The sequence below is a fragment of the Choloepus didactylus genome, chromosome 24 (assembly GCF_015220235.1).
Source record: "Choloepus didactylus isolate mChoDid1 chromosome 24, mChoDid1.pri, whole genome shotgun sequence".
Taxonomy (NCBI): Eukaryota; Metazoa; Chordata; class Mammalia; order Pilosa; family Megalonychidae; genus Choloepus; species Choloepus didactylus.
The window spans coordinates 4181197-4253151 of NC_051330.1; the positions used below are offsets into that span (position 1 = coordinate 4181197).

Here is a 71955-nt window from a genome sequence, read left to right on the forward strand (position 1 = left end):
TGGTTGCTTTGTCTCTTAGCATTTCAATAACCCATTAGATCTCTGAGGAGGGCCCTTTTTTTTTTTTTTTTTTTTTAAATCCTTTTTTCTTTTCTAAAACAATTACTCTAAGAAGCCCAACACAGAAAGCTTCAAAGACTTGCAATTTGGGCAGGTCAAGTCAAGAGCAGAACTAAGAGAGCTCTGAGACAAAAGGCAATAATCCAGTGGCTGAGAAAATTCACTAAACACCACAACTTCCCAAGAAAAGGGGGGTGTCCGCTCACAGCCATCATCCTGGTGGACAGGAAACACTCCTGCCCATCGCCAGCCCCATAGTCCAGAGCTGCCCCAGACAACCCAGTGTGACGGAAGTGCTTCAAATAACAAGCACACACCACAAAACTGGGCGTGGACATTAGCCTTCCCTGCAACCTCAGCTGATTGTCCCAGAGTTGGGAAGGTAGAGCAGTGTGAATTAACAAAGCCCCATTCAGCCATCATTTCAGCAGACTGGGAGCCTCCCTACACAGCCCAGCAGCCCAGAACTGCCCTGGGGGGACGGCACTCACCTGTGACATAGCACAGTCATCCCTCAACAGAGGACCTGGGGTGCACAGCCTGGAAGAGGGGCCCACTTGCAAGTCTCAGGAGCCATACGCCAATACCAAGGACTTGTGGGTCAGTGGCAGAGACAAACTGTGGCAGGACTGAACTGAAGGATTAGACTATTGCAGCAGCTTTAAAACTCTAGGATCTCCAGGGAGATTTGATTGTTAGGGCCACCCCCCCTCCCTGACTGCCCAGAAACACGCCCCATATACAGGGCAGGCAACACCAACTACACACGCAAGCTTGGTACACCAATTGGAACCCACAAGACTCACTCCCCCACTCACCACAAAGGCTAAGCAGGGGAGAACTGGCTTGTGGAGAACAGGTGGCTCGTGGACGCCACCTGCTGGTTAGTTAGAGAAAGTGTACTCCATGAAGCTGTAGATCTGATAAATTAGAGATAAGGACTTCAATTGGTCTACAAATCCTAAAAGAAACCTATCAAGTTCAGCAAATGCCACGAGGCCAAAAACAACAGAAAATTATAAAGCATATGAAAAAACCAGACGATATGGATAACCCAAGCCCAAGCACCCAAATCAAAAGATCAGAAGAGACACAGCACCTACAGCAGCTACTCAAAGAACTAAAGATGAACAATGAGACCATAGTACGGGATACAAAGGAGATCAAGAAGACCCTAGAATAGCATAAAGAAGACATTGCAAGACTAAATAAAAAAATGGATGATCTTATGGAAATTAAAGAAACTGTTGACCAAATTAAAAAGATTCTGGACACTCATAGTACAAGACTAGAGGAAGTTGAACAACGAATCAGTGACCTGGAAGATGACGGAATGGAAAATGAAACCATAAAAGAAAGAATGGGAAAAAAAAATTGAAAAAATCAAAATGGACCTCAGGGATATGATAGATAATATGAAACGTCCGAATATAAGACTCATTGGTGTCCCTGAAGGGGAAGAAAAGGGTAAAGGTCTAGGAAGAGTATTCAAAGAAATTGTTGGGGAAAACTTCCCAAATCTTCTAAACAACATAAATACACAAATCATAAATGCTCAGCGAACTCCAAATAGAATAAATCCAAATAAACCCACTCCGAGACATATACTGATCACACTGTCAAACACAGAAGAGAAGGAGCAAGTTCTGAAAGCAGCAAGAGAAAAGCAATTCACCACATACAAAGGAAACAGCATAAGACTAAGTAGTGACTACTCAGCAGCCACCATGGAGGCAAGAAGGCAGTGGCACGATATATTTAAAATTCTGACTGAGAAAAATTTCCAGCCAAGAATACTTTATCCAGCAAAGCTCTCCTTCAAATTTGAGGGAGAGCTTAAATTTTTCACAGACAAACAAATGCTGAGAGAATTTGCTAACAAGAGACCTGCCCTACTGGAGATACTCAAGGGAGCCCTACAGACAGAGAAACAAAGAAAGGACAGAGAGACTTGAAGAAAGGTTCAGTACTAAAGACATTCGGTATGGGTACAATAAAGGATATTAATAGACAGAGGGGAAAAATATGACAAACATAAACCAAAGGATAAGATGGCTGATTCAAGAAATGCCTTCACGGTTATAACGTTGAATGTAAATGGATTAAACTCCCCAATTAAAAGATATAGATTCGCAGACTAGATCAAAAAAAATGAACCATCAATATGTTGCATACAAGAGACTCATCTTAGACACAGGGACACAAAGAAACTGAAAGTGAAAGGATGGAAAAAAATATTTCATGCAAGCTACAGCCAAAAGAAAGCAGGTGTAGCAATATTAATCTCAGATAAAATAGACTTCAAATGCAGGGATGGTTTGAGAGACAAAGAAGGCCACTACATACTAATAAAAGGGGCAATTCAGCAAGAAGAAATAACAATCGTAAATGTCTATGCACCCAATCAAGGTACCACAAAATACATGAGAGAAACACTGGCAAAACTAAAGGAAGCAATTGATGTTTCCACAATAATTGTCGGAGACTTCAACACATCACTCTCTCCTATAGATAGATCAACCAGACAGAAGGCCAATAAGGAAATTGAAAACCTAAACAATCTGATAAATGAATTAGATTTAACAGACATATACAGGACATTACATCCCAAGTCACCAGGATACACATACTTTTCTAGTGCTCATGGAACTTTCTCCAGAATAGATCCTATGCTGGGACATAAAACAAGCCTTAGTAAATTTAAAAAGATTGAAATTATTCAAAGCACATTCTCTGACCACAATGGAATACAATTAGAAGTCAATAACCATCAGAGACTTAGAAAATTCACAAATACCTGGAGGTTAAACAACAAACTCCTAAACAATCAGTGGGTTAAAGAAGAAATAGCAAGAGAAATTGCTAAATATACAGAGACAAATGAAAATGAGAACACAACATACCAAAACCTATGGGATGCAGCAAAAGCAGTGCTGAGGGGGAAACTAAACGCATATATTAAAAAGGAAGAAAGAGCCAAAATCAAAGAACTAATGGATCAAATGAAGAAGCTAGAAAATGAACAGCAAACCAATCCTAAACCAAGTAGAAGAAAAGAAATAACAAGGATTAAAGCAGAAATAAATGACATAGAGAACAAAAAAACAATAGAGAGGATAAATATCACCAAAAGTTGGTTCTTTGAGAAGATCAACAAGATTGACAAGCCCCTACCTAGACTGACAAAATCAAAAAGAGAGAAGACACATATAAACAAAATAATGAATGAAAAAGTTGACATACCTGCAGATCCTGAAGAAATTAAAAAAATTATACGAGGATACTATGAACAACTGTATGGCAACAAACTGGATAATGTAGAGGAAATGGACAATTTCCTGGAAACATATGAACAACCTAGACTGACCAGAGAAGAAATAGAAGACCTCAATCAACCCATCACAAGCAAAGAGATCCAATCAGTCATCAAAAATCTTCCCACAAATCAATGCCCAGGGCCAGATGGCTTCACAGGGGAATTCTACCAAACTTTCCAGAAAGAACTGACACCAATCTTACTCAAACTCTTTCAAAACATTGAAGAAAAGGGAACACTACCTAACTCATTTTATGAAGCTAACATCAATCTAATACCAAAACCAGGCAAAGATGCTACAAAAAAGGAAAACTACCGGCCAATCTCCCTAATGAATATAGATGCAAAAATCCTCAACAAAATACTTGGAAATCGAATCGAAAGACACATTAAAAAAATCATACACCATGACCAAGTGGGGTTCATTCCAGGCATGCAAGGATGGTTCAACATAAGAAAATCAATCAATGTATTACAACACATTAACAAGTCAAAAGGGAAAAATCAATTGATCATCTCAATAGATGCTGAAAAGGCATTTGACAAAATCCAACATCCCTTTTTGATAAAAACACTTCAAAAGGTAGGAATTGAAGGAAACTTCCTCAGCATGATAAAGAGCATATATGAAAAACCCACAGCCAGCATAGTACTCAATGGTGAGAGAGTGAAAGCCTTCCCTCTAAGATCAGGAACAAGACAAGGATGCCCGCTGTCACCACTGTTATTCAACACTGTGCTGGAAGTGCTAGCCAGGGCAATCCGGCAAGACAAAGAAATAAAAGGCATCCAAATTGGAAAAGAAGAAGTAAAACTGTCATTGTTTGCAGATGATATGATCTTATATCTAGAAAACCCTGAGAAATCAACGATACACCTACTAGAGCTAATCAACAAATTTAGCAAAGTAGCGGGATACAAGATTAATGCACATAAGTCAGTAATGTTTCTATATGCTAGAAATGAACAAACTGAAGAGACACTCAAGAAAAAGAGACCATTTTCAATAGCAACGAAAAAAATCAAGTACCTAGGAATAAACTTAACCAAAGATGTAAAAGACCTATACAAAGAAAACTACATAACTCTACTAAAAGAAATAGAAGGGGACCTTAAAAGATGGAAAAATATTCCATGTTCATGGATAGGAAGGCTAAATGTCATTAAGATGTCAATTCTACCCAAACTCATCTACAGATTCAATGCAATCCCAATCAAAATTCCAACAACCTACTTTGCAGACTTGGAAAAGCTAGTTATCAAATTTATTTGGAAAGGGAAGATGCCTCGAATTGCTAAAGACACTCTAAAAAAGGAAAACGAAGTGGGAGGACTTACACTCCCTGACTTTGAAGCTTATTATAAAGCCACAGTTGTCAAAACAGCATGGTACTGGCACAAAGATAGACATATAGATCAATGGAATCGAATTGAGAATTCAGAGATAGACCCTCAGATCTATGGCCAACTGATCTTTGATAAGGCCCCCAAAGTCACTGAACTGAGTCATAATTGTGTATTCAACAAATGGGGCTGGGAGAGTTGGATATCCATATCCAAAAGAATGAAAGAGGACCCCTACCTCACCCCCTACACAAAAATTAACTCAAAATGGACGAAAGATCTCAATATAAAAGAAAGTACCATAAAACTCCTAGAAGATAATGTAGGAAAACATCTTCAAGACCTTGTATTAGGTGGCCACTTCCTAGACTTTACACCCAAAGCACGAGCAACAAAAGAGAAAATAGATAAATGGGAACTCCTCAAGCTTAGAAGTTTCTGCACCTCAAAGGAATTTCTCAAAAAGGTAAAGAGGCAGCCAACTCAATGGGAAAAAATTTTTGGAAACCATGTATCTGACAAAAGACTGATATCTTGCATATACAAAGAAATCCTACAACTCAATGACAATAGTACAGACGGCCCAATTATAAAATGGGCAAAAGATATGAAAAGACAGTTCTCTGAAGAGGAAATACAAATGGCCAAGAAACACATGAAAAAATATTCAGCTTCACTAGCTATTAGAGAGATGCAAATTAAGACCACAATGAGATACCATCTAACACCGGTTAGAATGGCTGCCATTAAACAAACAGGAAACTACAAATGCTGGAGGGGATGTGGAGAAATTGGAACTCTTATTCATTGTTGGTGGGACTGTATAATGGTTCAGCCACTCTGGAAATCAGTCTGGCAGTTCCTTAGAAAACTAGATATAGAGTTACCATTCGATCCAGCGATTGCACTTCTCGGTATATACCCGGAAGATCGGAAAGCAGTGACACGAACAGATATCTGCACGCCAATGTTCATAGCAGCATTATTCACAATTGCCAAGAGATGGAAACAACCCAAATGTCCTTCAACAGATGAGTGGATAAATAAAATGTGGTATATACACACGATGGAATACTACGCGGCAGTAAGAAGGAACGATCTCGTGAAACATATGACAACATGGATGAACCTTGAAGACATAATGCTGAGCGAAATAAGCCAGGCACAGAAAGAGAAACATTATATGCTACCACTAATGTGAACTTTGAAAAATGTAAAACAAATGGTTTATAATGTAGAATGTAGGGGAACTAGCAATAGAGAGCAATTAAGGAAGGGGAACAATAATCCAAGAAGAACAGATAAGCTATTTAACGTTCTGGGGATGCCCAGGAGTGACTATGGTCTGTTAATTTCTGATGGATATAGTAGGAACAAGTTCACAGAAATGTTGCTATATTATGTAACTTTCTTGGGGTAAAGTAGGAACATGTTGGAAGTTAAGCAGTTATCTTAGGTTAGTTGTCTTTTTCTTACTCCCTTGTTATGGTCTCTTTGAAATGTTCTTTTATTGTATGTTTGTTTTCTTAACTTTTTTTTCATACAATTGATTTAAAAAAGAAGGGAAAGTTAAAAAAAAAAAAAAAAAGAAAAACAAGGAAAAAAAAATATGTAGTGCCCCCTTGAGGAGCCTGTGAAGAATGCAGGGGTATTCGCCTACCCCACCTCAATGGTTGCTAACATGACCACAGACATAGGGGATTGGTGGTTTGATGGGTTGAGCCCTCTACCATAAGTTTTACCCTTGGGAAGACGGTTGCTGCAAAGGAGAGGCTAGGCCTCCCTATGGTTGTGCCTAAGAGCCTCCTCCCGAATGCCTCTTTGTTGCTTAGATGTGGCCCTCTCTCTCTGGCTAAGCCAACTTGAAAGGTGAAATCACTGCCCTCCCCCCTACGTGGGATCAGACACCCAGGGAAGTGAATCTCCCTGGCAACGTGGAATATGACTCCCGGGGAGGAATGTAGACGCGGCATCGTGGGACGGAGAACATCTTCTTGACCAAAAGGGGGATGTGAAAGGAAATGAAATAAGCTTCAGTGGCAGAGAGATTCCAAAAGGAGCCGAGAGGTCACTCTGGTGGGCACTCTTACGCACACTTTAGGCAACCCTTTTTAGGTTCTAAAGAATTGGGGTAGCTGGTGGTGGATACCTGAAACTATTAAACTACAACCCAGAACCCATGAATCTCGAAGACAGTTGTATAAAAATGTAGCTTATGAGGGGTGACAGTGGGATTGGGAATGCCATAAGGACCAAACTCCACTTTGTCTAGTTTATGGATGGATGTGTAGAAAAGTAGGGGAAGGAAACAAACAGACAAAGGTACCCAGTGTTCTTTTTTACTTCAATTGCTCTTTTTCACTCTAATTATTATTCTTGTTATTTTTGTGTGTGTGCTAATGAAGGTGTCAGGGATTGATTTAGGTGATGAATGTACAACTATGTAATGGTACTGTAAACAATCGAAAGTACGGTTTGTTTTGTATGACTGTGTGGTATGTGAATATATCTCAATAAAATGAAGATTAAAAAAAAAGTCAATTAAAGGTATTTAAGGGGGTAAGGGATTTGGAGAATTAAGCTCATAGAGCTGTTAATTTATTTATGTCATTTAACTTACGTCACATGGATGCATGTATGTACGTATACATGGGCACAGAGACTGTTTTCCTTCTCTTGACCAAGCTGCCGGCCTTAATCCTTGTGAGATGCTACCTGCTCCCTTCCCCCATCCTAAATACCTACCTTGAAACTAATCTTGAAGCTATGGGACTGCAGGAAAAAGACAAAAGACATCTTTGGACACTAACTATTCTATACATAAAACTCGCTCCCAACCTTCCACCCCAGCTGCCAAGGTGCCTTAAATCTTATCTCCCTCCTTCTCTTTCCCAACCCTTGCTGGCTAGAGGTGGCCTAATTACCTCAAAGGAAAACATTCTGAACCAAGTGGACCTAATCACAACCTCAGTAAATCCCTTGCCCACCTCAGTGGTCAACCCCCCTTACACGGAGCTTTTCCTTCAACCCACTCCCAGCCCTTAAGAAGCTCACTGTCCTTGGTTTCCACAGAATTGAGTTCTACTCTCTCTCCCCTGCTATAGTGGCCCCCCAAATAAAGTCATCCTTGCCTGTTTAATGTTGTCTAGCACAGTGTTTTCTTTGACAGAACATATGGGGTTTAGTTTTATGTATAAAACTCTTGTGTCCATCAAGTGTCAACTAATTACTGCCTTATGGCTGAAAATTGTTGGTAAGGTAATATTGAATTAAAGCTCAGCTACAAGTGAGTTGATAATGGCCATAGCTGAATCACAGCCTTCCCAACAATTAAAACTGCCAAAGTCATGACACCACAGTTATGTGTGAGCATGGTCTCGTTCATTATTAGTCCATCAAAATGTCTTATTTAAGGGGAATGAGTGGAAATTTTATATGAGAGGGCCTGAAGAAAGGACCAGGAACCAGATATAGTTTCAGGCTAGAAATTCTCACATTAATAGGGTTGGAGTGAAAAGAAGGTGATTAATCACCCAGGCAAACTGTCAGTTTCTAGAAGCTGCCTGTTAAAGAATGACACTGGAGATGACATGCATGCTGACAAGGATTGAATTGATAAGATGCACTATCTGCTCATCTGAAGCTATTATATACCCTAGAAAAGGCCATGTTCTTTTAATCCATTCCTGTGGGTGCAGAAATTGAAATAAGGTTATTTCAATTGAGATGTGACCCACCCCATTCAATGTGTGTCTTCTTACTGTAGTCCTTTATAAGAGGATAAAACACATACAAAAGCTAAGAGATGAAATTAAGAGAAGCGCATAGAGAAAAGTCCCTGAGAAGTTACGAAAGGGCACACAGAAGCTCAGAGACGAAGCCACTGAGGCCAGAAGCTGGAAGAAACAAAACCCGGGAGGAAAGGACCAGCAGGTGCTGGCCACATGCCTTCCCGTGTGACAGAGGTGTCCTGGATGCCAGCAGCCTGTCCTCAGATCTGGTATCATCCTGTTGATGCAATGAGCTAGGCATTTTCACAGCCTAAGAAATGTAAATTGTAAGCTAATAAATCCCCATTGTAAAAGACAACCCATTTCAGGTAGCCTGCATTCCGGCAGGTTTACCAAACCAAAACACTCTATGTATGATTAATGATTTAATATCCAATGTAAAGTTAAGAAGTACTACTTGTAAAGAATATCCATTAGGACAACAAATGTATGTGTAATTCAATGGTTAATTTCGTATATTGTCTTGGTGTCCAGTTTTTTGTGCAAGCAAGCCCTAACCTGATTGTTACTGTGTTATTTGCATCCATAGTCAGTTGCTTGCATCTACAGCTGATTATGTCTACAATCAACAAAGGAGATTGCCCTCAGCAATGAGGGGAGTCTCCTCATCTGATCAGTTGGAAGTCTTAAAGCCAGAGCTGAGGACTTTGTAAGTCGGAAAGTAGAATTTCAATCTCTACTTCAGCCAACCAGCTTCTTGTGGGGGGATTCAACTTCAGCTTCATCAGAGTTTCTGACTTGGGCCTGCCCTACTGAATTTAGATTTGGCAGATATATATATCCTGTTGGTTCTGTTTCAATGGTGAACCCTGACTAAAATAATAATATAATAATATAACATGTATTATGTAATATCAACATAATAAATATAGTGTTAATGTCAAGAATGCAATACACATCCTTATATTAATGGATTCCATGACATTTATGTATGATAATATGGTATGTAAAATTAAGTAAAATTAAACCAATGTAACACAAATACACATAACACATATTAATGGGGAAAGGCACTGAATGCATTTGTACAGAGGAGTAAATTATCTTTTTCATGCCTTCATAGCAGATTAAAAGAGTTGAAATAAATATAAAGAATTCATTCGATTATTTAGAATATGTCCCTTATACTAGAAAATTATTCGTTGTTTATCTGAAATCCAAATTTAACTGGACTCCCTGTATTTTATCTGGCAACCATACAAACAACCCATAATATGTAGCTCCTTTACCTTCAGATAGACATGAAGAAATGAGATTTCTGTCTGTCATGTTGCGAGTAGGCAAAGGGGGGCAAGGCAGACACGGGGAAAGAAGGAGAGAAGTTGGGTGACTACTGTGATATCAAGACAGGAGATGAGCATGGGTGGGGTCAAGATGGTAGCAGGGAAGGTGGTGAGAATAGGTGGAATTTGGGGTACACTTTGAAGGTAGAGCTGTTGGGATTTGCTGATGCAGGTACAAGAGAGGAGTCCAGGATGACACCCTATTTTGGAGGCTGAAAAACTGGAAGTATGAGGTGCCATTAGCTGAGATAAGGAAGAGGGTGGCAGATGGAACAGGTTGGGGTGGAGGGAGGGCAGGATTAGGAGTTTGGTCTGACATGTCCCATGTGAGATGCCTATTAGACATGCCAGTGGAGCTCTCAGTCTGGAATTCAGGCAGGAGATCAAACAGGAGAGTTAAGCTTCATAAACAGTAGACTAAAATGATGTTTGGAATCATAAACCTCAATGAGATCATCAGACAGGAGGATGGGTGGATTGGAGAGCAGGGTGGAAGTGGCTCCCCTTCCACAGTGCCCTGTCCTTCCCCAGCCAGGAAGGTTGAGCTGTGGGACAATGTGGGTAAATTTGGATCCCTAGGCTGGGTCTCGATTTCTGTCCTTGCTTGCTGTTGAGGCAGCCAAGCCAGAGAGGATGGGACACAACCTTGCAGACATTGCCTGGTACCCCCAGACAAGGATGAGCATAGAGTTCTGTATTCAACTCTAATTTCTGGTTACATAGCAGTGATACAGAAACTTCTTGTTGAACTCTTCCTGATACACAGCGATCTGCTTACACTTTTTGGTTTTCACCATACAAATTTTGTTGACCGACACTAACACACTCTTAGATCACTCATTTTTTTCCCCAACAGATCAATGGATAAACAAAATATAACAAATACACACACACACACGTATAATGGGGTATTATTCAGCCATGAAAAGGAATGAATTTCTCATGCATGCTGCACGTGGATGAACCTTGAAGACATCATACTGAGTGAAATAAGCCAGTCACAAAAGGATGGCTCATTCCTTTTTAATAGAACAGGGTCCCATTAATTGCCCTGAGCTTGGCCGCCTCAACAGAAACCACAACACCCTAGTTTTCAGTCCCCCAACACCAGAGTAAGTCCGTTTTCCTTTTTTTTTTGACGTCTTCCCCTCATAGATACAGCAAAAAAACACTTACAATCAATTAAGGTTCAAATTAATGGGGTTTTGGAAAAGCAAGCCTCAGTTTTGGGGACTGAATCATGTACCCCACAAACAACATGCTCAAGTCTTAATCCTCATTCCTGTGGGTGTGGACCCATGTGTAAATAGGACCTCTGCAGATGTTATTGCTAGTTACGGTATAGACTCATTTGTGAATGTGATCTCCGAAGATCCTATTTAGATGAGGCCAAATTGAATCAGGGTGGGCCTTAATCCAAATGACTGGAAGTTTGGATGCAGACAGTCAGAAGAAACCAGAAGCCAGCAGAAATCAGAGAGAGGGAGCTCAGCATGTGACAGAGGATTCCCGGAGAAAGCAGGCCTGCCAATACATCAACCTTGGTCCTTTGTTCCCCAGCAAAACCATGGGGCAACAAATTTCTGTTGTTTAAGCCAACCAGTGTGGCACTTTTCATAGCAGCTGGGAAGCTAAGACACTTGACTTTGTTTCTTCTAGCCCACCCAGGGTGTCAGACAGGAGCCTTCCCCATCCTTGCCCCTGTATTCCAATCTCCCCCTCAGCTACTTTCTCCAGGTGAGAATTCCTTGAGTCGTGATTTTCTCAAAGGTGGTCTCACCACAGCCTTGCTGCCTTGAGTAGAAGACCCCTCGCTGCTCACACCCTTCTTTCATGTCCCCGGTTTCCCCCTGCTGGGCTGGCAGTGTGGCCACTCTATGCACAGGGTCACTCACCACCGCAGGCAGGGCCCAGTGCTTCACGGGCAGGACTGGTCTCCATGGAATCGGAGCAAAATCAGACAGCAGCTGCCGTCACAGCCTTCTGGCTTTTTTCTGTTTCTAAAGTTCCCAAACATTCACCTGTTGTTGGGGAGTGGGGGTTCCCCAAAATCTCCCTCAGGTGCATGAGTCACTAGGAGGATTCACAGAATTCAGAAAATCTGTTACATTCACTGTTAGGGTTTACTACAGTGGAAGCCACAGGTTAAAATCAGCAAAAGCAGGAGGGGCACAGGGTCCAGGAGAGTCCAGCATAAGCACCCAGTTGTCTTCTCCACGTAGAGTTGTGTAGACAGCGCTTGATTCTCCCAGTAGCAACACATGACAACATATTTGGAGAATTGTCCACCAGGGTAGCTCCCTGAAGCCTCGCTGTGCAGGGTTTTGTTTCGGAGTCAATTCTGTAGGTTGGGACTGCGTGGCTGACTTCAGTTACCCAGTTTCCAGCCCCTCCAGAGTTCAAACGGATGCCATGTGGCCCAAAGCACCCCCATAAATCACACTGTTGGCTTGGATTGTAAGGTGTGGCCCAAAACACCCACCATAAATCACATTGTTGGCTTGGATTGTAAGGTGTGGCCAATGGCACCAGGTAGACAGACACAATTTTCTGGAAGGGCATTCCAAGGGTTTAGAGGTGATCTCACAGGAGCTGATCAAAGGCTTTGTTTGGAATGTGCAGGGTTTGAACACCCCAGGCCTGCTGAGTCTGCCCTGGATTGCACAGGCTCACAAAGGTTGGAAGAGTTTTCATTTTGTTGGTTATATCCTGGAAATGTACAAATTAGCTATAAAAACTTTTGGTTACAAGGGGTTAGAACATTTTTCAAAAACATTTTTTAAATGTATCTTGGATGTTCTCCTCTTGGCTTTCCATCAAAGTACATATTTCTTTTTTTTTTTTTTTTTTTGCCAATTGATTTTTTATTCAATTTTTTTGAGATATATTCACATACCATACAATCATCCGAAGTATACAACCAATTGTTCACAGTACCATCATATAGTTGTGCGTTCATCACCCCAATGTATTTTTTGAACATTTTCCTTGTACCAGAAAAAGTAAAAATAAGAATAAAAAATAAAAGTAAAAAAGAACACCCAAATCATCCCGCCCATCCCATCCTATTTTTCATTTAATTTTTTCCCCATTTGTCTACTCACCCATCCATACACTGGATAAAGGGAGTGTGATCCACAAGGCTTTCACAATCACACTGTCACCCCTGTAAGCTACACTGCTAGACAATCGTCTTCAAGAGTCAAAGCTACCGGGCTGCAGTTTGATGCTATTCCAATGCATTAAAACCTAAAAAGGGTTATCTATATAGTGCATAAGAATGCCCACCAGAGTGACCTCTCGACTCCACATTTGGAATCTCTCAGCCACTGAAACTTTATTTTGTTTCATTTCGCATCCCCCTTTTGGTCAAGAAGATGTTCTCAATCCCATGATGTCGGGTCCAGATTCATCCCTGGGAATCATATCCTGCGTTGCCAGGGAGATTTACACCCCTGGGAGTCAGATCCCACATGGGGGGAGGGCAGTGAGTTCCCCCTGCCGAGATGGCTTAGCTAGAGAGAGAGTCCACATCTGAGCAACCAAGAGGTACTCAGGGGGAGACTCTTAGGCACAATTATAAGCAGGTTTAGCCTCTCCTTTGCAGTGATGAACTTCATAAGGGCAAGTCCCGAGATAGAGGGCTTGGCACACCAAACCTCCAGTCCTCAATGTTTGTGAGAACATCAGGCAACAATCCAGGTGAGGAAGCCCAATACCCCTGCATTTTCCCCCAGCTCCTCAGGCTGGGGGTGGGGGGGCCTGCAAATATATTTTTATTCTCTAACCAAATTATCAAAGTACATATTTCTTACTAAGCAAAACAGATGAAAAGTCACTGAACCACTTGTCCTGGAGCTTGCATAGAGAAAACCCATAATCCAAACTAAGTCATAATTACAGATTCTCTCAGAAATGTCTGTGGTACAGCCATTTCACACTTTTCTCATCCCCACCACCTCCTTCCCTCTGCCTTCTATTGCCAGGGTTGATATAAAGAGGAGAGAACAATGCCCATATCTCTTAAAGGGCTGGTTGGCTGCAGGCAGCGTTTTCCCATCCTTTACCATGTCATTTAATAATGTAATGGGCAATGTTCATTTTTTAAAATGAAATATTAGGCAAGACAAAATTTCAGAGCATTGCACTCTAGAGATAAATTCTAGAGTTTCAGTTACGTGATGGCGTGTGTGTGTGTGTGTGTGTGTGTATGACCACTGTGTGTGTGTGTATGGGTGTGTGTAGGCTGAATCCTTTAGTGAACTGGATTCCTCCTCTGGCCCTAATGCCCAGTGGGGTCAGCGTAACGTGTGGTGAAGGACTGGACTCCGAGTGGGTGGTCTGGGCTTGACACTTGGCCCTGCCCCCTCACTAGGGCTCAAATTCTTCATCTAAAAAAGATGCTCATCATGGCGGCCCAAGGCCTGGGCATCCTGCTAAATGGGAACAAAGCCCCAAGCACATAGCAGCCTGCATGGCCAGGACAAAGGCCCAGAAAAGAAACAATCTCCCTGGAGGGAAAAGAATGTGATCACGATGTAAAGGGATGCAAAGGGACAGCACTGACTGTATCTCAGTCTTAAACATTAATCTCAGTAGAACATCTGGTCTTAAGACCCTTTAATGATTATACTAGAGACTTTTTGGAATCTTTGTTCTAGACTCAGGTACATATTGCCCCTTGTACTCCTGCCCTCTGTGGAGCTCTCCCCTCCAGACTGCCACCCCCAGAGGCTCTCTCCTGCTCGAAAGTCCTAATAAATCTAAGTCTACTTCAGTGCCTGGTGTGTTTTTTGGTCTCACAGCGGCCCAGACGTGCTCTCTTCATGAACTCGGTCTGGGCCTAAAGAATCCTAGTACCTAAGTGAATAAATGTGAAATGTAGTACATTTAGTACAGTACCTGACTGTATTATTTGTTATATTATTTTATCATCTCGTTAGTGGTGTTATTATTTTGGGTCACAGACAAAAATATTTGAGAAACACCAATTTAGAACACAGGATGAACAAAGCCAAAGTCAATGCCTTCCATAAGGCCCACTGTGCTGGTCTGAAGCTATTATGTACCCAGCAAATGCCACGTTCTTTTAATCCATCCTTGTGGGTGCAGAACTATTGTGGGTGGGAACTTTTGGTTAAGCTACCACAACCGAGATGTGACCCAGCCCATTCAAGGTGGGTCTTAGTCCTTCACTGGAATCATTTGTGAGAGGATAAAAGGAGGTAAAGCAGGAGAGATAGAGAGAAACATCCAGAGACATTTGGAGACAGCCATTGAAACCAGAACCCAGGAGAGAAGGACCAGCAGATATCACCATATGCCTTCCCACATGACAGAGGAAACTTGGATGCAATCAGCCTTTTCTCAGAGAAGGTATCTACCTCTTGATACCCTAATTTGGACATTTGCATAGCCTTAGAACTATAAATTTGCAAACTAATACACCCCATTGAAAAAGCCAACCCATATCTGGTATACTGCATTCCAGCAGCTTTAGCAGACTGAAACACCCTCCACACTCCTTAGCCCAGTGTTGCTAGTGTAAGCCCTGCCCCCGGCAGCACAGGCCCAAGTCAGGGGAAGCCCTCTTAGGGTGCAAGTCCACCTGGTGGCATGTCAGTGGGCAGACTTGTCTTCCCAAAGCAGAGGATGGCACTCCAACCAGTGCTGGAACATTCGGCTTGGGGTGGCATGTTTTACCTCTATTGTCTAACTTAAAATATGTCCTTGGTGATATGTCATCATCATGAGTAACAAGACATGCTGGCATCATGCACCCCACCATCGTAATGCAGTGAGAAGGGCAAGAAGGGCACAGTATACTTCTGTCACATTCTTGCCAAGAAAAATGCACAACCTCAATCTAATAACGAGAAAACATCCAAAAAATCCAAATAGAGGAACATTCAACAAAATTGAGCAGTGCTCTTAAAAAGCTTCAAGGTCATAAAAGAGAAGGAAAAACTGAGGGACTGTCAATGCTTTAAAGGAAAAGTCATAATAATTAAATGTGATGTAAGATCCTGGATTTGGTCCTGTGCTATGAGAAGACACTAGTGAGGAAACAGGTAGAATTTGAGTAAAGTCTGTACTTTAGTCAATTGTGTTAATTTCTTGGTTTTGATAACTGTACTAGGTCATGTAAAGTGTGAACACTAAAAGAAGCTGGTAAAGGGTCTACAGGAACTCTCGATGTACTATTTTTGTAACTTCCGTAAGTCTAAATTGTTTTCAGAGTAAAAAGTGAACCCATGTCTCTGTATGTGCGTGTGTTTGTGAATATCTTTAGTGAATCGGCTACTTAGTCTCCAGCAGGCGACAGGGCTTTACCCTCTTGAGATTTTCTGATTAGCCTGCTCTTTGAAAAAAATGTGGTCTTTCCATTAAAAGTTCTCAGTTGCCTATGTTCATTATCACAGGAAAGTAAACATCGTTGTTTTTAAGTTTCCTTGAGCCCTCCAGGGAGAAGCCCTAGTGGCACTGCTTAATGAGGACTTATTATGGCAAACTCTTGCTCTCCTAACAACGTTCCCTATCCCCAGCAGCTGAGGAGCATTTTTTTCATAAAGTGCCGTGTCCCCAAGCAGAGGAAGCAAGTGGCAAATGTCCAGGATGGGTTGCAGGGAGCTGGGCGTTTTTTAACTCCATAAATACATGTCCCAAACTGGAAACCAGATCCTCCTATCCCCATTTCCTACCCCCACTGCCTAGGAAGATATTGTTTCCCCCTTCACTTGCGCTGTTTGCTCAATGCCTTACTCTGTATAATTTGAACTCAAGGAGTTTTTCAGATGGAGCAAAAATGATCCTGAACGAGTCTGGAAATCAATGAATCCCTTGGTATTAAATCAATAATAACACTCATTTCTCACACAAGAGAGTAATTAGTCCCAAAGGACTCATTTAAGTGATCCCATTAAGACTGATACAGATCCACAGAAATAACAGTTCATCTATCAGGGATGTAGACTCAAGTGTCCAGTTGGTAATATTGATAACTTTTGGTGTGCTAAGGCTGTCAAAATGCAATACCAGAAATGGGTTGGTTTTTACAATGGCAATTTATTAACTTACAATCTACAGTTCTTAGGCTGTGAAAACGTCCCAATTAAGGCACTGACAGGATGATACCTGGACTCTGAAAACAGGCTGTTAGTATCTGGGTCTCCTCTGTCACATGGGAAGGCACATGGCTGGCATCTGCTGGTCCTTCTCTCCCAGCTTCTGTTGCTTTCAGTTTCTGATTCCAGTGGCTTTCTCTCTGGGTGTCTGTGGGTCCTCTCTTAGCTCCTCTGGAAATTTTCTCTCTAAGCTCTCTCTCTGTGTTTCTCTCTGAGCTCTCGGCTTTTTCTGTCTTTTATCCTCTCATAAAGGACTCCAGTAAAGGACCGAGACGCACCTTGAATGGTGGGTCACATCTCAATTGAAACAACCTAATCAAAAGGTCCCACCCATAATAGGTCTATACCCACAGGAATGGATTAAAAGAACATGGCATTTTCTGGGGTACGTAACGGCTTCAAATCAGCACAGTAATGTTAGTTCATACGTGCATGTTATTGACAGCTCTGTACTATGCCTTTATGCTAACAAAATGTAAACATTTCTGAAAGAAACTGGCGCTTGGCAGCAGCCTGTAGGTCTGTCTTGCTCGTTTTGCCAGTCTGGAGGCAGGGCAAGTTGGTGCAAACTGGAGGTTTGGGAACAATTTTTTGGCACAAGATATCTTCTGAGAGATTTAACAGTATATATCATCCTTTGATGTGTTCAAGCAAGATAGGAGAGCATGCTCTCATGAGATCAATTTCAAACTAAAGTTAAGAACAAAATGTTGATAGGGGAGTGACATTATGAACTTCTGAAAAGTAATAATCAAGCAATGACTTTATACAAGGAAGAAGTTATGTTCTAATAGCAAATCTGATATATAGGCAAGTTCTGAGGGCTGAATGTGTTTATTTAGCAACTGCTATTTGCAAGCAAAGCAGGATACTAAAATGGGATTCTTTCTGCTTCAGTTTGAACTGGGATACCAGTCAGAGACATATCAGATACCAAAGTGAGAGTAAGACAGATCTGTGGGTGCAGGATTTTCCAAGGGAATGATCAGGGAACTGGTTTCCTGACTCTTCTCTCTTATCATCAGCATCAAATATGAGAAGGCTGGAATGGGTGGGAGGTGGTAGGGTTGATGAGCTTGTCTTTGGCATGGACCGTTGCTCCATGAGAATCCCTCTTCTATGGACACCAAAGAAGAGTTTTGGGCAGGTGCCTTCATTAGCCTCAAACTTAACATGAAGGGGGTTTTCTTTCTGAACTGAGAATGGGTTTGGGAAACGTGGGTCTGTCAGGTATTGTGTTAGTTGCCTACTGCTGCTAAAACAAATCAGCACAAACAGTGGCTTAACACAATGCAAATTTATTATCTTAACAATTCTATAGGTCAGAAATCTGACATGGGTCTCATTGTGCTAGAATCAAATTGTTGGCAGGGCTGTGTTCCTTCTGAAGGGTCTAGGGGAGATTCTATTTCCTTGCCTTTTCCAGCTTCTGCAGACTGCCTTCCTTCCTTGGCTTGTGATCCCATCTTCCATCTCCAAAGTCAGCAATGGCCAGCCAATTCCTTCTCAGTGTGCATCATTCTGACATGCTCTCCTGCCTCGTTCATCACACCGCTCCCTTGGTCAAAGCTACCCATGAGCCTGCCGAGCCCAGCATTGCTGAAAACTCCAATAGCACCAGCCGACATTAAAAAGTCAATTTGCCCCCCACCTCCCTGTTGACCGGCTTTTTAGAGAGCCAACGTGGGACAAAACTGTACCAGATAGAAACACAATAACATAGTATATAATAACGATACACATATGGGTTTTTATTACTTTAACATAAAAATATGAAAAATAGGTGTTTATTCCAAATTGCATTTCATTCTACATTAGTTATTTTTCTGTTATATAAGTGTACTGTGCTAGTTTGGATCTATTATGTCCCCCAAAAAAGCCATGTTCTTTAACGCAGTCTTGTGGGAGCAGACCTACTGTGGGTGAGACATTTTGATTAGATTATTTCCATGGAGGTGTGATCCCACCCATTCAAGTGGGTCTTGATTAGTTTACTGGAGTCCTTAAGAGAGATCAGGGGCCGACAGACCCAGATGCTGGCAGATGCAGAAAGAAGGACATTTGGAGATGCTAGGCTAAGATATGAAGCCTGGAGTTTGCCCCAGAGAAGCTGAGAGACAGGACCCCCAGATGCTTGGACAGAAAAGCTCTGGGAGAACAACAAGCAAGGATGCACAGGAACTGAGAGAGAGACGCTGAGACAGAAAATACCCACAGACACTTTGAAGACAGCTGTTGAAACCAGATGTTTGGAGATGCTAAGCTAAGAGATGAAGCCCAGTTTTCCCTGGAGAAGCTAAGTGAGAACCCTCAGATGCTTAAAGAGAAAGCCACTGGAATCGAAAGCTGAAAGCAATGCAATCCAGGAGCAAGAACCAGCAGACACTAGCCATGTGCCTTCCCATGTGACAAAGGAACCTCAGATGCCACCAGCCTTTCTTCAGTGAAGGTATCCTCTTGTTGATGCCTTAGTTTGAATACATTTATTGCCATAGAACTGTAAATTTGTAACCTAATAAGCCCCCTTTATATAAGCCAAACCATTTCTGGTTGTGCCAGTTTGAATGTTTTGCATTCCGCAGCATTAGCAAACTAGAACACTGGTATTTTGCATTTCAGCAGCATTAGCAAACCAGAACAGGTACTAATTCAACAAAACAACAACAGGACTAGTTAACAGTGATGATTAGTAGTAATTAATAGTATAACTAATTTAAAAATGATATGTGTGAAAAAAATATAACAAAGCAGCTTTTAACTTTTTACCTCTTTATTGGATATTTAAATTTTTTATGCTTTATTATTGTGTATTCTTAACAGACATGAATGTAAGACTTTTTAAACACAATAGAACTAATTAAACAACTATTACCTATATTTAATTAAAAAATATATAAGTATGTCATGTTTCTTTCTGTCTTGTGATACAGTGATATTTTTCTTCTTTCTGTTTCTGTTTCCATTAATACTTCTCTGAACTTCCTACAGACTTCAGGACATCCTTCTTTTCTTTTATGTGGTAGTAAAACTGACCACAAACGTTCACTTTGACTTGGGGTTCTGCTCTTTAACAAGCTTACATTATACTGATTCTGGGTATCAGTCCATGGTGAAGACATTGTGCTAAATATCCTTTCAACAAAAGTGTTTGAATAAGTCAACAATGTAAAGACAAACACCCAATTTAAAAAATAGACTAAAGACTTGAATAGACTTTTCTCAAAGAAGATATACAAATGGCCAATAAACACATGAAAAGATGCTCAGCATCATCAGCTATTAGGCAAATGCAAATCAAAACCACGATGAGATCATTTCACACCTACCAGAATGGCCAACATTAAAAACACAGGAAACTACGAGTGTTGCATAGGATGTGGAGAAACAGGGACTCTCATTCATTGCTGGTGGGAATGTAAACTGGAGCAGCCACTGTGGAAGACAGTTTGGTGGTTCCTCAGAAAGTTTATTCTAGAACTACCATATGACCCAGCAGTCCCACTACTAGGTATATACCCAAAAGAATTGAAAGCAGAAGGCATGAGCAGACATTTGCATACCAGTGCTCCAATTGGCATTATTTACAATTGCCAAAAGATGGAAGCAACCCAAGTGTCCATCAACAAATGAATGGATAAACAAAATGTGGCATATGTACACTATGGAATACTGTTCAGCCATAGAAAGGAGTGAAGTTGTGATACACGCAACAATATGAATGAATCTTGAAGACATCATGTTGAGTGAAATAAGCCAGACACTAAAGGACAAATATTGTGTGATCTTAATGATATGAAATAGTTAGAATAAGCAAAATGTAGAGTCTGAAACTGGACTACAGGTTAGCAGGGGTCAGGGTAGGAATAGGGAATGGAAAGTTAATGCTTAATTGGTACAGCGTTTCCATTTGGGATGATGGAAATTTTTGATAATGGGTGGTGGTGATGGTAGCACAATATACTATATATATATGCATGAATTACATATTTGAATGTGGTTAGAAGGGGAAATTTTAGGTTCTATATAATGTAGACTATGGACTATAGTTAATAGTATAGTTATGGTAACATTGTTTCATCAGTTGTAGCATTTGGTACCACACTAATGCAATGTGTTAATAATAAGGAAAACTGTATGTGTGTGGGGGGCGTGGGCATTGGTATAATACTTGTTCTCATTTTCATTATCTGAACTCTTGGAAAGCATGGCCACAATATCCACAGTGTTAAAAATTAAACTAGCACTATCTTAATACAAAGCACAGTAGTTAATTCACACGCAAATTAAAAGTTGGACTGTAAATGCTCATAATTACCAGACACTTAAGTCACATCACTCTGAGTGATGAAACAATGGATGATTTACCACCGTGAACTGCAAATTATGTTTGACAACATCAGTGTCAGGGGAGAAAGCAGTCAGAGACTATGGAAGGTAGATCATCGAAGCCGTATCCATTTGACACTAAAAACATTGTTTCTTTCAGCCTCTGTTTTTGGGGGAGCCCAGTTATGGTGTGGTAGATGGAATTATGTACCCAAATTTTAGACACGTTCTCAATCTGCATTTCTGTAGCTATGAACCTATAAATGGGATCTCTTGAAGATATTTTAAGTGAAACTGTGACCCAGCTGAACAGAATTGGACCTTAATCCACCTGACACCTTGCATTAACCACATTTTCTAGCCCTGTAAACTAATGCTTTAATATCTGTAGGCATCCAGAGGTGGCTAAGCCCTGCCCTTAGGTCTCTCACTCCTAGATAATTCTGACTGCATTTTCAAATACAGACAGCCAAACTATGCTGGTGTGCACAGCTCCACCCTTGCATGTTTCTGCAGAAACCACAATAAGACACTTTCTCAGTCCCACTTGCTCTCTCTGCCTTGGTGACAGACTGCGGTGCTTTCCCTGTACGGTCCAGCGTGGTGTGCTGCATACTTCTCTGGAAACTGTGCACAACCACAAAAAAGTCTAACTTGTTTCAAAACCTCTCTCCTTATCTCTCTACCCATCTTAATCATACCTTAACAATTTGTCTTTAACATTGTAAGACACACCTGAATAGCAACCTGATGAGATGCCAGAGAAGAGAACTCAGCCAAGCCGTGGCCAGGATTCTGACCTACGGAAAGGGTAAGATGATTTAAATACGTGTTGTTTTACATCCGTAAATGTGTGGTGATTTGTTACACAGCAGTAGGAAATGAAGGCACAAGCGAATGCCCAATCAGCATTTTGCAGCCTTTTTTTAAATTTCGTAATTGTTGCTTTGGGAACAAAGTCAACCATTTCCAAATCCTAAAAAACAAGGAGCAGAATTGGAAGTGGCAGTAGGAGGAGAGCTGTAGCAGACAGGGGCGAAGGGAAGCAGACGCGGCTCCAGAGCACCAGGGTCGAATGAGCCAAGAGGAAGCTGGAGAACCCTGTTTCTCCCCGACCTAAAGCCTTCCTGAGCATTCCAGCCCTGGAGTATACCTCGCTCTGAGTGCCTTCGCGGCAGGATGTGTACAACTGTACCTGCCCTTGATTTGGAACTTGGCCCTACATTTTTTAACTATCAAAAATTTCAGATGTCTAGCTTGTCACTTCACTCATCTGTCCAACATTTTGCACACGCATCTTCCAAGCCCGGCACCAGGGTGGGTGCTGGAGATTCAACAATGAATGTGGGCTTTATCTTCAAACACCTACAGTCTGGAGAGGTAAACAGGGAAGCTGACAACACATAGGTGTGCAACGTGATGAGTGTGTGACAAGGTACACACATAAAATCTTGTGTTTAGACAAAGGCATTCATTCATCTCAGCTGCAGAAGTCAGAAAAGGCCCATCCAATAGATTGCAAACTCCAAAAGTGCTTGAAATAGGCACTCTACATATTCTTAAAGAATATACGTGGAATACTATTATGCTTGATAAATATTAGAAGATCAATAGTTTTCAAACATTTTTAACATAACCCAGAATAAGAAATACCTCTTACGTCTTTACTCAGTACCCAGAATGTGTATCTCTTTATTGATCTGACTACATACCCAAATATATAAGTGAAACAAAAGTTTCATGAAATAAGCAAAATATAAAATAAATATTTAGTCTTGCTAAGAATGATGTCCTCTAATCCTTTCTATTCATTGTAGTCTATTTTATTTCATTTAAAAAATATGTGAATCAGGATCCTTCCAACTAATTTCACAGCCGACCAAAATATTACGATGTTTCAAAAACATTGACTTCAATCTACTTTGTCCAAGAGACAGTAAATAAGCCATGTGCTTTCTCAGACTTTCACCCTCTCACCACTGAGTACTATGCTGGCTGTGGGTTTTTCATATATGCCCTTTATCAATTGAGGAAGTTTCCTTCAATTCCTACCTTTTGAAGCGTTTTTATCAGAAAGAGATGTTTAATTTTGTCAAATGCTTTTTCAGTGTCTAGTGAGATTATCATTTGATTTTTCCCTTTTGATTTGTTAAAGTTTTTAATTACATTGATTGATTTTCTTATGTTGAACTATCCTTGCTTTCCACGAATGAACCCCACTTGGTCGTGGTGTATAATTCTTTTAATGTGCCTTTGGATTTGATTTGCAAGTATTTTGTTTAGGATTTTTGCATCTATATTCATTAGGGAGATTGGCCTATAGTTTTCCTTTTTTTGTAGTGTCTGTATCTGGTTTTGGTATCAGAGTGATATTAGCTTCATAAAATGAGTTAGGTAGTGTTCATTTTTCTTCAATTTTTTGAAAGAGTTTGAGCAGGAATGGTGTCAATTATTTTTGGAAAGTTTGGTAAAATTCCCCTGTGAAGCCATATGGCGTTGGGCTTTCATTTGTAGATAGATTTTTGATGACTGATTGGATCTCTGCGTGTGATTGGTTTGTTGAGGTCTTCTATTTCTTCTAGGGTCAGTCTAGGAAATTATCTATTTCCTCTAAATCATCTCGCTTTTTGGCATACAGTTAATAATATCCTTTTATGAATTTTTTTTAAATTTCTTCAGGATCTGTAGTAACTATCCCCTTCTCATTTCTGATTCTATTTATTTGGGTCTTCTCTGTTTTTGACTTTGTCAGTCTAGCTAAGGATCTGTCAAACTTGTTGATCGTCTCAGAGAATCAACTTCTGGTTTTATTTATTCTCGCTTTTTTGTTGTTGTTGTTCTCCAGCTGGTTTATTTCTGCTTTAATCTTTGTTATTTCTTTTTGTTTACTTGCTTTAGGGTTAGTTTGCTGATCATTCTCTAGCCTCTTCAATTGTTCAGTTAAGTCTTTAGTTTTGGCTCTTTCTTGCTTTTTGATGTATGCATTTAGAGCTATAAATTTCCCTCTCAGCACTGCCTTCGCTGCATCCCACAGATTTTGATACACTGTGTTCTCATTTTCATTCATCTCTAGATATTTACCAATTTCTCTTGCAATTTCTTCTTTCATCCACTGGTTGTTTAGGAGTGTGTTGTTTAACCTCCATATATTTGTGAAAGATCTGGTTCTTTGGTGGTTGTTGATTTCTAGTTGCATTCCATTGTGTCAGAGAATGTGCTTTGAATAATTTCGATCTTTTTAAATTTATTACTATTTGTTTTGTGAACGCTCCTTATGTCAGCTTGATACCCCAGAAGGGGTTTGCCCCCTCCCCCACCTGGCCCAGGAGCCTTCTCTGGCTCCGTCTTCTTTGGGGCTGACTTCTGGGTGAGTGGGGATGATGTGAGGGATGAGGTGGGGGGGAGGCGTCACCACATCTGTGAGCAAGGGCAGACCTGCCGTCTTCCTATAAGGATAGGACGTTCCCATAGTGGCTCCAAGGACAGCCCATATCCCCCGTTCCTGGGAGCCAATGCAGATGGAGGAGGCGATGGCTGGGGATGTGTGAGCTCTGTGAGACCCCTGGGCCCTGGTGTTCCCAAGGAAGGCTGGTCAGTCCTGGTGGGGGTGTCTGGGATGGGCGGGGCTGGACTGTACCAAGTCAAGGTGTCTGTTTTGTGCTGCCCTTAGCTGTCTCCTCAAGGTGCTCTGTTTCCCTGTGGGTCCCTGCTCTCTCCCTCCCCCACCTGCCCTGCGGGTGACTGAGCTTGTACCTCGACTTACCAGGCCTGGGCCAGGGGACCTGATATCACCCCCTGGGGAGGGTAGTAGGTACGGGCGTTAGTGCCCTCTGCAGCCCCCCCGAGCCTGGGGAGCGAGGTCAAGGCAGCTCCCTTTTCCTCACCCAAAATGCCACGGGCAGGGGAGGCTTGCCGGAGGAAACCGCCTTTCTCCCAACCGCCCTTTCCTCACTTCCTTATCTTGCCCGCACACTCCCCTGTGCCAAGGCAACTCCTGCCACCGCCAGCGCGCATGCACCATGGCCAGAACAACTCCCGCCCGCTGCAACGGCTCCTGCGTCCTCTCAGAACCAATCCTAGCCCCTCTCCCTTCAATATTGCCATTTAAGGCTACTTCACCTCCTTTCCAGCCCTACCCTTCTTACCAGCCTATATAACCTGTAATCACCCCTGAATAAAGTCTCTCTGCCTCTTTGGCGCATACTCCTACTGGATGAAGAGTGTCTTGTCCTTATCGCCGCCCTCCACACCTTGCACGCCTCCCGCCGAGGACCCGGCCAAGTCCTCCGCCTCGCCCTCGCCTCCGGGAAAGAGCCCCCGCCGCCGGTACCCTTTAAGCAGCCCCGAGAGCTGAGGGCTCAGCTACCGGCCGCCACTCCCCCTAGAAGCAGTAACCGCGACCGCACTGCCCCACCACTACACCCACCCCCAGGAAATGTTTGAGGTTCCTTCGGTTGCTTGCAGTGGACAGTGTGTGAGAGTTCTCCACTGGAGGGGAGGAGGCAGTTGCAGTGTGGGTAGGGGCAGCAAAAGCCACACAGCCCACCTAATGTGCCCCACCCCCCATGTGGCAGTGACTCAGTCTGACACCTGAGCCAAGGGCAGTGGCCGTGCAGAGGTTCCAAGAGGAGGGATCCCGGGAGAAAGCTCAGCAAGAATCGCCTCTGTGTGTTGCAGACGGACGGTGATCAGCTGGCCTCTGGAGGCGGCTTTTATACCCCAGAGTTGTGGGTGTGAAGAACGGGCAAATGGGTCAGGCCCAAGATGGCTGTGGGCAGGGCACGCATTCTGGATCTCACTTACTTTGCTTCAGCATTTTGCTCCTCCGAGCTCCTCGTTTCCCCTGTCGTGCCCTCATCCCTTCCCCGCTTCCACCCACACTGACCCCCAGTGAAAAGTTTCAACCCCCTGGGGGAACCATGGCAGACAACTGTCACCAGTCAATGCTTTGCAGAAGGTTCTTCCCTGAGCCCTCTGTCTCGTCTCCGCAGACATGCCCTGGGTCTTGCGTGGCCCTCCCTTGGCCAACGTCTCCATGTCTAGGGCTGCTCGAGGGCACCTCTCTCCCCTCTCTCCCAGCTCTGAGTGGACTGGGAGATGGGATCCAGGAGACTCTATCAGGCCTGGTTCCCAGTGTAGCTCACCAGCCACCCAGACACAAGTGAGCTGAGAGGACTGGCAGCCATGCCCCCCACATTCAGAGCACACGTCCCCAAGACTCACCTGTGGCGGGCACGGTCCCCATCTTCCCAAGGACGTGCCCACTTCATAGGCCTCGATTCTCACCTGGCCTTGGGCGCTGGCCTGCTTGCTGGACCTCAGGTGTGTGCCCGTGTGGGAGCACCTGTGCAGCTGGCTCATCGGCATCAGGGGGTAACTGTTTCTTCCCATCCTGTGGCCCTGACAGTGGTGACTCCCCTCCCCTAGCCAGGAGGCCTCGTGCAATACATGATCAGAGGCAAAGCACAGCCAGCTCACCCTCAGCTCCCACGCACGGCACGACCCAAGCTGTCTTAGAAAGTCCCTGATCTTCCTGAACCTCAGTTTCCTCATTGCAAAACAGCAGCAATGACAGGATCTGCCTCCAGGGATGTGAGTGGGAAGTGAGTAAAATAACCTGTGAGAGCAAGTCGTGCCCACAACACAAGCTTACCTGTCCCCCGCCCCACTACCACTGCCAGAAGGGACTAGGGTTCCCCAATCATTCAATATTGGATTTTTTTAAAATGAAGAAAAATCAGAATTTGTTGAACTTTTCTATTACAGATTGGTAATGTTTTACTTAAAAGGCCACAAGTTGGTCACTATTAGGAGTTAATAGAGGGATTTATGGAAAAACATGTACCTTTGCAAACTATAGACTATGGTTAACAGTAATATTTTAATACTCTTTCATCAACAGTAATAAATGCACTACACCAATACTATGGGTCAATAATAAGGGATGATAATGGGTATGAGAGGATTTGGGTTTTTTTTTATTGCTTTTTTATTTCTTTTCTGCAGTAATGAAAATGTTCTAAAATTGATCATGGGGTTGTGTGCACAACTATGTGATGATAATGTGATTCGGTAATTAAATACTTCAGATGGTTTGTATGGTGTATGAATACATCTCAATAAAACTGCAAAACAAAAAAGGAACCCAAAAAAGTCCACAAGTCAGTGCTTAGGATTTCCAAGGCCTGAAGGCAGGATGGGGTCAACATGGTGGAGACTCTCAGTCGTCGTCCATGGAATCCAGCCCCAGTCTTAGCTCCAATACGTGAACGTGGTAGAATCCAACCATCTTACCAAGTGTCCAACTCCCCCAAGCCTCTGTCTCCTTGTGGGGACACAGCAGTAATAGCAGGACCTGCTTCCAGAGGTGTGAATCCATCACTCCAACGCCTGGCCTCCTCATTCAAGGTCTGTTTTCCTCTGGGGGCTCCACCCCAGCCCCTCCCCAGCACTCCAGACCCCCTCATGCTTCACTTTCTCCAGAGCCTCTTTTTTCTGACGATATGTAAGATATTATTTTATTTTCTGTCTCTACCATACTGTCTCTCTCCCTCTTATTCTGACCTGGAAAAAAGCTATTTCAATTCCAGCACATGGGTACTATTTTTTTTATGGTTTAGAATCTGTTCTTAAATTGTTTGCTGAGGTAAAATGTATACACCAGCATGCCTCAGAGATATTGTAGGTTCAGTCCCAAAACACTGCAATACAGCAAATCATGTGAACTTTTTGGATTCCAGATGCATAGAAAAGTTATGTTAACACTATATTGAAGTCTAAGTGTGAAATAACATTATGCCAAAAAAAAAAAAAAAATGGACAAACCTTACTTTTAGAATACTTTATTGACTGTGGGGATGGTCCCAGACTCTGACCCAGACAGCAGGGCTAAGGAGGGAGTTGTGGACTTTAGCAACCCCTCAGCACAGAGGCGAAGCTGAGGGTCTTGCTCGTGGGCCTGAGGAGAAGTGGCAAGTCATCTACTCAGAAAGTTGTCTGTGATGGTTGGATTCATGTGTCAACTTGGCCAAGTGATGGTGCCCAGGTGTCTGGTCAAGCAAGCACTGGCCTAACCATTGCTGCAAGGACATTCTATGGCTGGTAAATAAACCTGAAGGCTGGTTTATTAAATCATCAGTCAATTGATTGCATCTGTGGCTGATTACATCTATGATCAACTATGGGAGCGTCTTCCACAATGATAGAATCAAATCAGTTGGATTTATTCCAATCAGTTGAAGACTTTTAAGAGAAGAGAGAACTTTCACTTTTACTTCAGCCAGCCAGCCTCTCCTGGGGAGCTCATCAAAGACCTTCATTGGAGTTGCCAGCCCGCAGCCTGCCCTTTGGAATTTGGACTCGTGCATCCCCACAGTTGCATAAGACCCTTTTATAAAATCTAATATTTGCAAATATCTCCTGTTGGTTCTGTTTCTCTAGAGAACCTGGACTACTACATTGTCTTTCACAAAATGTGCTGGTTTGGGTATACCATGTCCTCCAGAAAAGCCATGTGCCTTCCATGTGACAGAGGTGTCCCAGATGCCAGCAGCCTTTCTTCAGGGAAGGTATCCTCCTGCTGATGTCTTAATTTAGACATTTTCTCAGCCTTAGAACTATAAATTTAAAGATAATGAATCCCCATTGTAAAAGCCAACCCATTTCTGGTATATTGCATTCCAGAAGCCTTAGCAAACTAAAACACTAGTTTTCTAAACTTAAAAAAAGCAGCCTTTATTAATTGCTGCCACTGCCTCTACCAGCACCATGTATGACACAGTTGAGAGGAGACCGTGAGCCCCTCCACCCAGCCTCACCTCCTTCCTGCTAACAACTGTCAATCTCCTCAGATCTTGTACCAACAATCTGTTAAAACATGACAGATGACTATGAAGTTCTAGACATGCAAAGACCTGCCTCATATGAAGATACTAAAAATGTGTATCATAAATTGGCACTGAAGTGGCACCCTGATAAACACCCTGAGAATAAAGAAGAAGCAGAGAGAAAATTCAAACAAGTAGCTGAGGCATATGAGGTGTTATCAGATGGTAAAAAATGGGACATCTGTGACAAGTACGGCAAGAAGGATTAAATGATGGTGGTGGAGGTAGAAGTCATTTTGACAGTTTGGCTTTACAGTCCATCATCAAAATGTTGTCTTCAGGGCATTTTTTTGGTGGAAGGGACCCTTTTTCATTTGAGTTCTTTGAAGACCGATTTGAGGAGTTTTTTGGAAGTCGAAGTTTCCTCTCTGGAATCAAAAACAGGGTGCAGGATCTTTTTTCTCTGCCTGTAGTGGGTTTCCATCTTTTGGAGGTGGATTTTCTTCTTTTGATACAGGAATTACTTAATTTGGTTCACTGAGGCATGGGGGCCTTACTTCATTTTGTTCAGCATCCTTTGATCGTAGTAGGATGGGCAACTTCCAATCTATATCAACTTGTACTAAAATAGTTAATGGCAGAAAAATCACTTCAAAGTGAATTACTGAGAATGGTCAAGAAAAGGTAGAAGTTGAAGAAGGTGACCAGTTAAAGCCCTTAATGATGAATGCTGTGGCAGATAAAGAAGGCTTTGCAGAAGGATGCAGATGAAGAGAACAAAATGCCCTGCCTCCCCAGCCAGCCAATGTCCATTTCCTGAAGTCTCACTGACCTGTCACTTAATCCAAAAGTGTATCTATGATGATGATCAAGATAACCCTTCAGTCACCAGCAACTGGGATCCCTCCATTTATTCAGCAGGATTCAAAGAAAGCGTCAAGAGGCAGAAGCAGAAGCAGAGAGAGAAGCAGCAGCAGAAGCCAACCAAAAGGAATCCCTGCACTGAACTTGCCAGACGTATGCATAATTTTGTGCCAAATGCTCACATAACATCAGAACACAGTCCCCTGTTCTGGTGTGTTTGGGTTGTTCACACTGTAGGTAGAAGACATCTTGTTTAATACTGTACCAAGATCACACTTGTTTTTATCAGGTCTATGGACTTTCGATCGCTGTAGAATAGGGACCCAGAAGAAGTGAGTTGACAATAATGGTTGGCAATGATAGAAATTTAGAACAGCACAGACTTTGCTTTTCTCTCAACCTTCATGGAATTGAAGAGAGTTAGGGCCTTGCTCTGGATTAAGCTTTGGCTTAAGGGAATCTTGTGGCTGGTCTGAGCTTCCATCAAGACCACTAAAACTTTCTCCATACCAGCATCAAGGCTACCTTGCTTTCTTATCATTCATGTGTTCACATCTTGGCTGACTGTTTGGCACAAGAGGCCTAGCTTTTGGCTTATCTTGGCTTTTGACGTGTCTTTCTCACCAAGCTTAGTGATGTCTAGCTTTTGATTTAAATTGGCAGATGTGCAACTCTTCCTTTCATTTGAATACCTAGAAGCCATTGTAGGGTCATTAACTGGCCTACTTTCAACATTGCTGTGTCTCAGGGAACAGGGAGGCCCAAGGAGAGGGAGAGATGGGGAAATGGCTGGTTGGTGGAGCAGTCAGAACATACACAACATTTATTGTTCAAGTTCGCTGTCTTATATGGGTGTGCTTCATGGCACCCCAACAAAATTACAATAGTAACATCAAAGATCATTTATCATGGATCACCATAACAGATAGAATAATAATGAAAAAGTTTGAAATATTGTGAGAATTACCAAAACGTGACAGAGACACGAAGTGAGCACATGTTGGAAAAATGGTGCCAACAGACTTGCTCAACTCAGAGTTGCCGCAGACATTCAATTTGTAAAATATGCATTATCTACAAAAAACACAATAAAGTGAAGCACAATAAAATGAGTTATGCCTGTATAGCACAATGCAAGCATCTTAAGTGTACTGCATAATGAAACGTTATATATTTATAAACCTGTGGGACCACCACACAGATGGAGATATGAAATTTTCATCAGCCCAGGAAGTTCTCTTGTGTTCCATTCCAGTGAATACACCCAAGAGGTAATCCCAGTGTGACTTTTAGCCCCATTGATTAGTTTTGCTTGTTCTTAAACATCATGTGAATGGAATTATCCTGTGTGTACTCCTTTGTCTGGTTTATTTTGGTCAACAGTGTATCTGTGAGATTCATCCAGGTTGTGGTGTGCATAAGTATTTCGTTCTTTTCTGCTGCAGGGTATATTGTGTGATGTACTTCAGTTTATCCATGTGGGTTCAAGTTTGGGGCCATTATGAACATTCTTATGTCTTTGGGGACATATGCACTGACTTCTGTTTAATATATATCCAGGAATGGAATTACTGCACTATAGGAGATACATAGTTGTAGCATTAGTAGACACTGACAGTTTTCCAAAGTGATTGTACCAAGATACACACCCATCAACTGTACATGAGAGTTCCAGTTGCTCCATATGCTTGTCAGCACTTCCTATCGTCGGGAATTTTATTGCAGCTTTAATTTGCATTTCCCAGTTGACTAAAGATGACACCCATTCATGTGTTTATGAGCCAGTTAGATAACCCTTGTGGACGTGTCGCACATGTAAAATCTTCTTGTGGATGTTCTGGGTGTTTTGTTCCCTAATGGATCCCAAATGGAATAGTGCCCAGTGCACCTAGAAGGGTGTTAAATAAATGTGTGCTCAATGGATCGATGATGAATGAATATGGCTCATAAGAATAAAGGAGCAGCCTGGTCAACCCTGTCATCCCTGGCTGGCACTAAGCCTTATCTTCAAACATCTCAGGCCCTTTGACTATCTGCTTCATCTGGTTACTGTGCAGATAACAGGGCTAGTAGAGTTGGGTTTTTAACCCCCTTTAGGAGGGGATTTAAGAGGGCTGAAATTTCCTCACCACCCCGAATCAGGATTGAGACATTCTGACATCCCTAACGCACGTTGCTGAACGCTGACAAGCTTGAGACATCCCTTCATGACTGGATTTCAGGAAATGTGGCTGTTGTGCCAGGAGCAGGCAAATTTGTTTCCCATCACCAGCCTCCCTTTCTATTCCCATCAGGCTACACCCCTGCTCTAGTTCCCTAGAGATGCTGTAATAAAATACCACATATTGGGTGGCTTAAAACAATAAGCATTTATTGTCTCGCCATCCTGGAGGCCAGAAGTTCAAAATCAAGGTCACCCTGAAACCAAAGTGAGACTCCCCCGTGGCCTCTGCTTAGCGTCTGGTGGTCCTTGGTGGTTCTTGGTGGTCCTTGGCTTGCAGCGCAGCCCTTCAATCTCCGCTTCCGTTGTCACAAGGCCTTCTCCCCTCTGTCTGTCCTACTGACCCTGTGTCTAAATTTCCTCCCCTTGTAAGGACAACAGTCTATTGGATTAGGGCCCGCCTTCGCCAGTGTGGTCTCTTTTTAACTAATCTCACATTCAAAGACCCTATTTCCAAATAAGGTAATATTCACCTGGGATAGAACTTGAACATCATTTTAGGGGACACAATTTAATCCATAGCAACCCCCTTATCTCCAGGCTAAGCTGTATGCCTGGCCTCTGCTTCCTTCCATCACACCCAGGCAGCAACCCCAGACTCTCACCTCGGCTACAGGGAGGGACATGACCCCTGCAAAGGGCAGAGCAGGGCCCAGAATGGGAGGCTTATGGGGAGAAAGGCAGGCCAGGGGCTCCCGTCTCAGATGCCAGCAATCAGTGCTGAGTACAGACATGCCACGGGGAGCCGAAAGGGCAGGAAGTGCCAGCTTCACACCCCAGATGGAGAAACCTCCCTCCTGGACATCCTGAAGCACAGGACAAAGGAGTGAAATGTGACCTCTTCTCAGGGGCACCACGTCTTAGTAGCGGAGAAGGGGAGACCCAGACTGGCAGCTGAATTAGGAGCAGTGGAGGGCAGGAGGAGCCGCCACTGGGGGGTCATTGGGTTGGGAACCAGCCTCACCACGATCCTTGATGCAGCCCCAAAGCCTCCTTTGTGCATTCTTCAGTCAAGCATCATTGAGCTCCACTACATACTGGTCACTCTGCTACACATCTTAGAGAGGAAGATAAGGAACGAAGTGCCCTGATATCATAGAGCTTGCAGGTGAGCAGAACAAATAAATGCATAATCATTTAAAAATAGAGCTTTTGGAGAAAGGAGGGCAAAGTCTCCTAGGAGCACAGGAAGAGGGGGTTCAAAGCAAGGGGTGACTTGCATTCAGGACCATCACTATGGAGGTAGCCAAGAGAAAACAGGGGCTGGTAGGGAGAGACGAGAGACAGCGGCCAGGGCAGGAGCGAGCACGTCCTGGCTACGCTGGGGAGGGAAACTTGGCAAGGCAGGGCAGGGTGCAGGTGAGAGCGGCCCTCGGAGGGCAGAGCTGACAGAGCTGGAAACCCTGGATGCAGAGACTCAGGGAAGGGAGGACTCAAAAAGTACTTCAGGGTAGCTAACAAAAAAAACAAATGATTCATCCCTGTGTTTTTCCATTGTCTGCAATGCCGCAATGCTGTCTTCATCATAAAAGAAGGAGAAGAGGTGGCTCCAATTAAACAAATCTTGAGATTGGAAGAAGTGGTACATTCACATATTACCTGTATGGATACACACGAAAAAACAAATACACATTTCTTAGGGTGTGTGGGGGTGAGTCAGGCCACGGCCAGCCCCTCTAGAGTTCCACTCGGTGGCAAAAGACTCGGAGGGAATTGAGGCCACAGACATTAGTTTTAAAAAGAACAGTAAGAAAACAAGAAAAACAAAAATGGAAGCTTTCCTAGGATCCCAGAGGGAAGGCTGTGAGAAACAGAGCTGAGGAGTTATAGTGAGTCCTTCCCTGGAGCAGGACAGGAAGGAACAAGCAAATATCCAGAGGCAGCTGTTGGAAATGCAGATTCACCATCTGGAATATTCTTTAATCTCAGCAAGGTGAGGGTCTCTGGAAAATGAGGCTGACGAGTGGAAAAGCCAGTGGTTCTCTGGGTCTCAGAAAAGATCTGCCATGCATATTGCAGATCCTTTCTGGTATTATTAAATAATGTCCAACCTTGCCCACATCATCCCCCAGCTACAGAAGAGCTCGAAACCTCACTGCGATAACCAGACAGCAGTACATTCTGTTGACTCCAGGAGGGGGGAAAGAGGGGCAGGCCTACTCTACCTGTTTGTCCCAGCCTCCTGGATGGTGTCACTCCCCGAGTGGGACGTGCAACAAGCTAGCGATGGTCAGCAGGGAGGGGTGTGGGGTGAGTGTGGCAGGCCCCAGGACTGATGTGCCAATGGTAAAGGAGGAAGGGGAATGGGAGTGATGTGATGTTGCATCACGGGTGCAGCAATATAACCTGTGTCCAGGGTATTAAAACCAGCCTGGGCTTCCCTAACCCCCAGATGCTTGCGTGACTGCTGTCTCCCCAGCCATGGGCCCCCGGTGCCTGGTACTTGTGCTCCTGTCCCTGCTAACCACGGGCATCCAGGCCTTTGACAACCAGCTTCTAAAATGCTTTGAGGACCCCCAGTACGAAGAGCTGGTGCAGCTGGCAAGACACGGACTGGGGCAGACGGCCGAGAGGAAACGCATAGTGGTGATTGGGGCAGGCATAGCCGGGCTCACCGCTGCCAAGGTCCTGCAAGACGCAGGCCACCAGGTACGCTACGGAGTGCAGGAGGGCTCTGGGTGCGGGGAGAGAGGCAAGTGGGATGGCCCCAGGAAGCTGGAGCAGAGGGTTGGGTTTAGGAATCTAGGTAAATGTAGAAGGATGAGGAGAGCTAGTTGGTCTGACTCCTAGGTTGTAAACCCCATAACCAGAGGAAGACTTTGGGAAGGGACATGAAAGGGCTGTGGGAGCTGGACCGCCTGCCAACAGGCAACAGAAGAGGGTGGAGGGGTGTTGCTGACAGGGCGGTGCAGGAATGAGACACAGACACAAAGTTAAGAATTAAGAGAGCAGGGGGCCCACTGCATCTCGTGTAAGTGGACAATAATGCACCTTTGCTCCAGTTACTTATTTCAGAAGATCAGGGAGTATATGCTAAATGTCCTCGGGCTCTGCCCACCAGATACCTATGTTTACATCCTGTTGCATATCAGAAGGAACAATCTAGGTTTAGGACAATAGGAAACGTTGTCGTCATAGTCACAAGACACATATCTTTACAGGGTGGGCCCACATGGCTCTAAGCCACCACCCCAGATATGCCTCAGGCAACATGGAACATGTCCCCCTTTTTATTTTAGCCGCTGGCCAGATCTCTGTCTGCCACTTGGGCTCCGATCTGAGCCGGGTGTGGGAAACAAAGTAGCCATGGGGGCAGGAGACCTCCCTTAAAAGGGGTGAGGGTTCAGACCCTTGCAAAGCTGAGGGGGTGAGGTTCTGTGCCCCACCTCTGTTGGCCCCCAAGTTTTCTCCTGATGGCCCCTCTGTGACTGTCCCTGTCTTACATTGTTCCTTCCCTGAGGAATCTTACCCATCTCTGGCTAAGCAGCCATCCTCCGGGGCCATACAGGGTGATGTAAGGGAGGGGCAACGCCCCCCAAGAGGGTTAGTTTTGTCTCCTTGACAGCCTATGCCCCCTGGCCTCCATGCCCGACAATGGTTTGGACCCAGGCAGCCAAAATAAGGAGGAGGGAAAACTGAACGAACTGTTTTCTTTTGCATTGCCAATGTTTATATCTTGTTGCAGCAATGGGGGGTTAGGAATATAAACCCAATAGGTATAATTTCCAGAATGAGCACATGCTGGAGATATACTCACAGCAATAGCAATAAGAGCCAACATTGCTGCCGTCAGGTTAGAACCTGTCATAGGCAGCTTGTCTCGTTGGACTTGTTTTTCAGCATCCTGACATAATTTCTTTATCTGACCCCAAGTTGGATGTCGGGCTTCCCTAGTTTGGGGTGTTGGCCTGATCACTGTTGTCGTCAGCGTCAGACCCTGAAACTGCATCACTGGTGGCTCGACGTCCCATAGGAATTTTCCTTTCTTTGCTGGGTTCATGGTACGGCTTCAGTCGTCGGGCCGGTATCCAAAGTGGTGCTCGTCCGTCACCTGGGGAAACACAAGCATAACCTCTTCCCCATGTTAGTAAAGTACCCATTGTCCATTCATTAGTTAGCACATCTTTCCACCATATAGGAGGTGCTTTCTGGAAATAATGTTTCAGTGTTGTCTTTTCAGCTGGAAAATGTCGTTCGGCGGCAGTGCCACCCAGTTTTTCATAAAAATTTAGAAAATTTAAAGTAAATAAAGCTTTTGATAATTGTTCATGGGAAGTTCCATCACCTCCCCCTTTTTGTTTTGTTAACATAGTTTTTAAAGTGTGATGGGCACGCTCAACAATAGCTTGTCCTCGGGGATTATAAGGAATACCAGTGGTATGATGAATGCCCCAAGTTGTAGTAAAAGTAGCAAATTTTGCAGATGTATAGGCTGGGCGATTATCAGTTTTTAAAGCACGGGGCAAGCCCATAGAGGCAAAACAGGCAAAAAGGTGAGTACGAACATGTCGAAATGTTTCACCGGTTTGTGCTGTGGCCCAAAGAAAGCCAAAGTACGTGTCAATGCTGACATGAACAGTGGCTAAGCGGCCAAAGGAAGGGATATGAGTAACATCCATTTGCCATAAATCATTGGGGGCTAGACCATGAGGGTTAACACCAGGATCCTGCAAAGGTGGAGCAATAAGCAGTTGACAATTAGGACAAGAAGAAACAATATCTTTAGCTTGTGTTCTAGTAAGCGAAAATCGAGCCATGAGTCCTTGCACATTAAGATGAGTAAGCGAGTGAAAATGAGAAGCTTCTGAAATAATAGGCAGTAATAATTTATCTGCAGCAGCATTGCAGCTGCTAAGCCTGGGAGGTTGGTATGAGAACAAATATGGGTAATATAAAAAGGAGATACACGAGTGCGAATAGCTGATTGTAGCTCAAGAAAAAGGTTATATAAACAAGGAGGCAACTGTTGCTTAACGGATGCTGTTTCAATTTTACTAGCTACATGAACAACATAGGCAGAATCAGATAAAATATTAACAGCCTCAGAAAAATGTGCTAAGACGGCTTTTACAGCAGCCAGTTCAGCTTTCTGGGCAGAGAAATGAGGAAGATCTAAAACTTTGGACTTAGGGCCAGTGTAGGCAGCTCAACCTTTAGATGACCCATCAGTAAAAACAATGGGAGCATTGATTAAAGGCTCACAAGAAGTGTACTTGGGCAGTATCCATTGTGTACGTCAAATGAACTGGAAAAGATCATTTTTTGGATAATGATTATCCACCTGGCCAACATAGTCAGCTAGAGCAATTTGCCAAGCTAGATGTTGTTGCAAAATAACTGAGAGTTCTTTAGCAGTTATAGGGAGCACAATTAAACGAAGGTCAAAACCATTGGGTTGTTTTGCCTTTTTTCTGGCTTGAGCAACTAAAGTAGCTAAGAGATATAGATAAGGGGAAATGGATTTTACAGAGGAATTGGGCAAGAAGATCCATTCTACAAGCTTATCATTTTGCAAAAGCAAGCCTGTGGGGGATTTGGGAGTGGAAAAGACAAGTAGAGATAAAGATTGTGTAGGATCAACACGGGATATCTGAGCTTGTTGAATTTTAGCTTCCACTAATTGTAATTCCTTCTCTGCAGCTGAAGTGAAAGATCTAGGGCTGTTTAATTTTGAATCCCCACAAAGGAGAGAAAATAGGTTGGAAAGCTCATAGTTAGCTATACCTACTTTGGGGCAAAGCCAATTAATATCCCTTAGTAGTTTTTGTAAATCATTTAAGGTGGTAACAGCATCTCTGTGGAGTTGTACTTTTTGGGGTTGAATTGTAAGTCTATTGATACTAGAACCCAAATACTGTACAGGCAAAGTACGTTGCACTTTGTCAGTAGCAATATGCAATCCTACATCCTGTAAAGCTTTTCGAACAGCATAGAACAAAGCTTCTACTTCAGTGTCCTGAGGTGCAGAGCACAAAATATCATCCATATAATGGATTATATAAGCTTTAGGAAAATTTAAATAGACAGGCTGTAAGGCACAGTCAACATAATATTGACATATTGTAGGACTATTTAGCATACTTTGTGGTAAAACCTTCATCGTTTACAAGGGGTTTTATTGTTAAGTGATAAAATAGTAAAAGCAAATTTTTCCTTATCTTGATCAGCTAAAGGGATGGAAAAGAAACAGTCTTTAATATCCATGACCACTAAAGCCCGGTTTTCAGGAATCATGCTGAAAGGATTGGGGAGCTCAGGTTGTAAAGGTCCCATGGGCTGAATGACAGCATTAACACCTCTTAGGTCAGTTAACATTCTCCATTTTCCTGATTTTTAGAGGAGGAACCAACAGGTACATAAGGTAATAATAAAAGTTGAGCAATTCTTTCACCTTTATGGGCAGTCCATGGAATAGAAGAAGACATGACCACCTGAATTCCCCCAGTATAGTTAGAGTCAATGACTCCAGTGTGTACACAAATACCCTTAAGATTGAGAGAACTGCACCCAAGCAAAAGACCCACCATCCCTTTAGGTAAGCAGCCATAATAGCTGGTGGGGACCTTAACAGGATTAATGGGGAGAAGACATACCTCAGCGTTGGCAGTGAGGTCTACGCTGCGCTCCCTGCTGTAGCTGGGGAAAGCTCCAAGACGGAGGGCTTGGAGTTGGTGGAGGGACAGCACATGGCCTCCAGATCTCCATGCCACCTGGCCTCTGCCAGGCCCTGCTGTACGCCTGAGAGGCGGGCAGGTTTACAGCTATGCTCAGAAAGAGGCAGCAGAGGAGGCGGGGGCCATTCCTTCCAGCAAGGCGCAGAAGGAGGTTTTGGGCATTGGCAAGAATAAAAAACTTCAGCAGATTTTACTGGATCTTTTTTACCCTTATCATCATCAGAAAGAGGATTGGGACCAGTATTGTCATCAGACTCACATTCTTCCTCATCAGCATCAGTTTTTAAAGTCTCAAGAACAGACTTAATTAAAGACCAAGTAGACCAAATAGTAACAGGTAAATCAACTCCTTGCATATGTTTTTGTTTCAATTGCTTACCTACCCGCTCCCAGTCATGCAATTCAAGGGAGCCAAGCGTAGGGAACCAAGAGCAGAATTTTTCAATAACCTGCAGCAATTCTAAGATTTGTGACTCCCCCACCTTGACACCGCTGGCCCACAGCAGCTGCCGTAAGAGGGAAATATAGGAAACATATTTATTGTGTCCTTCAACATTACCCATTACCCTGCTGATAATGCTCGGGGTCGTTCTACAAGGAACGCAGACAAACACGGCCGTCACTCCCCCCGAGTTCCAGCCCCGCTGTACCCCCTTCCTTCAAGCAATTCTTCTGTCAGGAACCAGGTCCGGTTCTTTGGACACAGACACAAAGTTAAGAATTAAGAATTAAGAATTAAGGGAGCAGGGGGCCCACTGCATCTCGTGCTAAATGGACAATAATGCACCTTTGCTCCAGTTACTTATTTCAGAAGATCGGGGAGTCTATGCTAAATGTCCTCAGGCTCGGGAGAGCCCACCAGACACCTATGTTTACATCCTGTTGCATATCAGAAGGAACAATCTAGGTTTAGGACAATAGTAAACGTTGTGGTCATAGTCACAAGACACATATCTTTACAGGGCAGCCCGCATGGCTCTAAGCCACCACCCTAGATATGCCTCAGGCAACATGGAAGACTCAGTTTCCCACAGAGGGGATGTGATCGGCTTTGGTGAGGTCAGGAAAGGGCTGTCTTTCCAGGTGACGGTCCTGGAGGCCTCGGAGCGTGTAGGTGGCAGAATACAGACGCACAGAGTGCCCGGAACACAGTGGTACGCAGAGCTGGGTGCCATGAGAATTGCTGCCAACCACAGGTAAGGATCGGGAGAGCTGGGGCTGGGGGGACAGGAGAGAAGGCCGGGGCCTGGGCAGTCAGCACAGGGGCCGGGACGCCCAGTGACAGGCGCAATCCTTTCACCAAAGCCTTGGGTGACTGCCCGCTGGGAGGACGCCACACCTGTGGTTCAGATTCTGTTCTGGGTCATTCTATGGCCCCAGGCCTATCCCTGAACCTCTGCCAGCACCAATACTTTCTTAATTAAAGGCATAACCATCTCTGCTCTGCTTGCCTAGAAAGCTGTTTTGAGGATTGCAGGTCACTGGGATTGAAATGCAAAGGCAGTCTGCTTGCGCAAGGGGTTATTAGAAGTTTGCTATTGACGGGAAAGATGAGATGTCTTCTGGCAGGAACGGGGTGATATCTGGGAAGGACCTGGCGTGCTAGGGGAAGGCTGGGGCTCCACGAGTGGCAACTGGGCATCGGCTCGTGGGGAGCTTTCTACATGGGAGACCCTGCCCTTCAGAGTGGTGACTGGGAATGATGCCCACGCGTCTGGGAAGGGTAAGCCCACGAGTGGCGCAGACTGAGGCTGGAGATGGAGGCAGATTCGGTGCAACCAGTCAGTGGGGGGGGGGGGGGCAGCGTGGTGTGCTGAGCCCGGGGAACCGGGATGCCAGGTTCCCACTTGGCTCCACAACTCATTAGCGTGGTGACCGAGATGTCTCAGAGCCCATCTGCAGATCAAGGCCTGGGGTTGAGAGCTGTGGTCAGGGGCTCCAGTGGCCCCGATAAATCCTTGAAAGCCCGGGAAGGGGAAAGCTGAAGGCTCCACCAGGAACTGGAGGAGTGATCTGGGGAAGCAGGGTAGGCCAGGAGCTTCTGTGTCCCAGCCCCAGCCCTCTCTGACTCACCCCACAGACTCGCCCGTGAATTCATCAGGAAGTTTGGACTGAAACTCAATGAGTTCATCTTCGCAAACAACCAGACCTGGGTGATGGTCAACGGGGTGCGGCAGCAGACAGGGGAGGTACACGCCAATCCCCACCTGCTGGGCTACAAGCTCAGGGCGGACGAGGAGGGAAAGACAGCAGAACAGCTGTTCGCCATGTCGCTGGAGAAGGTGAGTAGCAGGCAGGGAGCAGGATGGTCCCCAGACATGACTGCCACGTCCACAGGGTCACTGCAGCTGAGCCCTTGACGCTACAGGGCCTCGGCTTCCTCAAGTCTATTTCTCGTTTATCCAGATTGGGTGAGAGGACCCCTGCCCCAGACCCTAGCCCCGCCGGTAGGAGGGCTCTCCCACTCTGGTCTTTGCCCACTTTACCTCCCTGTCCCACAGCCACCCCACCACACCCCCAACTCAGACATGTGCTCAGCAGTCATTACACAGGCTCAGACCTCCAAACGTCTCCACCCGTTTCCATAGACACATCCCAGCACTGACATGGAACTTGGGCAGAAAACAAAATCGTTGGCATTAAAACCATCCTGGCAAGTCTTTCCGTAAGGCAGGTGACCTAGAAGTCAGAGTCCGGATTCAAATGCTGCTCCAGACGCTTCTGCCTGTGTCTTCGTTTGTCAGGGCTGCTGTAACAAAGACCTACAAACTGGGTGGTTTAAAACTATAGAAGTTTATTGTTTCACAGTTCTGGAGGCTCAATGTCTAAAATCAAGGTGTCTCCAAGGCCATGCTGTGCATGAACTCTCTAGGGTTCTGGGGGTGGCTTATGGCCTAACTCCATCTCTGCTTCCTTCCCATGGCCGTCTTCTCTCTGTCTGTGCCTACATTTCTTTTTCTTATAAGGACACCAGTCCTACTGGATTAAGGCCCACCCCAACGCAGTCTGACCTCATTTCACCTAATAACATTCTCAAAGACCTGGGGTTGGGACTTGAACACATCTTTTTGGGGGGACACAACTGAATCCATTACTGGCCATGTAAACCTGAGCAAGATACTCACCAACCCTGAGCCCCGTTTCTGTAAAGCAACCACAGGTTTGTTGTGAGGATGAGATGAGAGCGTGTGAAAAGAACAGGGCTGGACGTGTGGTGTCAGGATTATCGGCATTGTCTTTGTAGATACTCGGTAGAGAAGAAGGGGTGATGCCAGACATACCTGATCAGCTTTCTCTCTCTGGCTGATGTTCACTCACCTCCCTGGGGTGGCAGCCAGGCTCTTTCACAGGAGCACTCTCACATGGGCCCTGCCCGTGGGTCCTGGGTTTCCCAAGCAGTTCTGTTCCTGCCCGGCCCTGCTCTTGGACTGCTCAACTGCAGCCTTCATTAGCAGCTCAGTGGGACCGGTGTTTCAGTTTCCTAGGTTGCCTAAAGCAGATGCGATGAGATGGGGTTGGCTTAAACAGTGGGAAGTTATTCATTTACAGTTTGAGGCCAGGAAACTGTCCAAATCAAGGCATCATCAATCAAGGTGATGCATCTTCCCAAAGACTGGCTGCCAACGATCCTTGGCTCCTCTGCCACATGGCAAGGCTCATGGTGACGTCTGCTGGTCTCTCCCTTCTCTCCTGGGTTTCATTGCTTTCAGCTTCTTGCTTCTGTGGTTTTCTCTGTCTCATATTCATTCTCTTATAAAGGACTCCAATAAGATTAACACCTATCCTAACTGAGGTGGGTCACACCTTAACCGAAATAGCCTTATCTAAAGGTCCTGCTTACAATAGGCTCACACCCCAGGAATGGATTAGATTTAACATTATGTTTTTCTGGGGTACATACAGCTCCAAACCACCACAACCAGGCATCCCAGCCATTCCCATGTCACTCACCATGACCTTGTTAAGCCTAAAGAAATGTGCCCCACACAGAAACAAGGAGGTAGACTCCCCACCTCCCAGATCTCCCAGTATAAAGGGGGCATCCTGTCCCCACCTGCACGTAGTTTGCCCAGTGCTGGGGATTATGTTTTCACCATCTGAATTCATCTAGTTGAGGGACATGGTCCCAGCTCCCAGGTCTCACATGTGCACACAATTAGGAGTAAAGGGTGCAGGGCACAGAGGGGGTGAGGGGCTCAGAGGGGGCGAGGGGCTCAGAGGGGACGAGGGGCACAGAGGGGGCGAGGGGCTCAGAGGGGACGAGGGGCTCAGAGGGGGCGAGGGGCACAGAGGGGACGAGGGGCTCAGAGGGGGCGAGGGGCTCAGAGGGGGCGAGGGGCACAGAGGGGATGAGGGGCACAGAGGGGACGAGGGGCTCAGAGGGGGTGAGGGGCACCGTGGGCACTGCACGTCTGATGGGGGCACCACTTTCCAGCATGCCTTTCCCTTTTCCCCTGTGCCCAGGTGGTGGAGGAGCTGAAGGGAAGTACCTGCAGCCAGGTGCTGGAGAAATACGACTCCTTCTCTACCAAGGTCAGTACCCGGGACCCCCTCCTCCCACTGCCCACACCCCACCCTGTCGTCAGGGCAGGGCCACCAGCCCCCTCTCGGGCTGCTAGCAGGAGGCAGGGCCGCTCAGCCGTCGACTCCCCGTCCCCAGCCCACGGCCAGAGGGCACCTGTGCACAGACTCGCCCTCCCCTGCTCTGCAGCCTCCTCAGCCCGGAGCCACGCGGCCCCCTCCGCCCCTCACCTGCTCCAGACGCCGCGACCTCTTTCCTGCTTCTTAACTACACCGAGCCCTCCCTCCCTCGAGGCCTGTACACTGGCTGTTTCTTCTGCCTGAAATTACTCAAATATCCCCTTTGAGTTGAGGCTTTCCCTCTCTCCACCCCGGCAGTCCCTTCTCATCCACCTTACCCAGCTCTGATCTCCACAACATGGTCACACTGGATGTTTTACTTGTTTAACTCGTGGGTGGTCTGTACCCCCTGCTAGAAGGGCTGCTCCGTGAGTGCAGGAATAGTTTGTTTTTTTTTCTTTATTAGAGAAGTTTTCAGTTTACAGAAAAATAATGCATAAAATACAGGGACCCCATAGATCACATATTATTAACTTCTTGCATTGGTGTGGTACATTTGTTACAATTGATGAAAGCGCATTTTTGTAATTGTGCTATTAACCATAGCCCATGGGTTAACTTAGGGTTCACTGTGTTGTGAAATTCCTTGGATTTTTTTTTTTTTTAATTTTTAATCTAGTAACATTTATACAACCTAACATTTTCCCTTCTAACCACATGCAAATATATAATTCAGTGCTGTTAATTACCATCACAATGTTTGCTACCATCACCACCATCCGTTACCAAAACTTTCCATCATCCCAAGTAGAAATCCTGTACATTTAAAGCCTTAACTCCCTATTCCTTACCCCCTGCCCATCGTCTTGTAATCTATATTCTAGATTCTGATTATATGAGTTTGCTTATTCTAGTGATTTCATAGCAGTGTGGTCATACAATGTTTGTTCTTTTGTGTCTGGCTTATTTCACTCAACATGATGTCTTCAAGGTTCATCCATGTTGTCACAGGCATTACAACTTCATTCCTTTCATGGCTGAGTAATATTCCGTTGTGTGTATATACCACATTTTGTCTATCCATTCTTTCTTCAGTTCGTGGACACTTGGATTGCCTTCATCTTTTGGCAATTGTGAATAATGCCACTATGAACATCAGTGTGTAAATATCTGTTTGAGTCCCTGCTTTCAATTCTTTGGGGTATATATTAGATAGTGGGGTTGCTGGGTCATATGGTAATTCTATACTTGACTTTCTGAGGAACTGACTAACTGTCTTCCCCAGTGGCTACACCGTTTTACATTCCCACCAACACTGACTGAGTGTCCCTACTTCTCCACATCCTCTTCAACTTGCATTTTTCTGTTTATTTTTAACATTAGCCATTCTCGTGGGTGTGAAATGGTATCTCATTGTGATTTCGATTTGCATTTCTCTGATGACTAATGATGGCAAGCATCTTTTCCTATGCTTTAAGTTCATTTCTATGTCTTCTTTGGAGAAATGCCTTTTCAGCTCTTTTGCCCATTTTTTAATTGGGTCATTTGTCTTTTTGTTGTTGAGTTTTGAGTTAAGGGAGTCTTTATATATTCTGGATATTAAACCCTTATTGGATATGTGGTTTCCAAGTATTTTCTGCCATTGTGTAAGTTGTTGTTTTACTTTAATGATAAAGTCCTTTGATGCACAGAAGTTTTAAATTTTGATGTCCCAATCATATTTTTTTTATTTTGTTGTTTATGCTTTGAGTGTAAAGTCTAAGAAACCACTGCCCAACACAAGGTCCTGAAAATGCTTGCTAAAGTTTTCTTCTAGGAGTTTCTAGTTATGGCTCTTATATTTAAGTCTTTGATGGATTATGAGTAGATTTTACATAATAATAGGCTAGATTCTGGTAAAGTAGGAGAAACAATAACCCTTATGGGCCTCCCCATTATGCTATCACAGAGAGTTAGCCTGTGTTTTTTGGCCATCAGGACTAAGGAAAGAACCCTGGGCCAAGGTAGTGGGAGGGATTCAAATAATTTAGCTAATTTAATTTTAAGATATCCTGTGTTCTTTCTTCCTTTCCTGACAATTGAGTATGGTAGAGACAGTGAGGCTCCGGGTTAATAGGTGAGACCTTGCAAAGTTCCTTGATTATAGTTCCAGTAAGCTGGGGGCCTCTATGACTTGAGAGCACAGCAGGAATTCCCCAGGTGGGGAAAACAAAATCTAATAGTTGTTTAGCTACTGTGAGGGCTATAGCCTTGTGACAAGTAAAAGCCTCTGTGCTTCCAGAAAATTAACATACTATCACAAGGACATATCCACATCCTACGGAAGGGGGTAGCTATATAAACTTCAGCTGAAGATTTCCAAAAGGTCTCTGTTGCTAGACGTGTTTGACCACAACCCACTTTTACTGTTTATTAGGCTTATGTTAATTGATAGATGGAACATCATTTATATACTTGCTTCTTGTTTAAAATCCCTTTATCTTTTCTTTTTTGCTGAAGAAGAAACTCTGACTTGTAGGTGATTGCAAACATTTTCAGGCAGGTATCAGAGGAAAACAATGTAACTGAGAAGGAAATTTGATCATTTTCCTGGCATGTAGCATTTTTTAAAACAATAACTAAAATTATGACCAGTAACATAATTTTGTTGTCTAATATGCAGATCAGTATCGACATATCATTGACAGTGAGAACATAATTGAAATGTCCTTATTTTATATAAACTCTACATATTTATATGAATAACATTTTACTCATATATATTTAACCAATGGTAGGTCAGAAAATGTCTTCTAATTTGACAACACTTCCCATGACAACACATATCAAATGAACCTAACTATTTCTAGTACCTCTCTTTTAATAAGGTGAAAGAACAAATCCTTTGAGATTTTCCAGGAGACCTCTGGAAAATCCCAAAGAGAGTTTGAAATAAAGAAATCTTTTAGGGTTTGATTTTGAGAACGCAATTGTCAAAAGTCAGGAGGTTTGAACAATTGCCTAAATAGGATCATAGATCATTAATAAATAATTGCTGGTTACCTACTTAATAAAGTGACAATAAAAGTAAATGTAGGAGGTAACATAATGATAAAAAAAAGGAAACAACTTAATTCTTTTGAAAGTGAGAAGATATTCTCTTAACAAAGGATGATAAGGTCACTATAAATATCCATGAGGATATTATTTTGATATGACATAGAATCTTTGCCTTTTAGGCACGTTACTCAGATGGTTAAGAAAAACCTTCTAAAACTTCTAAGAGCAGACCAATAATCTGAAAAAAAATTCATTTTAACAGACAGAAAATCAAATTCTAGTTTTATATGAATATAGTGTTTTATATGAAAGCCCTTCAAAGACTCTTATTAATAAGCCTATCAAATCTTAGCAGTGACCATGACAAATAAAATTCTCTTCTACAAACCTTCTACAACTTTCTACATCCGGATATTTGCGTTTTATCCTACACTTTCCTGTTTCTCATTCTCCAACATTCAGTCAATTTACCTTAGGACAAAACTACTGTTTTTCCTTAACAAAAAATATCATCCTGCATATCTTACATACTTAGGTTCCCCAAAAGATCTTAGAAATTGTCTTTAAGCCAACATTCTACAAAACACAATAACACTTAAAATAAAGCTTGTCAGAATAATAACTCATAATAAACACAAACTTATATTTTTTCACATTTAAGCATCTAGTAAATACAATGCTAGCTTATTTCATCAGTAAACCTGAATAAATTTAGGAAGAATGTTTCCAAGCAGACTTCAGCCTATTACAGTGTGAAATTGCTTGTTATTAATTGCTTAACATCGATAACTCAGAAGACATAGTTGTTTTTATTTAACTAACAATATTAAACTGTTCTGTTTGCCAAAGGTTTACCTAGATTATGTGCACCTGAATTTTTAAAACATTTGCATTGAATTCTATGAATACTCTTTTTACATTTGTAAGTATTGGAAGTTCAATTTCTGGGGCTTTAGAAATATTAATTTTTATATAGCACTTATTTTTCTTTAAGCAATTTGAATAGAGCTCTTTTAAGGATTTTGATATGTTATTTGGTATTATCATCCAGAGGCATGGAAATATACCTTAAACATAGTGACAGACACAAATAGAGAGCTTATAGAGTCAGTGAGTCAGACATCACAAAATCACAGAAATACGGAAATACAAAACTCATTAGTTTATGTGAAAGACCTGGCCTTCTCTCCGTGCTCCACTCTTACATTTCATTAGAATTTTTGTTCTTGGCAGAGGGAATGAGTTGAGGTTATTTATTTAATATGAGGTCTAATGCTTTTCCGTCATAATTTGTGGAGGGAACTTTGAAGATTTTCTTTGCCTTGGCATGTAATTATGTACAATCCTTGCCCTGTTTCTCAGGCCTATTTGGCTTTCGGGTTTATTATGGAAGGGAAATCTTGTAGGTCCCTTTCTGCTTCCAACCAGCTTTTGCCATCTGGGATTTAACATCTGAGGTTCTGACCAACATGTGTACAAGCTAATAAAGTTCCAGTAATCCTGGATCAAATGCACCCAAAAGAAGTTTAAATTCTTTTATGAACTTTTGCTGGTCTTATTTGAGGAAATCTTTCATTATAGCTCTTAATTCAGTTCAGGGCCAAGGTTTAAATTCTGCTCTGGTGGGCAGCCAGTTTCCATACAATACTTACTCTTTAAAGGAACCTGGACAGGCCATTTTTCCGGAGGGCTCAAGAGCCCTTAGGGCAGCTATGGGGGAAGGACGAGGCAGGGAAGACAGGGGAGTTACAGGTATGGTTTAGAGTTCCTTCCCCTTTGTTCTGTTTTTAGCAAAATTAGAGGAGCTGGTAGTTATTGATCAAGCCGATTGCCACAGAGGCTGTGGACAGAGTTTTATTATCCCACACGTGGTCTGGCCATTTTCCGTTGGTGTATTCAGTGCCTCTGAAGCAGCGGACAGAGGGATGGAGCCACGAGGGAAAAGGGATCCAGGGGCTGGAGAACGCAGTGAGCTAGAGATTCCTGGCATATTCCAGCATCTCTCCAGTCACTGTGGTTGCCATGCCTGGATGGCGGCCCCTGCCGTCTTGTCTTCTTTGAAGGAGCCTGTCTGAGAGAGGCACGTCACCCCGGCTAATGCCACGTCGGGGCTGGCCCCTGGCTGCTCACCCTCGGGGTTGTCTGCACCTGCGACAAGGGGACTGACTCAACCCAGGGAAGCCCTCCGTCCTGGACAAATGGGAGGCTTGGTCACCTTGACCGGTGGACCCCTTCCCAGCCACCAGCTCTGTTCTCTGCACAGTCCTTGGCTGGGGACCCGGGGGCCGCAGAACCTCGGTCACTTGCTGGTGGGGTGGCCTGGCTGGTGGGGGAAGGGGAAGAGGAGGGCAGGATGGGAAGAAATACTCAATACCCAGCTCCTCCTGGCTTGGTGCAAGGCACAGGTCCTGCAGGAGGGTCGGAGAAGCCAAGCTGGGCTCAACATACTTGTTGGTGACCAGGGAGACTGGGCCTCAGTTTCCCCATCTGCAAAATGGAGGTAACAAGCTACCTTTTAGTATTATATATGAAGGTTATAGGAGTGAATCCACAGTCATACTCAGAGTAGCATCCGCGTGTCGGAGCGAGGCTGAGTGTGAGCTGTTTTCCGTGGTGGTAGGAATGAGGAGGGCACTTTGAGCACCACTGGCAGAGCCTGGAGAGCCAGGCAGACCCCTGGGCGGCCCTGCCAGTGCCGGGCCGAGTGTGCCCTGGTTCTGCTGTTCCACCCCGTCCCATTCTGTTCCTCGCTGTGACTGGGCTGTGGGCCCAACAGACACTGACCCTCCTGCCTTCTCTCCCTGGGCGGCTGCAGGAGTTCCTGATCAAGGTGGGCAACCTCAGCCGCGGGGCCGTGCAGATGATCGGGGACCTGCTGAACACCGATGCCGGCTACTACGAGTCCTTCACGGACACCCTGCTCGGCCTCGTCTGCTTCTACCACAAGCTCCCGTAGGAACTGGGGCAGGGAGGTGGGAGGGCGGGCATGGGAGGTGGGAGAACGGGCAGTTACTCACCAAAAGAGCTAGCAAAATCGACTGAGGGTCCCGAAAGAAACAGGTCGGGGAGGGAGGGGTGAATGCAGGGGTTTTCAAACTCCAGTGTGCAGGGGAATCCTCTGGGAGCTGGCATTGCTGACACCCACCCACCCACACACACATACACACACACAGAGAGAGATTCTGACTAAATAGAACTGGCCTAGGGCCTGCGAATTCACATTTCTAACAGGTTCCCAAAGTGATGCACATGCAGCTTGTCTGGGAACCCCACTTTAAGAACCACTGGCTAAGGGCCAATCCTGCCAGGAAGCTACAGATGCTGCACAGATGGTGGCCACAGCTCTGCTCCAGGAGGCTTTGCAGGGGGGCCCCAGGAAGGTGCACGAAGGATGCTAATCGTGGATGTCCAGCCACCCAACCCCAGGCAGCTCGCCATGCATTCTGGGGCTGCAAAGATAAAACAAACTGCAATATGTCTTCCCTAGAGGTTCATGAGACCCCACCCTGACAAAATAGGCTGGGACATTTACAAGAGGGCAGTCTGTGAGTGCTGAAGAGCTGAGCCAACCGATGCATTTAATTATTTGCACATCCAGACCTCTTCTTTCCCAAGTAGCTTCACTCTACCAACCCCCAACATTTGTAGTCTGGGCAAATCAGTTTGAATTCAAACCAAGGCCTGCTTGAAGGGGAGGATGGAAGGAAAGAGGATGCCCAAGTCAGACTGAATGGGGGATCTTCATAGCACTGAGCCTGCTAGGCTCTCTCCAAGGGCATTATGTAGAAAGGGCTGAGAATACCTGTGAATTCTTGAGTTTTTCTTGACCCTGTGCCCAGGAATCCTAGCCATGACCTGGGGCTGAGCTTTTAGAGCCCCATCTTCAGATGACCACTCAAGGGGGTGAAAGGGGAGTGGCTGAGGGCCTTGTACCCTGGCAAAGGGCTGTACCTGCCCAGAGGTGCTCCTTTTACTAGTTCCTTGTAGATAATGACCACCTTGCCTAGCTGGTTCTCCTTTTTCCAACTGCTTAGCTCTCTAGCACTGGACCAGAGCAAGTCCCTTAAAGAACTCAGCCTCTGTCCAGTCCAAATGGTCCACTTTCTGCATGGCCTTGTCCATCCGCTTGTTTCCATCTCCTTGTTTTGCCTGTCCTTCCTCAGGTTTGATGAAATTACCGGTGGCTTTGACCAGCTCCCCTTAGCCCTGCATGACTCCCTCTTGCCCGGGACGGTCCATCTCCACTCTCCAGTGAAAGAGGTAGAGACGTCCGACAACCACGTCCACGTCACGTACCAGACGCCTGACCCTCTGCAGCCCAGGGCGCGTCTGACTGCAGATTATGTCATCGTGGCCACCACGGCCAAGGCGGCCCGGCTCCTCCGTTTCCGGCCACCGCTCTCCAAAGCCAAGGTGAACGCACTGCGCTCTGTCCACTACAACAGTGGCTCCAAGGTATTCCTGGCCTGCACGGAGCCCTTCTGGGAGAGTGAGGGCATCTTTGGGGGCAAGTCCATCACGGACCGGCCTTCCCGCTACATCTATTACCCCAGCCACACCTTCCCCAACGGCACAGGGGTCATCCTGGCCTCTTACACCCTGAATGACGACTCCTCGTTCTTCACTGCGATGGACCATGCCCGAGTGGTGGACGTCATCCTGGAGGACCTGGCCGCCGTCCATCAGCGGCCCAAGGAGGAGCTCCGGGCGCTGTGCCCCTACTTCACGGTCAAGCACTGGAGCCTGGACACGCATTCCATGGGTGCCTTTACCTGCTTCACCCCCTACCAGTACGTGGACTATGCCCATGAGCTCCGCCAGCCGGAAGGGCGCATCCATTTCGTGGGCGAGCACACAGACCTGGCCCATGGCTGGATAGACACGGCCATCAAATCCAGTCTCAAGGCCTCCCAGAGCATCCAGGAGTCTGTGCTCTCAGCTCTGGCAAAGGGCCCCACATACCCAAAACGGCCCCAGTCCAAAAGTGAGCTGTAGGCAACTTCAGGGCAAACAGGTTTTGGGGTGATTGCAGTCACCTTGGTCCACTGGGAAAAGTCTAGAAGTCTATCTTGTGATAAACAAACAAACAAACAAACAAACACTTTTCATGCAATTGGGGATCTCACAATTTTATTGAGTGATTCATGAATAGGACTGCATCCCATTCAGAAAGCAGAAGGGAGCTCCTCTGAGGGAGTGAGAGGGGAGATCGTATAGGGTCAACACTGCAGAGAGTGATTGGCTGATGTTAAGTTTCCAATTAGCATGGGGGAAGGGGTCTTACAAAGTGGGCAATAGGTAAACATCGATTTGTATGGTGTGCTTGTCCAATGTGACAAGCTATAGCTACTGGACCAAAACGGATTTATTAGCAAGAGTTCCTTATCAGCAACTGTGTAGGCTGTGTGTGTTCCTTTTTCTTGGGAAACCTCAGGTCAAGTGGTTTTGTCTCTGGACAAGCCCTTCTCAGAAAGGAGGCTTTTTCCGGCAAAGCCCAGTGCAGGAGGCCATTTTATCGCATTTAACACTCGCTGTATCTCCACATTTGCCCAAAGATGCCAGACCAAAGGAAGCCAAATGAGGCCAAGAAGTGGAGTGACTCTAATATTCGGCTTCAAAGGCTGGTAAATCTTGCCCTTGGCTCTGTCAACAGTGTTAATGACAGCAACAAAAACAACAACATGTGATGTAGCGATTAAAACAATAAAGCATGTGTGAATGTAAGGCTGTTGCCAAGTGCTTTATCTACACTCTGGGAGGCGTGAGACTAACTGTACAGCTGAGTCCTGAGGCCTAGGCAGGCCCCTGGCTTCCAAGAGTCTCCTCCGGGCTTCCTCATGCCGCTGCTATTCTTTTAATCTGAGTCTAACCCTAGCTTTCCTCTCCTGCACTTCTCCTCCCTTGACTGTGAATTGTTAGAGCAGTTGGGAACTTAGATACTTCGTTGGAGGCAACCGTATGTGTGCAAACAGCAAGGTGTTCAAAGCTGCTGTGTGTCATTACAACAACCTAGATATACATATTCTAGTATTAAAGACTCCATTTTAGGAGGAGGAAAACTGATTCTCAAAGAGGTTAAATAACTTGCTAGAGGCCACAAATACTATAAAAAGTGGTCCAAACCAAGCCATCTAACTCCAAATCCTCTTGCTTCTTTTATGCCCAAAGGTTCCATCTTATTATCTTTTGTGTGTTCCTGAAATAATCAGCAATTAACTTGGGAGACATTCAGTAATGGGTATACTGAATGCTTCAGTGAATAAAAATCCTCAAAATGCACAGGGCCAAAGCCCTAAATGTTCCCTTGTATCTTTCTTGCCTGGCAGCCCTGGGGATTAAAGAGGCAGAGAGATGGAGTAGATGCTGATGAGGTCTTTCAAGCAGACTGATACAGAGAAGGCTGGCAGACGAGTTCTAGAGGGGCCTGATACCTGGTAGTAATGTGGTCTGAATTTTGTCCCTAAGGGACCTCTTGGGGGGTCTGAACAATTATCCAGAAGGCCACAAGAGAGGGACAGCTGGCTAGATGGTGCGGGGACAGTTTATCACCATGGGGCAACAAGGAGATTTCAGGAAGTCTTTCGAAACCTGCTCAGTCAGCGCCATTCTCTTTAGATTCTGAAGGCTGGGACAAAAAAACACACTACCCAGGAAACCCACTCTATCAGGAATTTCACCCTACTTGCAAACTAACAAGTTCACCTGCCACAGATTCATGGATGAGGGCAGAAGACACAAGACTCCGGAATCAGAGACAATAGACGTTATTACTCACAACAGCGATTGGCATGAGCACCCCATACTCCTAAGTCTGCCAGTCACACAGAGTGACCCAGGTGGGCACGATACATGGGGTGAGCCTCCATCACAGCTGGGGAACACTGACCTCAGAGCAAGTAGTAAGCAAGCCTGTTCTTTGTTTAGGGGTTGGGGGGCAGAAATTCCCTCATTCCTCAAGACTGCCTGCTGAAAGACAACTCTGAGAAATGATCCATGTAAAGAGCAGTCAGAGCCTTGCATTTGAGGCATACCCAGCAGAAATGTGCAGGGGTGCTGAGGCCACATGGCAGATTACCAGTGCAACACTGTCCATCCAGGCCACAGCTACCTCCCTACAAAGTGTGCTTATCTTTCTCCCTCCTCACTTGCATCCCAGCCCCACAGGGACCATTGGATCCCATAGTTTCATAGAATCCTCATTCTGAAATACTGCATGCATGAGGTTCACATGTGTTAAACAAACACTCATGCAACTGCTCTGAAATTTGGTGAATCAGACCCAAGTGCTGCCTTCGATGATCTCAAGACAAGCTTAGGGACGTATCTGATCATATGTCCGACTAAGTATGAAAAGTGTGTGTCAGGAATAAAACAGAAACCCAGAGATGGGCTTCTTCCTGCTAAGGTGTAATGTCAACCATTATGTAGGGTGAGTTTTTTTTTTAAATAATTATAGATTCATAAGAAGTTGCAAAGATAGTACAGATGGGTCCTACGTATCCTGTACCCAGTTTCCCCCCGAGATTACATCTCATATAGCTATCATACAGTATCAAAACCAGGAAATTGACATCAGTATCAAGTGTGTGTGTAGTTCTATGTCATTTTCTCACATGTATTGATCTGTGTAACCACCGCCATAGTCAAGATACAGAACTAGTCCTTCACATTACCAACGTCTCTCGTGCTACCCCTGTACAGTCACACCCACCATCCCTAATCTCCTTGGCAACCATTCCCTCCTCCCACCATCCCTACCCTTGGCAAACACTAATATGTTTTCCATCTCTATAATTTTGTCATTTTAAGAAAGTTTGTATAAATGGTATCATATAGTATGTGACCTTCTGAGATCGACTTTTTACACTCAGCATAATGCCCTGAAATCCATCCAAGTTGTTGTGTGTATCAACAGTTCATTCCTTTTTATTGTTGGGTAGTATTCCGTTTCATGGATACACCACAGTTTACTTAACCATTCGCCTGTTGAAAGATATTTGGGTTGTTTCCAGTTTATGGCTATTATAAATAATGCTACTAGGAACAGTCATATACAGGTTTTTGTGTGAACAGGAATTTTCATTACTCTGGGATAAATATCCCAGAGTGCAATGGCTGGTTGGTATGGAATTTACATACTTAATTTTAAAAGAAACTGACAACTGTTTTTCAGAGTGATTGTACCATTTTACATTCCCACCAGCAATGTATGGTTGATCCAGTTTCTCCACGTGCTAACCACTATTTGTTGTTATTACTATTTTTTATTTTAACCATTCTGATAGGTGTGTGATGATATCTCTTTGTGGTTTTAATTTGAATTTCCCTCACAGCTAATGATGTTGAGCATCTTTTCATGTGTTTACTTTCCATCCATATAACCTCTTCTGTGAAATGTTTCTTCATGAAAATTGCCCATTTGATAAATGGATTGCTTGGTTTTTACTGTTGAGTTTTCAGAAATCTTTATATATTTTATATATAAGTCTTTTGTCCAATATGTAATTTGAAAATATTTCTCCCAGTCAGCAGCTTGTCTTTTCATCCTCTTAACAGAGTCTTCTGCAGAGCAGAAGCCTTTAATTTTGATGACATCTAATTTATTGACTTTTTTTCTTTAATGGATCATGTTTTTGGTGTCAAGTTTAAGAACTCTTCACCAAGCCCTACTTCTTAAGATTTTCTTCTAAAAGTTTTATAATTTTATTTTTCGCATGTACAGTATGATCCATTTTGCGTTAATTTTTGTATGAGGTATAAGCAGTTTTTCAAATAAGATATTTTATTTTTCTACTAATAAATTTTATGTAACTATGGTAGAAAATTCAGAATATGCAGGAAATTATAACAAAGAAAATTAAAATCTTTCACAATCCCATCACTTATAGAAAATCACAATTAAATTTAGGTGTTCATCCTTCCTGCCTTATTCATTCATTCACTCATTCATTCATTAGTTTACTCTTTCATTCATTCATCAATTTTATATAACTGAAGAATCTTCTCAAAACTTTTGGAGAATCAGGAAGGATTTCAAACTGAAACTTGAAGGCTGGGTAGAATTTCCTCTGCATGCAGCTATTGCAATTTCAATGTGAATTAATGAAAATTAAATAAAATTGGAATCTTTTTCCTCAGTTACACTAGCCACATTTCAACACTCAATAGCCACATGCTTCTAATGGCTACTACCTTGGACAGCAGAAATATAGCGCATTGCCATCTTCACAAAAGGTCTATTGGCAGCACTAGACTAAGGTAGACTTTCTGGAGAGCAACCTGGAGTTATTCCTCAAAGGAAGGTTTGCTGGGCCTTTCAACTCAGCACTGATCCTTGAGTTGGCATCCCGGAGAAATCCTCACGCAGGATCCCAGGGGGCAGTAAAGTATGGTCATCACATCACCACTGAGGCAGTGGACAGCGGGTGGCAACCCAGGTGTCCATCCTTGGGGAATGGATAACCAAACCGGGGTGTTTGCCATTTGAAATGCCAGGCTGCAGTTAGCTACAATGCAGTGGATGACAGCAGGTACACCCAACAGCATGGGCGAGAGCTTATCACATCACATGAGTATTTAAATGGTGTGGTATATTGGGTTTGTTTAAAATACCCCAGCAAAAATAGATTGGTGCGTGAGGGGCTAGAAGAAAGAAGTGGTAGAATGTTCATAGCTGTCGAAGCTAAGTGATAGACACACAAGGGTCCGTTATATTATTCTGTATATGTCTGAAATTTTTTATACTACACAATTTAAAATACAGATATTCCAAAGCTGTGAAGCAAGACAACTGGTAGAATGGTAGGTCCGTGCCAGGGCAATCAGCAAGAGGAACAGGTATGGAAAAGAAGGGTGCTAAGAAAAGTTCTCCCTGTTGTAGTTGAGCACTGGCAGCCAGGGCTGGGGCTGAGGCTGGGGCTGGGGGAGCCAGTGGGTGAGGAGACAATGGGGGTGGAAGGTCAGAGCCCGGCTGCACCCAAGAGTCCAAAGACACCCCCTCCCACTCCCCCAGGAAACACTCAGGCAGGAAAGCCAGCCCGGACTCCGCAGAACATCACTATCATGGGACCATGCATTTAAAAAGAGGTGAGGGACTATTCTGCAACAGAGGAGACAGAAAAAATGACAGCCAAGCGCAATGCATGCACTTTGATGGAACCCTAATATTAAAAAAAAAAAATAAAAGATGTTTGAGGAACAATTGGGGAAATTTAAATGTGGACTGGCATATGATGATATGGAATTAACGTTAATTTTCTTAGGCGTGGTGTGGGGTGGTGTCATGATGTCTGCAATTTTCAAATGGTTGGGGAGGAGAATATACACACACATATACATGTATATGTACATATATGTATACACACATGTACACATGCATACTTAGAGAGAGAGAAGGTGCCAAAATATTAATCAATGCTGAATCTAGGTAGAGAGTACATCAGTTTTTTGTGGTTTTATTTCAGCAGTTCTGAACTTCTGAAAATTTTCGAAATAAAAAGGTAGATGATACGGTGGGGGGAAATGACCCGATTTCTTTCCATAGCAACAACTGCCCCCGCCATTGTGAGGAGCTAAAACCCTCCCCGACTCGCCCGGGGCAGGTGCCCTTCTAATCGCAGACTGGAGACCCGGAGATACTTTTGAACCTGGTCATAATTCCAAAACCAAGCACTTGCAACAGCCCCGGGAGTTCTTTGAAAGATCGTCTGGGGCTGCCCGCACGGCTTTTTCCGTTCTTAAGAGACTATAAGTAAAGAACAACACCGGCACTTACAAACCACTAGTTTCGGACAATTTCTGCCCGCAGAAGAAGTTGGCAAAAGCTTTCTGCATTCGTTAAAATGCGTCTTTCCCTGACCGGGAATCGAACCCGGGCCGCGGCGGTGAGAGCGCCGAATCCTAACCACTAGACCACCAGGGAGGCTGTGACAACCAGTCGCACTAAAATGCTACACAAGATTCGTAAAGTGTGACGTAAACTGTACGTGACTATAATTGGACGAGTCTCGCAGAGTCGTCACCTTGCCGCCATCAACGCTGCCTGCCTGTATTAGCCGCTAGGCAACCACTCCGCCACCGGAGATACGGAAAAAGATGCAGTGGATGAAGGACTCGACAAATGGAGTCTGAGTTGTGATCGTCCCTCCGGAGAGGAAAATATAACCAGTCGCTGGGAACATTGTGGGGTGTCTTGAGGGAAAAGAGAAAAAAGGGATGTGTCAGAAGTGGGATTCGAACCCACGCCTCCATTCGGAGACCAGAAAGCCCGTAGGCAAGGGACAAACCTTGAGTCTGGCGCCTTAGACCACTCGGCCATCCTGACACCCGGCGGGAGGGTGGCTCGCGGGGAGCCTGCTTTCTGCGCTGCGCCGGCCTTGCCGTTGCAGACTTGCGGGTTCGGCCGGCTGACTTCCGGCCCGGCCCGGCCGCCGGCCTCGCAGAGGCGCCTGTCGGGCCCTGCGGAGCTCCGGGACGCCGGGGAGGCCGCGACTGCGATGCCGCGACTACCAGCAGCCCTTCTCCCCGGGCCGGGAATCAAACCAGGCTCTCTAGGCGAGCGCGATCAGACCGTAGAAAACCCGGACCGATTAGTGACAACTGCGCAGGCGCCGGGCGCCTGCAAGCGCTGGAAAATGTAGAACGAAGTGCAAGCTCCCGGGGTTCGCGCCTCGGATCCCGGGGTTCCCGCGTTATATCCTGGGCCCTACCTGGGGAAACTCCAGCAAGTTGATCTAATACTTGGAAAGCACTTGGAAAAATGCTTGCCACAGAGTGAGTGGCAAGTGATTGTAATATTGTCATTGTTATTATTGTTGTTTTATTGTTGTATTATTATTGCATTATTATTGTATTATTGTATTATTGCCATTATTACTGTTGTTTTATTTTATTATTTTATTATTGTATTATTGTATTGTTGCATTATTAATTATTGTTGTTGCAAGTCGAGCTAATACTTGGGAAGCGCTTGGAAAAATGCTTGCCACAGACTGAGTGGCAAGTGATTGTAATGTTGTCATTATTATTGTTGTTGTTTTTGCAAGTTGAGCTAATACTTGGGAAGCGCTTGGAAAAATGCTTGCCACAGAGTGAGTGGCAAGTGATTGCTATGATGTCATTATTGTTGTTGTTGTTATTGTTGTTATTATTATTATGACTCTCTGCCTTATTGCTCCTGAGCATACCCGTCCTCCAATGTCCTCCAAGCCGCACAGCCAAGATCAGCGATAGGGGGGACCGGCGCGGGGTGGGGTGTGGGGAGTTTCCCGTCAGGAGGGCCGGGTGCGGACCGGGTTGGGGTGAGGGAGGGTCAGGCTGGGTTTGCGTGGCGGTTTGCGGGAGAGAAACAAACGCGTGTGCTCTAGCACTGAGTGGGGAGGCCCCGCAGACCCCTCGCGCGCGGACAGCCCTGACGCGGCCCCTGTCGTTTGCACGGTTTCCTCCGGGACCAGATTCCAGTCATTCATCGAGGGTGCGGCGCTCAGCAGACAGAAGCCACTGCCCTGAGAAGCTGACTTGCTAGTAGGGGCATAAACAAATATTTTTAAAATGTAAAGGAAAAAAAAATGTAGGGAAAAAAAAGCAGGGTACTGAAATAGTGGAGGCGCTGTGTTTTTAAACAGGGGAGGTCAGGTAAAGACTCTCCGAGGTGATTTTTGCAAAAATGTAATTTTCAAAAAGTAAACTGCATGACTCCACGCAAATATAAAATGCACATGTGTTAAAATTGTATTCAGTTGTTTAATGAGGACCCTGCAAGATGTTATGATCCAGTTCAAAGGAAAATTGGAAGAACAGTGTTTTGTTTTGTTTTGTTTTTTTGTAATCAGTCAGCCAAAGGAATGCTGAAAGGAAGTTGCTAATAGATGCAAGCAGTTTAATATCCTAAGAGTAATAAACTTTGATGTTTGAGGTTATGTTTTCTAATTTGGGGTTATTTATATTTATTTATATTAGGAGCATATCTGACAAATTTCATTTGCATTGCTACTAAATAGAATCCTTGGCATTGCTCTCTGACTGGAATAATTTGCATCGCTATCAGTTTTCTACAATTTATCCTCTACCCCTACAGACTTGTAAAATAGCCAGGTCTACAGGAAATCAAAGATGCACACTCCATTAGAATCAGATAATTCCCAAAAGATCTGCTAGGCAATGCCAAGCACTTCACTGAAAGAACGCCAGTAATCTCTTATCTATTTCCAAATTTTGGATAATTTGTCTTATCACACTGAATCCCTGGAAGAAGGCAGGAAGTAAGCCCTGGAGGGTGGCAGTGGGGAGGGGTATTTTTTTTTACCCTCAGCATACTATCCTAAATCCTCTGGGGACCTAGTGGACGTCAAGACCTGGACTCTGGACAGCCCCTTGGCCTCACCTCCCAGTCTCCCGTGTGTCCCCGTGCACTAGCTGCCCTTTCCCCTACTTACTTGATCTGTCTTCATTCCCTCTGCCTCACGCAGAAAATGGTCCGGCTCCAGCTGAGCCCCTGGAGAAGGGGTGTTGAGGATAACGGCGTGCCCAGCTGTCGAGTGCTGCCGTGAGGACCCCCGGGAGCAGGGTCCAGCAAGGATGGGAGGCGGGAGTTGGGACAGCACACACTGATGTCCTTCGGAAGGCATTTTTCTGTAAAGGGGGTCAGCAAAAGGGGTGCTAGCTGCTGGAGACCACAGGGTCAGAAAGGGGGTGCAGGTTTGTTTTTCAGATAACGGGCGATGCTGATGGGGATGATCCAGTGTTGTTGGGCTTCTCAGCATTCTCTGGACCCGTAATCTTTCTTGTTTGTGCTTTTTTTTCTTTATCAAGGTGACGTTCGCATAACATAAAATTAACCTTTTCGAAGTAAATAATTCAGTGGCTGTTCAGGCCGACTACGTTCGTGAAGCACATGAGTCGGTGTGGCTGCAAAACCAAGACAACACACCAGGCACTGAAGTAGACATAGATTTATTAGGATTCATGGGCAGGAGAGAGCCTCTGGTGGTGGTCCGGAGGGGTAAAGCTCTGCAGAGGGCAGGAGTGCAAGAGGCAATATGTGTATGAGTTCAGAACAAAGACATTCCATGTAGTATGAGGATATTGGGTCTCTAGAATAATCATTAAAGGGCCTTAAGACCAGATGTTCTACTAAGATTAATGTTGAAGACTGAGATACAGTCAGTGTTTTTCCACTTCCATTCCTTTACATCGTGATTACATTCTTTTCCCTCCAAGGAGATTGTTTTCTTTCTTGGCCTCTGTCCTGGTCGTGCACGCTGCTCCATGCCTGGGGCTTCATTCCCATTTAGGAGGGGGCCCGGGCCCTGCGACACCACCGTCCACCCCCTTGTAACCGATTGCATTGACCATAGGACAGGCATTGCATCCATATACCACAGCAACAATATAAAAGACAACAGAATAGTAATAATCCATCATATAGGGCAGATAATCTTGCAAAGATTTGCTCGAGGATGTGTGCAGCTTGCTCTCATATGTTCAGAAGACAGAGCAATAGATGATGGATGATAGATAGGGAGGGAGGGAGAGAGGGAAAGAAAGAAATGGCGGTGTGACAGCATGTTAAAGTTGATGGATCGGGGTATCGGGAGGGGGGTCAGGGTCTGCTGTGTATGGGGTTTGTATTGTTCTTGCAACTGTTCCTGTAACTTTGAATTTATTTCAAAATAAAATTTAAAAAAAGAGAGACAATGTATGGAACTACTGCATATAAAAGTGGAGTTACTTAATTTAATTTGTGGTAATCTATTGTCACACACCAGGTTCCATCAGGTTTCTGTACTGGACACACGGGGCTATTATAGGGGCTATGAGTTGGTACTAATATTCCTATTCTTTCTAGTTCCTTAATGGCTGCAGAAATCTCTTGATGTCCCCCTGGATCTTATATTGTTTAATGGCTACAATCCTCTGAGTTTGTGATATTTTACATGGGGCCATTTCACCTGCCCCTTTAAGATCATTTTCACTACTCTACACTGGAGATGGAATTTTCCTATAGTAGTTTGTAAGGCGGAATGTAAGAGATCAATTCATAATATATATTCAAATGTAGGAGAAACATATACAGTGGATTCCTGAGATGGCAACCTCTCAATTTATAAGCTCAAATTATGTCATTTAGCTCTGATTGTCTTTCCCTCATCTATGGCCAGTGTGGGTCTGTTAAATCAGGCTACGTTTCCATAAATCAAAGTATATTCAGCTCTGGTGTCTTCTAGAGCCCACACTCTCCGCTTGTTAGTAGGGGACCAATAAATAGTTAATTCTGTGTGTGGTCTCTGATCCCCAGAGTCCCCAGTTATCACTTGTACCCAAGGGTCTTGACCCCTCCCCTATGGGAGGAGAAAGGGGGCTTGCAAAGCCTCATTCAGGAGTGTGGAGGGTTGGATATCCCGTGTTTTGGAAGGGGTTTTCTTAGTTGGTTTATCTCCACCTTCAGCTGTTTGGGGATTCATTTTAGTAAATCTCTTGTCTTTGAGTAATTTGCATCATAATGTAACGAAGACAGCATTTGCTGTTTATCTATGGTTTCTAGTTCTGTGTCTGTGACAATTAGATCAGCCCACACTTGCTTACATGAGACCTGAGTAGAAGCAACATGTTCTCAGGAAGTCTTTCCTGCCACCCTCACTCCTCTTTTCCAGATCCACTCTGATTCCCTGAGATCTGCTATGGCTTGAGCAGCTATTGAAATGGGCTGTCTCACTGGAGGACTCAAAATGGACAAGAGGAGTCCATTGTAAATTATTAGGAATGGTCTGAAGAATGGTGTCTTTCATTCCCACTGTAAAGGTTTCATGCTCAGAATGTATTGCATGTTTCATCCCAAGACCTCAAAAACATCTTGTACTTCTTCCATAGATTGCCAATGAGCAGCAGTGCATGGGATATATCCCTCATTGGGCCAGGCAGCCTTGCATGCAGCTACTTCCCAGGCTAATAAAAATAAGATTTTTTCATGATTTAGGGTGGCATACAGATGCTGGCATAGGGATGGGTGCATAGTAATAGACACTATCTTACTCATTTCCATCCCAGGTAATATTATGCCTTCAGCTCCTGTGTCTCATAATCAGAAAAGCCAATTGGGTAATGACTCCCTGGTTTTTTTGCCTATAACACTGCCCAAGATCACCTAATGCAGCAGCAGTATAATCTCTCATGGCAATGTGGCGTTTCTGCTCAGGAGGTTGTAAATTCTGAGCGTCAACCCCAGCAGGTCACTGCTGTGCTAGTTTTAATTTTTGCTGTAGCACTGGTGCACCTGCCAGAGTGGCTCCTCTTCCTCTACTTCCCATAATTCTTCCTTTTCCTCCTCCTCATCCTCAGATGAAGAATCTATGGGATCCCAAGCTTTTGGGTCCCACCCTGCATTAGTTAGTATTCTCTAGACGCAAACTTGGGGTAATTTTCAAGCACAGGCTGGAGCATATCTACAAGCTAAAGTTTCTGACTGATCATCCACGTGACAGAAGTGCTTGATTAAGGCATCTTTCATGTCTGTTTGAGTGAGCCATGTGTCCCTTTCTAATTTTAATTCCTCTGCTAGACAATGGGTTGTTGTTTCTGCTAACTGTTCTGCCTCTGTGGCCATATGTAAGGCTCCTAAAAGGGGCCAGGTTATGGCCACTGCTATTTGGTATTCTCCTTTATTTTTGCTAAGATATAATTGTCCTGTTATCTGTTGCAAAGCATTTAGCAATTCGGCTGGGGTTTTTAGGTGGTACCCACCTGTCTAGAAGCACAGCTACCCTTCCCCACGTGGACGCTGCAGGCCAACCTGGGATTTCCCTGCCGGGTCTCCCTTCCCTGGACTGTGCCTACTGCTGCTGGTGGCATCTCGGTCTCCTGCCTGGGTGACCAGAATTGCTCGAGCCTAATCCAAGTTCATGAAGCATATGAGTCAGTGCCACGTGAACCCAAAAGACATGCTGGTTCCTTGAGGTTTTGCAGTAAGCTCCTGGAGGATTGTAACGGGGAGGTTGGGATTGTTCGTTTCCCATGATTAGAATGAGAGTGTTTAGGGTAAGGAGAAATCCTAGCTCTCAAGTTTAGGAGCAATCAAGAGTGTGTCCCCCCTTGAGAGTCCCTAAGCTCTGAGGCAGAGATGGAGGAATGGATAGAGGTGTCCCACTGTCTCACTTGCTCCTAGGGTCCAGGACCCAGCAGAGGCACCTCTCACCTAGCACTAGGACTTCCGTGAGTGTTGTCCTGGATAACAGAGTGTCGGAGAGGAGAGAGAGAGGGTGTGTTCTCCTTACCCAGGGGCAATTCACCAGTGTTGGGTGCTGAAGTTAGGCATTGGGTTCTGAGCCTTCTTATGGAAATTTTGTCTCTTTTCTTGATTCCCGGGTTTTGGCATCAAAATGTTAGGGTTTTCAATCAGGAAGAGAAGAGACCAAAACTTGATCAAAGGAGGTTTATTGTCTGGCATGCGCAGGCGGGCTGAAGCCTAAGACGGTGACAGCCCCAAGCAAGGGGAACAGTAAGGCTTATATGGGATGGTTGGTGGGAAGTTCTTTGTCCTGGGACAGGGAGCTGGCAGGTCTAGGTTGGCAGTTTCTCAGTGGCTACTATGGGGAGTGGGCAAGTTAAAAATTTTAAACATTATTGCAAGCTTGCAAAATTCCTAAGGGCAGGGGGCAGTGGCTCATCACAGACTTGCAGAATTTCTAAGGGCAGGGGTTGGGTACTGCCTAACAGGGAGGACTTGGTACCAGGCTAGGACAGGATAAGAGTCATGGGGTAGATGGAACAATGGTGAAGAAGAGGTAGAAGCTAGAATGGGGTTATCTGACTAGGATTTAGAGAGAAGTCTCCTCTTTATGCATTGGTCGTTTTGCTCCATGTCTCCTTAGTGCTCTGAGTGTCCTCTGAAAACTCCCAGGTATTTCCCTCCTCTCCTTTGGTCCTCTGCCACTAGGCTTCCTGCTCTGCAGATATATGGCCTTCCCCATGACAATAAGAGCCACATACTTTGAGCCTTGCAGGATTAGTAAGGCCCTGGCCTCCAGCGAATGGTGGTTCTGGAGAGCCTGGAGGCCTCGCAAAGCATTATATCTGCCATCTCCTAGGCCCCAAATATGACGTTGGGGTGACTTGGGACATCTAGATACTATGGTTAGAGGAAGAGGGTCTTTGTTAATAGTCTCTAAAAAGCCTCCCATACTCTCTGCCTTCACTTCCTCCTCTCCCTGTTGAATTGCCATAGTGCATGTGGCAGGGGAGAGATTGTTTCTTCCAAGCCATTCCCATGGTCACCCCCATTTGTTGGGGAAATAAAAATTAGAATCAAAACCTTCTCCCAACCCAGAAAAACTCTTCACTAAAGTAGAAGAGAAAGTAAAACAATTTCATTACTGAAAAAGCATTAAACCAAAATGTGATACATCACAGGTAATCTTCTAAAGAGACTGCAAAGAAAGAAGGCTCACCCTTTTTTTTATAGCAAGCAGATTGAACACATTACATATATGTTCTCAAGATAACTGAAAGCTACTCCCCAAGAAAGAGGACTTGACAGCATGGTAGTTCATCTCAAATTCACCTGGTAATTGGGGTGGTCTTTGTGTTTGCTAATTGCCTCTATGCAAAGCAGTAATAAAAATTCTCATGTGTCTTTGACAAGTAGGTAGTTATGATTTGGAGCTAGATGCCTAAGCTAAACTCCCATGGAAATGGAGATATATGAACTCTAACTACCTTGATGTTTACATTGTACAAAGATGGTTCCCAGGTCCTTGAGGAAGACATTTCTGGATTGTAAAGCTGACAAAGGCCTTATTTAGCTTCTAAAAAGATTTATGTACAACTCAAAAGGGCAGGGAAAGGATTTACAAGTTTTACACAATACAAGTTTTCTAAAGAATGCTTTGGGAAGAGAGAAGGGCTTAGAGAGTCTTTTTCCCTTTTGCACCAGGGAAAATTGTTTTTTTTTTCTTTTTTGATTTATTTTTACCCTTACACATTTCATTGTTCATTCTCACACCATCACCTTAAAACCCCCCAAGGTGATATAGCATTATTTAAATCTTAGTGGAGATGTGACCCACCTCCCTTCTTTCCAACAAATTTCTCTTATGCTCCTTGAATACTATCTACAAAACAACTTCCAGATCCCACATCCTTTTCCCAATGTCCACCCAGAATGTCCTCAGTTTTTTGTTTTCTGGTCTAAAATCACTGTCTTTGGTAAGCCAAGACTTCAGTTCATAGACTTGAAATACTGGGGAGTTGTAGTCTTATCTCAGTCCAAGGGAGTGCATTCATATCGACAGGTCTATTAGCCAGAATTGGGGTTTCCTGGGAGGGAGGACGAGCATCAGGCACTTATGAGCCAGGTATTGTGCCAGGTGTTTTCACTGCCCAGGAAGAGAGTTGGCATAACCAGCAAAGTTCTTCCCAACACTTGTCTTCAACCATGGAACACTTTATCACCTTACTTTACTGTTGGGGCCTGTTAGCTAGCTCCCTGCTTTCCCCCTGTGGGGACCCAGGGCCCGGGCTCCCCCTCCCTGATGGGGAAGGAGGCCCCACAGCACGTAGCAGCATGACCAGGACAGAAGTTAAAGGTCACCAGACCTCCTTAGGGAAGAAAGTGTGTACAGATGCTACAGTAAACCACTTATCTTGTAAAGCATTGAAACTCTCCTCCTCTGATCACTGTTGATAACAAATCTCCAGATTTGTTAAATTTGCTAAAACTCTTTTCTCCTACCCTGTGGAATGTCTTTGTCCTAAACCCTTATAAGCTGCCCCACCTTTGCGGAGAGCTATTTCCATTTCCTGAATGGCTGCCATCAGGAAGAATCTTCTCCTGTTCATAAGTCCTAATAAAATTCATGCCTGACTCTGTGTCTGTATGTTCTTTGGTCTTAGGGCTGCACCAACCTGAGCTCTGCAGGAGCTCGGGTTGGAACATCACCTTTCTCAGAGTTCCTGGATAAATGTAGCCATGGAAGAGACACTGGTGGGGACTATTTTTACACACAGCTATAGCAATCTTCCAGGATTTTGACACGCTTTGTGATCAAGTTCTGTCCACTTAGTAGAGTATCTTTCATTAGGGTTTTTGGCCTAGGGAAAAATGGCTGGTGCATGAGTATAATGAAAAAAACTTGGCTGGTCTTTGTCCTCAGTTCCTAGGGAAACAATCTTTGACTTTTCCTGTGTTGGAGTATCTTTTGTTCTTGGTGGGCCCAGGATCCTACCTGATCGTTCATACGCTAATGAATTACAGAAAGGGGCCAACCACACCTGTAGTCTCAGGTAGGGGCTGGATAACAACAGAAAGACCAATCATGTGATTAGGGGGTAGGGGTATTGAGCCAGGGGAGGGGTGCTGCAGATTCAGTTCAACCCTGTGTTCTTTAATTCCATCAATCATGCATATGTAATGAGATCCCATATAAACTAGGAAACTTGAAGCTCCAGTGAGCTTCCATGATTAAGAGCATACATTGCTGCTGTGCCAGGAAGATGACACATTCTGACTCCATGCTGAAAGCGCACAGAAACTTGCATTTCAGACATTCCCAGACATTGCCCTTTGTGTCTCTACTTTTCTGGCTTCTTATTTGTATACTTTTACTATAATAAAACTATAATCATAAGTATAGAACTTTCCATGAATTTGAGTCATTCTAGATAATTATGAAACCAAGGGGGTAGTAAGAACCCCTAAATTTGTAGGCAGTTGGTCAGAGTGTGGAAAGCCTGGCCCCAAACTTGTGACTTGTACCTGAAGGGCAGTCTTGTAAAGGATTGCCCTTAACCTGAGGCATCTATATATAACTCCGATAGTTGGAATCAGAACTGAATTCAGTTGGGTTATTGCCGTCTTTACATTTGCTGATTGGTTTCTGATAGCGATACAGTAGGTATTAGTGTCAGAAGCTGTGCAGTTGAATTGATAGGTTTTTGATAACTCACACAGTGGGGTTAGCCTCTGCATGAGTTCTAGAAAACCTAACTACGGGTTCAAGGGGTGTCCAGGCTGATGAGGTATGAGGCCTAACACCCTAATCTACACATTGCAGCCTCTGATCAGTGCTCCAAATGGAGGTGTAGCCACCAGGCAGTTTTGGTGCTGCTCCAGAGTGAACCAAACACGGGCTTGCTAATGAGGAAAGATGAGGGGAGGATTCCAAAGTTCCAACCCTGTTTCCGAGATCTTACTGGTGGAAGGGGTTCAGTTCTCACCAGTGGAATGGGCAGTCTGGGGAGGGCAAGAGCTACCAGATGCTGGTAGGGGGGTGCGAGTAGAATGGTTCATTTTGGAACCACCCAAATGTGGTCAGGCACATGGGCTGCTCAGACCAGGAAGGGAACGTGACAAAAACAATTAGGAGAAAGCTCTTGGGACTGTGGGTAGCTCACATTTTTCTGTATTAGAAACCTGATGCTGGAAGATGGTGAAAGAGGAAGCATTGGATCCATTTGGGGCCCAAATGTAAAACTTTCTAGGTACGGAGGGAAATGAAAGGAGATGAAACCATGAGGCATGAAAAAAAAGGAAGACAAAAGAGACAAACATATGCAATTAGAAGGGCAGAAATGAGGGTGGTTAGAAATAAAACAGGGGAGAAGACAAAATGGAGGGAATAAGATAAGAGAAAATAAAAACAGCATGAAAGGAAAGCATTCTAGACAGCGACCTAGCTCGCCAGATGTAGAAAGTCTTAGCAGGAGAGTAAATTGTGGGCTATGAGGGCGTCAGTGGGGGAGGACCCATCCTTCAGGCCTGGACCCAATCCCCTTAGTCCAGCAAGCCTGCATTGGGTGACCCCTCTAGGGTTTCGTCAGCACACTCTACTGACCCTTTTGGTTTCACCTGTTACCTCTGCATCTGAAAGCACACCGCGAAGCGTGTGCAAGCATCTCCTGGTGCGTAGGATAGAAACCACTAAGAGAAACACTGAACTGGGGGTGTGTGAGTGCACGCTTCCTCTATTAGAGGAACCCCATCATTTTCAGAACTCTCGTCATCCATCAGCACCGCCCCAAGAAGGACCGCTCACAAAGCACACAAGATGCCAGGTTGCACTGAGAGCAAATCAGATTTCCCTTTATTATTCCGCCTTGCGCCAGGAAGTCAGACAGCAGGAGTGGGGACCTTTTCCTGCCCATTTCCTCCCTGCCTGTTTCCAAATGTATTCTTCTTCCCTGCGCAAGTCGCTCGAGAAAACACCTTCATTTCTTCTGCCCCATAACGCCCAAGGCCCAGGCGCACGGATCTCTGATCTCTGCTACAGCCTGGAGGACATCGGAGCTTCCTCTGCAAATCCGCGATTTTCTGCAGGCATTTCGCCGGGCGAAGGGTCTCGGGGCGCCCCCTCCCAGGGCCCCACCCTGCAGACTGGCGAGGGCTGGACGCGGGCGACGCGCCAAGGCCGGGGGCGCACGGGCGCGAGGCACGGCCTGGAGGGCGGGAGCAGCCGGGCAGCTGCGCGGGGACGCCCGGGCCTCGCGTTCGGGCGCCGGCCGCGCTCGCCGCCGTTCTCCCGCGGGAGCCGGGCCACCTCGCGGGCGACCTGGTCGAAGAGGTTCTGCACCACCACGCGCGGCACGGCCACGGCGTCGCTCGACAGCAATTCCCGCCCGCGGGGCAGCTGCTGCTTCAGCACTCGGAGCACCACGTCGCTCTCCATGGGCCGCCGGCGACGTGCGCCCCGCCGCCGCGACGGCCACCGTGATGGCAGGCACCCCTGATGCGGCAACATGTCCGACAGCGAGTCCACCGGCCGCGGGCTCCCTTCTGGCGCACGCCCCCCGCCCTCCCGGCCAGGACCCAAACCCCCTACACCCGGCACTGGCACCTAGGCCAGTCACGAAGCAAGGGCCGCCTAGCACCTCTTATATATAGTAGTCTGGCCCCGCCCACATGCCGTCACAGAAGGCGAGGGCGTGTCCTCGGCCGCGCTCCCGCGTGATTGGCCGCGGGCGTGGGCACCGCCCACTGATTGATGCGGGCAAACGGAATTGGGCTCCTAGTGATGCTGATTGGCTGGAGGGGAGAGACGCCAGCCACTGATTGGGTGAAGGCAGAGACAAAGGGAGGGGACTCAGGCAAATACCTGGACCCTGGGTGGGGCTGAGGTGTATGAGGGTCTGGGGAAATTTAGGGCATGAGCTGACCACGCAGTGCTCCTTCAGCTGCCCCAAATGCATCTTCTCAGGGTTGTAGAGCGGCGGAGCTCTTCCCTCCGTGGGCCAGGGGAGTGAAAGGTGGTTTTCCTCTTACAGAAGACATTGGGATTGCAGAGGGTGGAGCAATATTAGATTTGACCATGCTCAAAGCTGGATATAAGGGGCTGGGGTGCTATCTAGAGTCCAGGAAAAAATAAATGCTGCGAAAATACACATAATGTCAGCCTCTTGGACTTCCATGCCTTGGTTTTTGAGTTCATGAGGGGGAGAGTTAGGAACTTTACATATGAAAAAGATTAGCTTGAGGAGGCTTTAAACTCCACAGTGATAAAGCTACAAAACCCTCAAATTTAATCGTAGGCGTTGTAACGGATGCTGAAATGGAATTCTTAAGGTCTCAGAATGGACTATGGTCACCAAAGGCAAAGAACAAATATTTACCAAGACCCCTGGCATGCCAAAGGCAGAAGGTAGCACTGTTGTGTGAAAGAGGACAAAAGAGAGGACTGGTGACCATTTTTGAGAGTATTAGCTATACTTTACTTTGAGGATGTATAGAAGTTGAAGAGATCCGAGAGAAAAAGATTTCTCTGGAGAAGGTTGTTGGAAGGCTTGCATTTCTATTCCCCTTGGAAGGAGTTTAGAGTTTCTTTATACTGAACAAAATAGAACTGAGAGAACCAAGAGTGTTCTTGGGTCTCAAGTGCATAAACAACTTTTTATTATTTAAGAGTAATCAAGAATTATGATTTCAGCAAGGGACTGAAATGGACCATGAAGGGAAAGAATATTCATTTTCTGCCTGCACCTGTGGGTTCCAGTTCTTTTGATGTGTTTCACCTTCATTAATGAGTAAAGTACCTGGAACAAGGTGGGTGTTCTCCCTTCCTACCTTGTACTAGTCACTTAAGTATATTGAGTCATTGTTACCACAAATCAATCAAGAGGAACATGGACAGGACATACTGGGCTCAGCCTAAAGGTGGATCAGGATTGGACACCATGCCATTTGGGATGTTTAGGCTGCAGAGAGGCTGGGGCTAGCCAACAACTAGCCCAAGAATTATCATATGTCAACACACAAGCAAATAGGCCCCTAAAATTATTTCAGAGAATATTGGGTGCTATGAAGAAGAAAGAATAGGGCACAGTGTGGTAGAGAATGACTGGAGAAGCAGCCTTCCTTAGTGGGTGTTCTAGTTTGCTAATGCTGCAGAATGCAAAACACCAGAGATGGATTGGCTTTTATAAAAAGGAGGTTTATTTGGCTATACAGTTACAGTCTTAAGGCCATAAAGTGTCCAAGGTAACACATCAGTAATCAGGTACCTTCACTGGAGGATGGCAAATGGCGTCCGGAAAACCTCTGTTAGCTGGGAAGGCACGTGGCTGGCGTCTGCTCCAAAGTTCTGATTTCAAAATGGCTTTCTCCCAGGACATTCCTCTCTAGCAAGCTTGCTCCTCTTCAAAACGTCACTCACAGCTGCACTCCGTTCAGTCTCTTTGAGTCAGCATGTTTATATGGCTCCCCTGATCAAGGCCCACCCTGAATGGGTGGGGCCACACCTCCATGGGAGTATCCCACCAGAGTCACCTCCCACAGCTGGGTGGGGAACATCTCCATGCAAACAACCTAATCCAAACACTCCAACCTAATCCCCACTATTCTGTCTGCCCCACAAGATTGCACCAAAGAATATGGCTTTTTCTGGGGGACATAATACATTCAAACCGGCACAGTGGATTAAGTTAAGTTAAGTTCACAGTGGATTAAGTTAAGTTAAGTTCATTGTCATCTTGGCTAGGTTATGGTGTCCAGTTGTTTGGTCAAGCAAGCGTTGGTCTGATTGTTACCATGAGGATATTTCCTGGATTTAAATCATCAATCAGTTAACTGTATCTGTGGCTGATTACATCTACAATCAACAAAGAAGACTGATTGCCTTCAGCAATGACATATCTCATCTAATCATTGGAAGGCGTTAAAGGGAGAATTGATGCTTTCAGTAGTCAGAAAAAAGAATCTCTTTCTCTAGTTTAGCCATCCAAGCTTCTCCTGGGGAATTCATCCAATCCTTCATCGAAATTCCCAACTTGCATCCTGCCCTACAGAATTCGGACATGCCAATCCCCATGGTCACGTGAGCTGATTCCTATAATAAATTTCAAAATATTTATATCATATTTATAATAACTACACATTGCATAATGTATACATATATAGGTGTGTGTGTGTGTGTGTGTGTGTGTGTGTGTGTCTTATCCATTCTGTTTCCCTGGAGAACCCTAAGTAATACAATGTTGGAGCTGGGATTTACATGACGAAAAGGAAGCAACCATATGAATAGCTGG

General features: G+C 44.7%; 1 protein-coding gene, 2 non-coding genes and 1 pseudogene across 3 annotated transcripts; 2 read left to right on the plus strand and 2 right to left on the minus strand.

The window, feature by feature from the left end:
* Positions 1–22002: 22002 nt before the first annotated feature.
* On the plus strand, positions 22003–52160 carry LOC119520045 (L-amino-acid oxidase-like). Its single transcript, XM_037817796.1, has 7 exons — positions 22003–22055; positions 34548–34804; positions 39913–40025; positions 40910–41111; positions 43294–43362; positions 49265–49401; positions 50613–52160. Exons 2-7 carry the CDS (start codon positions 34577–34579, stop codon positions 51442–51444), a joined length of 1581 nt encoding a protein of 526 aa, XP_037673724.1. The 5' UTR covers positions 22003–22055; positions 34548–34576; the 3' UTR covers positions 51445–52160.
* On the plus strand, positions 29012–30567 carry LOC119519785 (annotated as a pseudogene).
* A 5138-nt stretch (positions 52161–57298) lies between the features above and the next one.
* Positions 57299–57370, minus strand: TRNAE-CUC. The gene has a single exon. It is a non-coding gene; the product is annotated as a tRNA-Glu (tRNA).
* Positions 57371–57666: 296 nt separating this feature from the next.
* On the minus strand, positions 57667–57772 carry TRNAL-CAA. The gene is made up of 2 exons: positions 57735–57772; positions 57667–57712 (listed from the first exon to the last, which is right to left on the minus strand). It is a non-coding gene; the product is annotated as a tRNA-Leu (tRNA).
* Between the last annotated feature and the right edge of the window lie 14183 nt (positions 57773–71955).

Excerpts from the sequence above, each read along its gene's own strand:
- LOC119520045 (XM_037817796.1), top strand. The coding sequence starts at position 34,577 with ATGGGCCCCCGGTGCCTGGTACTTGTGCTCCTGTCCCTGCTAACCACG. Across the intron at positions 34,805-39,912 it reads TGCAAGACGCAGGCCACCAG|GTGACGGTCCTGGAGGCCTC; the intron begins GTACGCTACGGA and ends CTGTCTTTCCAG. Across the intron at positions 40,026-40,909 it reads AGAATTGCTGCCAACCACAG|ACTCGCCCGTGAATTCATCA; the intron begins GTAAGGATCGGG and ends CTCACCCCACAG.